This window comes from Eubalaena glacialis, chromosome 14 (genome assembly GCF_028564815.1).
Source record: "Eubalaena glacialis isolate mEubGla1 chromosome 14, mEubGla1.1.hap2.+ XY, whole genome shotgun sequence".
NCBI classification, from domain to species: Eukaryota; Metazoa; Chordata; class Mammalia; order Artiodactyla; family Balaenidae; genus Eubalaena; species Eubalaena glacialis.
In genome coordinates, this window is record NC_083729.1 from 80,932,266 (window position 1) to 81,004,354 (window position 72,089).

Consider the following 72,089-nt stretch of genomic DNA (forward strand, 5'->3'; position numbering starts at 1 on the left):
CTCCTGCACTAAGAGGGTCATCACAGAGCTATGTCTAGCCCAGCTGTGGCCTATCCAATGGGCAATGATTTTGCACACAGGTATATTTAAGGGGCCCAGGATCAGGTCAACATTTGACTGCACTTCCTCTCTCACCTCCAGCATTTTCTCCAAGCATATGTTATTACCAAAAATCAGAAATTGACAGCACAATCTTGACCTCTACAATGTATTAAAATTTTTTTTAATGAATTGCCAACATAGAAAAATCAAGAGGTCTTAAATAAAAATCAAAATGTCTAGCTTCTTTTAAAAATCTGGCAGTGCTGGCCCCATGTGCTGGCCTATAACTCTCAGGTGGGCTGGAACAGTGCCTGCTGCCACTCACCAGGCACAGAAATGAACAAGGACCCCTATAATTGGCAAGGACTGATGAGCTGGGTGATGGGCTCAAGGGCTTCATTATACTATTCTATTTTGTGTTTTTAATGTCCATAATAAAGTGTTAAAAGCCAACAAAAAATTGGAGATATGCATTCTCCTATTGGCCACAGCCCCCAACCTGCTCTACTGTCATTGAGGCAGGACGTTAGTTACTATTCACTGGGCTTGCAGTACTCTTTTTCTTAGTAGTATTAAAAGGCAACTGAACTGTTCTTCATACCTCACTTGTTTGCCTCATCTTCCACACCTGTACAAGACCTCTGCTGTCATGTGAGTACAGTCTCCAAAAGAAGCCTTAAGCAGAGGGCACAGCCTGGCAGCCAATGGCCAAATTGGACCACAGATGTGTTTTAGTTTGGCCCAAAGAATGTTTTCCTTAATAAGAGTTCAATGTCATAGATGGGCATGACTTTCCAATTCTCCCCAGTCCTCACCTCCCATTACATGATTATTATCTGGCCCAATAAACATTTATGTTCCTTACCTTGCCCCCGTAGGCATCTGAATTTCAGAATCTAAGACAGAAGGAACAGAGGTTGTATTCAGTATTTATGCTGGCATGTAGGTTGGCACTGTTAATCTTCGAGAGTCTTGAAATCCTGTCTGCCCACTGATCCCTTCCTGTTGTGAAGATGACCATATCTTCCATTTAGTAGTTTTGTGAAAGTCTTCTATTTTGGAAGTTTAAAATAGCTCTTGGGAATTCCCTGGAGGTCCAGTGGTTAGGACTCAACGCTTCCACTGCTGGGGGCAAGGGGTTCAGTCCCTGGTTGGGGAACTAAGATCCTGTAAGCCACGTGGTGCAGCCAAAAAAAAAAAAAAGAAAAGAAAAGCTCTTTATCTTTCCTAATGGTTTATTAAATGATTAATTCTGTGTTATGCCTAATATTGTCATTAACGTCATCTCCATTGTGATTATGTCTATTCCCTATTAAATATTCAATAGAAGAGGCTAACTCATTTTGTGACCAAATATGGTTTATATTCAAGGAAATGCAGAGAGTATATGATCTAAAAAATGTACAAGCTTCCTAATAGAAAAAAAAAAATGCAACACAAAATAGGTTTAAGAAATTATTATAACTCTATCAAGTTCATTACAAAAATTAAAAGGGTAACGTTCTGTGATTATGAGAAAACATGTACACTTCTGTATTATTCGGTAGCTGCAAATTGGTTGGGCAAGTAACTTGCAAATGTTACAAGAGCTGTGGTCAAATAATTCTATTTGGAAAATATATTTCCAAGGAAATAACCGAAAATGAAAGGTACAAAGATAGTCTTACTAGTGCCATTTATGAGAGAAAAAGGTAAACAAACCTCAGTGACAAAAATAAGCAATAAACTAAGAGAACACTTGTTTATTAACAAGATAGCAAACTATAAATTCTTCAAATGACAATTATGCCGCATGGTCCATATAAATGCAGTGAGCATGTGCACAGGAGATAGGGAAAAACAGTGAAGCAGAACACATATACACTGATTTCATAAGAATAAAAAAACTATGTTAAATCCTTGAAGATCAGAAGAGAACATACAGAAGTGCAAAGAGTTTTGGTTTGAAGTTCATATGTGGTACAAGTGAACAATTTTAAAGTGAGGATGGAATTGGGTTAGTGAAGTCGATGAAGAGGATGTAACATGTTTGATAATGTTTTCATGGTACAAATGTAAGATGAGGGGAAAATAAGACAGAATGTGCACGGGGGAAAGTAGCCCACAAGCATGAAGGTGTGCAGAAGAATTTGAGGGAAAACGGCTATTACTGAAACACCTAGAAGCTGACAATCCCTGGGGACTTCCCTGGCGGTCCAGTTGTTAGGACTCTGCGCTTCCACTGCAGGGGGCACGGGTTCGGCCCCTGGCGGGGGAACTAAGATTCCGCATGACAAGGCCAAAAAACAACAACAAAAAAGAAGCTGACAATCCCTGGTCTTTATACAGACGAGACATGGGCTTCACTGGTGGGTTGAATTTCTTAAGGTCTATTTGGAGAACTGATCAAAAGCTAGAAGGTGGTCCTGTACTGAATCTCAGCCAGGGAATGGGCGGTGTGTTGATTCAGGCTCGACTTGGTAAAGCTGTCCCTTGATAGGGCTGGATGGAGAAAGGCTTGATCGTTGCTGTGATATTTTGGATGGTGGATTACTCAGCCTTTGTCAAGCACGGGATTGCAGTGCTGGGGCATTCCTGGGAATGCCAGCTCTGTAAACACCAGGACAACTTTTCTGGTCAAGACAAACCAACCCATACTAAATCTTGACTGTTAATGTCTTTCTGGTATGGCATACCATACCATATGGTGGTAAGAATTAGTAGGTTCCAGGGTTCTCCAACCATTGATGACAGAAACATGACACTAATGCTTACCACTGCTTTTTCACTCTGAAATAAATTAGCACTACCATCTCAATGAATGAATTGAGCAGAGGTAACTCATTATGAACAAAGAAGAAGAAAGGGTTTAGAGGCAGAAGAAAGAAATAAAAGATGCATTTTATAATTTAGCCATTAATAAATCTTTTTAAACAAATAAGTGCTACTAGTAAATATTCGATAATTTTCCCAGGATAGAAAATAGCCATGGAGGGGACTTCCCTGGCGGTCCAGTGGTTGGGACTTTGCCTTCCAATGCAGGGGGTGCAGGTTCGATCCCTGGTCGGGGAGATAAGATCCCACATGCCTTGCAGCCAAAAAACCAAAACATAAAACAGAAGCAATATTGTAACAAATTCAATAAAGACTTTAAAAATGGTCCACATCAATCAATCAGTCAATCAATAAATAGAAAATAGCCATGGAGATCTGCTCTCAAGAATATCCTGGGAATTCTCTGGCGGTCCAGTGGTTAGGACTCGGCGCTTTCACTGCAGGGACTTGGGGTTCAATCCGTGGTCGGAGAGCTAAGATCCCACAAGCTGCGCCCAGTCAAAAAAAAAAGAATATTCTCATTGAAACATGATAAGCAGTTCAATTTCTCTTTTGCAGCAACGCAAAGCAGATATATACCCTATCTATATATCATCTCCCTTAAATGTCAGCATAATCTCACTATTACTCTTCCTATTACTATAACTATTACTATTTCCATTTCAAAGGAGAGAAAACTGTAGCTTAGAAAAGGTTAGTAACTTATGCAATGTCACAGCTGTTAGTGGGAGATCCCCCACATTTTGAACCCTGCCCTGTCTGACTTGAAGCACGTAAACATTTCCCTCTCTTGCTTTTCATATATGCACTAGTAGTCTCTGTTATAAGTGCTGATGGCACAGACACAAGGGAACAGTGAATTCTGCCATGGCAGGTGAATGCCAAAGAGAGGTCTCAGGTAACCACAGAGAAGTGACATTGGAACTGGGCCCTGAAAGGTAAGTTGCAGTGTGTCAGGAAGACCAGAGAAAGGGTGATTTAAATAGAGGGAACAGCCTGGGCAAAGTCATGGGAATAGCACACCCTGGCATGGAAAACAACTACAAACTCTCTTTGACTGTTCTATAATTATTTCTATATGTATGCCTTCTCAGGCCAACCCAACAGTAAACACACTTCTTGGAAACAGTGAATGGTGCCCCAATAATTTGTGCAGTGCTTAACCTACACAACTGTTCCTGCCTATCCTGATTAATTTGGGTATTATATGTGGAGGTTAAAAATTTTGCTGATGCTCTTGCTGTAGGAATTCTCTGATCTCTCTGCTCTTAAGAAATATAAGGAAACATCTCACTTTTCAGAACAACCTGAAGCTGTCCCACCACCTTTTAAGTAGACTGCTGTTGATAATTTAATTTATTAAGTAATTCATTTAACAAACATTATTTAAGTAACAATGATGGGCCTTTTCCATTGCCCAAGCAATGGAAAGAATCAAACAAAAACAACAAGAAAATAACACATGAACTTGTCCTCATGGGATTTAGAAAATTAAAGTAAAAAGGATCAAATATCTCTCTCCTTTATTTTCTATTTGAAATGATGCACAAACCTCCCATAGCCTTTTTTAACTTCTCACTTCAGTCAGTATCTATTCTCTCCTCTCTTTTATCTACAAAATAAGGGTAGAGATGTGAATAATCTACGTCTCATTAGCAATGAGCTTCTTAACCACAAAACAACAGAGCAGGGAATGGGGGCAGTTCATGATCAAATAAACTTGGAAAATGAGTCAAGCCACACTCCACATTGGAGATCCATATTCACATTCACACATTAAAGGGTCTGAAGAAGAGTTTTTCACCTTTGGCTGGCTAGTCCAGGATTTCCAAAACATATCAGCCCATGAAACCATTTTTTTCATAGATATTCTAACACTAACTTTAGGAAATAGTTCTCAGAGTACAAGCGAGTCATAGACATACTACCTTGGAATCACCTGGGGGGTACGTTATCAAAATCTTGCAGAGAGACTTCCAAGGGTTTAAGTTAACATTTTAGATCATTAATGCTTTACAGGCAGTAGTGAGTTAATGGCCAGCGGGACTGGTGGCCAGCAGGATTGGTGTCCAGTAAGAAATGAGCAGGGTTAAGTGTGGGCAGCACCCCTAAGAAACTTTGGACTGGTGACAGTAGGGCTGAATAAAGAGTCAAGCACCTAAGTCCTGGTCTTGGTGTCCTCTTGGATTCATGTGTGATCTTGGGGAAGCCACTTTCCTCCTAGAACCATCTATGAAGGTCTTGGGTTTTTGGATTGTGGAAATGTATGAGAGTATTTTTATTTGTCAGTGATCAGGGGTCATGACTGACATGGAGGATGTAGGGAGTGTGGATGCTAGAGGTTTTCAGGTGTGGGAAGTTCCTCACCTTGAAGAAATGCACTGCCTGTTGCATGATTTTCTGATGTTCCTCTGGACATTCATGCAGGAGGTGAAAAACCTGCTACCAATGATCAGAGCCTAGAACCGAATCCTTAGCTGCGCATAAATGGTTTAATATGCACTGAAATTTCCAGGAATGCAACTGCTTTAGGAACAAAGAGAAGATTGTACTTTATGTATTCAGAATTTTACCTAGAACTTTACCGCAATTTTGGGAAATCACATCACTAATGATAACAGTACTCGGGTTTTTGTTAAATTGCCAATGTTACAGGCCTGTATCAGTCTTCACTGGTAGCTGTCACATTCATGTTGACTTGAAGTATGGATTCATGCATCTGACCACTTCTTGATGTCATCTAGAGCAATGCTACTTGAAATGACAGTGTGCTACCAGATAAAGAACTTGCACCAGGGACTTCCCTGGTGGTACAGTGGTTAAGAATCTGCCTGCCAATGCAGGGGACACGGGTTCCATCCCTGGTCAGGGAAGATCCCACATGCCGCAGAGCAACTAAGCCCGTGCACAACAACTACTGAGCCCGTGTGCCACAACTACTGAAGCCCATGCCCTAGAGCCCGTGCTCCGCAACAAGAGAAGCCACTGCAGTGAGAAGCCCGTGTACTGCAACAGGGAGTAACCCCTGCTCGCTGCAACTAGAGAAAGTCCACGCAGCAGCAATGAAGACCCAACGCAGGCAAAAATAAATACATAAATTAATTAATTAAAACAAACAAAAATCTTGCACCAGAATGTAGATCAACATCTTGTTTTCTTCATCAAGAAAGTCTTGCTATGAAAAAAATGTCCACTAAACTAAATAGTGTGCTTCAATATGGTTGATTTTCATTTCTGGTATAAGCTCTTTCCATCATTGCAGATCAATAACAGTTTATGTTTATGGCATATGATCTTTTTATAGTCATATCTGGAAGTAGGCTTTATTATCAATGTCTTTCATTTCAGGAAAGGAAAGGGAACATAACAAATATTGGTGATAAAAAAAGAAAATTGGGCCCAACACATTTGATTATCACTGTGTCGAATGCTTGCCAAGAGGGGATGAGCTTTAGTTTGTCCATAGCACCATCGGCTGCCTTACGCAGTTCTCTGATGAGACAGCTGAAGATTTCTCAATCTTGCATGAAATGAATGCTTGTCCATTGCCATCTGGGGACACCTTTTTCCACCAGAACACAGTCCCTAAGCCCCACCTATGTAGAAAGTCTGAAGCACCCCGCTAATGATCTCTGAGGTCTTCTTCAGACTTTTTAATTTTTTTTTCAGCTTAATTCTGTATCTTTCGAGCTTTGCCACTTTGTGCCTTGACTCATCTGTATGGCTGCCCAAATCACAGAAAGAATTGATGCCGCTCTATTAAGGGAGCAGTTCGAAGTCTTCTCCCCTGCAAAATAAGGACAATTACCTCCTGTGCTGCTCTGTCCCCTAAATGTGTACTAGATCAGCGGTCCCCAACATTTTTGGCACCAGGGACCGGTTTCTTGGAAGACAATATTTCCACGGAAGGTTTGCGGGGGATGGAGAGTAAAATTTCTTTGCTCTAGACAGTCAACGCAATTCGGTCCAGCAGGGGTTAAAGCTGGCTTCTTGTCTCTGCTGGGGAGCAGCCAGGCGGGATGGGGCTCCTCCTGTAATGGGCGCAGATGCCGCCATGCTTTGTTGATTACAATCTCCCACACCAAGGAAGCTTTGACTAGGTTTGACATAATCAGCTCAGAGCCTCTGCCTGCACTCTTTCACAAACAGGCCATTTTCACATCTTTTTCATGGAATCCGACAAGCGGAAAAATAATTAATGTTACCTCAGCCCAACAATGACCCTGGCTCTGATTCAAAAAGAAGGCATGTTGCATAAACTGCCCTTTAATTGAGGTTTGGGGGCAGACCCCACATACTCCTGTATCGGTTCTGCCTCCCTGGCCAAGGCTGATTAAGGCTTTCCTAAGACTGAGGACCCTTGGTCACTGAGTACTACTCAGTTTCAGGTTCAAAGAGTTTCCGTGAAAGAATTCTGTTCATGGTATTTAGCAAGCACAGACCAGTTTCATCTGTCGGAGAATTCCAGATGGTACTGTTGGTTGTTCCCATTTTATTGATGAAGACAAAGTGACTTGCTCTTTGCAGAAGACACAAAACTAGAACCCACAATTATTTTTCAATATTTTTTTCTTTCTTGTGAGAAAGAAAATACAAATGTATTTTATTATAGAAGTCTACATAGTCATTTACACAATTGTTGAGACTGGTGCAGCCATTCAAGTGGCAAAATGGTACAGCCACTTTGGAAAATAATCTGGCAGTTCCTCAAATGGTTAAATATAGAGTTACCTTTTGACTCGGCAATTCCACTCCTAGGAATTCTCCCAAGAAAATTGAAAACATATGTCCAAACAAAAACGTGAACACGAATATTTACAGAAGCATTATTCATAATATGCAGAAAGTGGAAACAACCCAAGTGTCTCTCAACTGACGAATGGATAAACAAAAGTGGTATATCCATACAATGGAATATTATTTGGTCATAAAAAGGAATGAACATGAATGAATCACTATAACATGAATGAATCTTGAAAACATTATGCTAAGAAACCAGTCACACACAAAAAAACCACTTATTATATGATTCCATTTATATGAAGTGTCCAGAATGGGCAAATATAGATACATAGAAAGTTGATTCATGATTGCTTAGGTCTGAGGAGGATGGGAACTGGTGGGAGGAGGGGTTGGATGGTGAAGGGGTGCAGAGTTTCTCTTTGAGGTTATGAAAATATTCTAAAGTTGATTGTGATGTTGGTTGCACAATTCTGCAAATATACTAAAAACCATCGAATTGTACACTTTAAAAAAAAAGTGTATAGTACACTAATCTTACTCCAGAAAAAATTATTGTCAAATTGTGAGCCAAGAATCCTGGCAATTCCCAACATCTTTTGGGGTGTCTGTAAGTACTTACCTTTCCAACTACACATCCACGCAAGGCTGGGTTTTTCTTTACGTAATTCAGCAATACATTATAATGCAACAGATTGAACGCAGAAGCAAATGTGAGAACTGAGCTGTCTATTTTTTACCAAACCATAAAAAAGCTTCTCAAAAAAGTAAAAAGAAAAAAAAGTCCCAGGAATTCCCCGGCAGTCCAGTGGTTAGGACTCAGCGTTCTCACTGCCCAGCCCTGTGTTCGATCCCTGATCAGGGAATTCAGATCCAACAAGCCGTGCGGTGCAGTCAAAAAAAAGAAAAGAAAAAGGGAAAAAAGTCTACACATTCACTGTAGAAAATTTGGAAAAATGTGAAATATTAGAAGAAAGACAGTAAATATCCTCTATGATCTGATCAACCACTGCCAGCATGTTGGTACATTTCCATCTGTTCTTTTTTCTGACTCCTTGAGTTCCGAGTCTTGTGAAGGGTGAAACTCTGGAAAGAGGCCAACTCTGTTGGGTGAGCTTCTTCCCTCTGTTTTTCCTTGGTTCCTTCAAAGTAAAGCGATCAATGCTCACCTTGCTGGGCTGGGGGTGGGGGATCCCAGTTGGACCTGCCTCAAGCCCATGATTACTTACTTATTACAAAAGTAGCACAAGGTCAGTGTTAAAAAATATTGTGTGGGGAATTCCCTGGCAGTCCAGTGGTTAGGACTCTGTGCTTTCACTGCTGAGGGTGCGGGTTCCATCCCTGGTCAGGGAAGATCCCACAAGCCACACAAGGGGGCCAAAAAAACCAAAAACAACAAACAAAACATTGTACGGGTGTGTGTATGCATGTGTCTGTGTATCGTGCATATATAAAGCAGAAAACATAATGATCTGAGATATCAGATCAAGGTGGAAGATGAGAATACACTTCTTCAACTCTGCAACCCTTAAAATGAAGGAAAAGTGGCTTAAAGAATAAGTTTATCATAGCAAATAGGAGAGATGCTACTAGCAGATCAGAAATCATGAAGAATTCCCAGAAGACAAAATAAAGAAAGGAAGCAGATAAGTAAGAAGAGAAACTCTAAAAACACTTAAGCAAAAATACAGGTGAGGAAAAACAAATTCAAAGCCACACCAAACTCCAAGTCAAATAATAAAGATATGCCATCTCGTGTCTGCAATTCTTAAGTCCAAAACTCTCAAGACGGAAAAGTTTTTTCCTAAGTTTAGCAGAAGCATTTGAAGCAAAACCCAACCAAAACTGATGTGGAGTTATTTTTAGACTTTATTTCATTTCATGTGAATATTCATTTACTTCTTTGCAAAAAAATTAATATATCTGATTACATGGTGCTGCCCCAGATTTTGCTGGGAGTATTATGAAATATTCAGTAAGTGCAATGAACTACCTTTTTTAAATCGAATAATTCAGAATTCCAAACACAACTGGCTCTTAGGGATCTGAATAAAGCATGTGGACTTGTACAGATACCAGAAGAGGTACTTGGGACAAAGTAAGAATGGGGTTTCCATCAACAGGAGAATGAATAAGTTGGGATAAGTTCCAATGAATGAAAAGGAGAGTAGAGGAAATACAGATTGGAAAGGGAGAAATAAACTATTCCAATTTACATTATTGTCTACAAAATCCCAAGGAATTGACCAAAAACAAAACAAAACAACCCCCACCAAATGCCTAGAACTAATAAGTGAGTTTAGCAGATTCTCAGGATTCAACATCAACACACAAAAAACTATCATGCTAACAACCAATGCTAGCAATGAACAATTAGAGACAGAAATTAAAGCACACTACTCTTTATAATTGCTAAAAAAAAAAAAAAAGGAAATATTGGGTATAAATCTAACAAAACATGTATAGAATCTATATGCTAAAAACTACAAAATGAATTAAAAACTGATGAAAAAAGTTTTTAAAAATCTAAATAAATGGAGAGAAATACTACCTTCATTAATTGAAAAACCCAACATAGTAAAAATGTCAATTATCCCTAAATTTTTTTAAAAATATTTATTTATTTATTTTGGCTGCGCTGGGTCTTAGTTGCAGCATGTGGACTCTTAGTTGTGGCATGCATGTGGGATCTAGTTCCCTGACCAGGGTTCAAACCCGGTCCCCCCCTGCACTGGGAGCATGGAGTCTTACCCACTGGACCACGAGGGAAGTGCCTCAATTATCCCTAAATTGATTTATCAAAGTCCCAGCAGGATTCTTTGTAGATATAGACAAAGTGATCCTGAAATTTATATGGAAATACAAAAAAACTAGAATAGCCAAAACAATTTTGAAAAAGAATAAAGTGGGAAGAGTCACACTACCTGATCTGAAGCTATTTATATAGCTTCAGTAATTAAGACAGTACAGTGTCAATAGAGAGAGGGACACTTAGATCACGGCACAGAATAGAGAGTCCAGAAATGAAGACACACAAAGTTTTACCAACTGATTTTTTTTTTTTTGGCCAAGCCGCATGCGGGATCTTAGTTCCCCGACCAGGGATGAACACACACCCCCTGCATTGGAAGGCGAAGTCTTAACCACTGGCCCGACAGGGAAGTCCCTTTGACAAAGGTGCAAAGCAATTCAATGAAGGAAAGATAATCTTTATAACAAATGGTGTTGAAAATATTGATATTTAGAGGGGGAAAAGAACCTTCACCTGAATCTCACAACTTATACAAAAACTAGCTCAAAATATATCATAGGGACTTCCTTGGTGGTCCACTGGTTAAGACTTTGCCTTCCAATGCAGTGGGTGTGGGTTCAATCCCTGGTCAGGGAGCTGGGATCCCACATGCCTCTTGGCCAAAAAACCAAAACATAGAAACAATATTGTAACAAATTCAATAAAGTCTTTAAAAATGGTCCATATCAGAAAGAATCTTAAAAAAAAATAGGTCATAGACCTAAATGCTAAGCTTAAAACTATAAAACTTCTGGAAGAAAACATAGGAGAAAATCTTCGTTACCTAGTGTTAGATGAAGAGTTCTTAGACATGACAACAAAGCATGATCCACAAGAGGAAAAAAATTGATAAACCGCTTTTCACCAAAATTAAAAACTTTTGCTCTGTGGAAGACTCTGTTCAGAAGATGGAGGGCTTCCCTGGTGGCGCAGTGGTTGAGAATCTGCCTGCCAATGCAGGGGACACGGGTTCGAGCCCTGGTCTGGGAAGATCCCACATGCCGCGGAGCAACTGGGCCCATGAGCCACAACTACTGAGCCTGCGCGTCTGGAGCCTGTGCTCCGCAACAAGAGAGGCCGCGATAGTGAGAGGCCCGCGCACCGTGATGAAGAGTGGCCCCCGCTCGCTGCAACTAGAGAAAGCCCTCGCACAGAAATGAAGACCCAACACAGCCAAAAATAAAAAATATAAATAAATAAATAAATAAATAAATAAATAAATAAATAAATAAATAAAAGATTACTATAAAAAAAAAAAAAAAAGAAGATGGAAAGGGGACTTCTCTGGTGGTCCAGTGGTTAAGAATCTGCCTTCCAATGCAGGGGATACGGGTTCAATCCCTGTTCGGGGAACTAAGATCCCACATGCCAGAGGGCAACTAAGTCTGCGCGCTCTAGAGCCCACATGCCACAGCTAGAGAACCCACCTGCCACAACTACTGAGCCCGCACACTCTGGAGCCCGCATGCCACAACTAGAGAGAAGCTCGTGCGCCGCAACGAAGAGCCCACATGCTGCGATGAAGATCCCTCGTGCCACAAGTAAGACCCAATGCAGTCTTAAAAATTTCTTTAAAAAAATTTTTTTAAGAAAAAGAAGATGGAAAGAAGCCACAGAATGTGATCAAATGTTTGCAAATCACACATCCAATAACGAACTTGCATCCAGAATGTATAGAGAACTCTCCAAGTTCAACAGTAAGGGAAAAAAATCCAACTAGAAAACAGGCAACACTTGAAAAGACACTTTATCAAAGAGAATATATGGAAGGCAAATTAAAACATAAAAAGATTATTAATATTGTTCACGATTATTACGCACCTATAGAATGAGTAAAAGAAAAAGTACTGATTATACCAAGTGCTGGTGAGGATGTGGTGCAACTGGATCTCTCATACATTGCTAACAGGGATGTAAAATGGTTCAACCACTCTGAAATAAGGTTCAGCCGTTTCTGATAAAAATAACCTTACCCAGCAATGACAGTCCTGACTATTTATCCCAGAGAAATTAAAACTTATATTCACACACACAAAAAGAATGAACTATTGATACATGCAAAATCTCAGATGGATCTCAAGGGCATTATGTTGAATGAAAAAAAAGCCAATCTCAAAGGGTTACTTACTTGACGATTCTGTATATTTAATACTCTTGAAGTGGCAGAATTACAGTAAAGAGAATAGATCAGTAGTTGCTAGAGTTGTAGTGAAAGAACAGTTCTGTATCCTGGTTGTGTTGGTGGCTACTGTTACCTGCACATGACAAAATTTCATATAACTATTCATGCACACACACACACACACACACACACAAGAGTGCCCATAAAACCAGTGAGATCCAAATAAGATCTGTACCTGAGTTTTATTATATCAACCTTACCTTTCTGGCTTTGACAATGTTGTGTAAGATATTATCATTGGGGGAAGCTAGGTAAATGGAGCACTGAAACTCCCTGTACTATATTTATACCTTCTTCTGCGACTTAAACTATTAAAAAAAATTTTAAGTTATTAAAGGAAAAGCAAGGGAACGATCATTGCAAAACTTCTGATAGTAGTTACCCAGGAGAGATGCAGGGGAATGGAATAAATAAGAAATATAAAAGTAGATGTAAGTTACTAGTTATGTTGTCGTTCTGAGTTCACTGATACATTTGTGGCTATTCCCTGTCTTATGACGTTTTTGTTTGTTTGTTTGCTTGTTTTAATTTATTTTTGGCTACGTTGGGTCTTCGTTGCTGTGCGCGGGCTTTCTCTTGCGGTGAGCGGGGGTTACTCATTACGGTGGCTTCTCTTGTTGTGAAGCACGGGCTCTAGGTGCGCGGGCTTCAGTAGTTGTGGCACGTGGCCTCAGTAGCTGTGGCTCGCGGGCTCTACAGCACAGGCTCAGTAGTTGTGGCGCACAGGCTTAGCTGCTCCGCAGCATGTGGGATCTTCCCGGACCAGCGCTCGAACCCGTGTCCCCTGCATTGGCAGGTGGATTCTCAACCACTGCACCACCAGGGAAGTCCATGACGTTTTATATAGATATAGATGTGGGTGTAGATATTGATAGAGATGGACATCTAGATGTAGGTGTAAACGTAGACGTGGAGACAGAGTGAGAGATCTCACACATAAACATCCCCGCACCTCAAAGCAATATTTTAAGAGTTAATGAAGAAAAGGAATATTAATAGAAAGTTCTGAAACAGTATATGTAATAAGAGCCGGTTAAGATTTAAAGAAAAATAAAAGCCCTGTTTCTATGTGCACATATATATGTATAAATGCACAGGAAACTGCAGAGAGAATGCAAGAGCAAAGATGGATAGTCAGAAGCTCTGGTGAGGGTATTGGGATTGTGCTTGGACAGGGGAAGGGGAAAAGTAAGGGATGGGAGTAAATTGAGATTTTCCCCTTTTACGCTCTACATTTTGTATTTAAAATGTTTTTCCAAGAGAATGTATAAAAACTAGGTTTCACTGTGCCACTGCCGTCATATGTTCTTTCTGAACTAGACACTTATTCTGCATATGCTGTGCCTTCCGGCCCACAATTCTTCTGCTAAAACCATCCCCTGGGGACTTACAGAGTGTCTTATTCACCTTTATTCACATAGCATTGCTTCTGACCAAGGAACTTCTTTTAGAGCAGATGAGGACGGCAATGGGCTTAGGATCATAGAGTTCGTTTCTCTTATCATGCTCCCTGTTATCCTAAAGCAGAGCCTTTATAGAACAGTTGATGTCCTTTTGAGGACATCATTAGTTATGTATGCCATCAACTGGGTGGCAACACCTCTCAGGGCTAGGGCCATGTGTGCTCTAAATCAGTGACCCACATACGCTGCTGTTCCTCAGCATCTGCAGCCAGGGGACCACAGGGCAGGGATGGGAGTGGCCCCTCTCAATGTTAGCCCTGCTGACCCACAGCCAGCGTTTGGCTTCCCGCTTCCACAACTCCGAGCCATGATGGTGAAGAGGTCTCAGTCCCCAAGGGGGTGGGGATCTCCCACAGGGGACACAGCACGGGGTCCACTGAAGAGGAAGCTGGGACGGCCATCTGGCCACGTTGCCTCCTCACTCCAGTGAATCAACAGGCAAAGAGGTCACTGTACTGTTTGAGGTGATTGATCCTGACTCTCCAGAGAAAATCAGGGCTGCAGCCACACAACAGAGATGACGAGGAATATGTCTGGAATGCAGGGGCTTCCCTGGGGTCCTCTTAGGACTCCCGAAGGCTGTGATAAAATTCAGTGGAAAACTACAACAGCCCAATGCAAGCAGGCCTGCTATTGGTTCAAGCCCTTTAGGAAGAAGAAGGTTCAGGTCACCTTCCCAGGCAAGGAAACTGGGCCAACCACGGTATTTGCCCAGGGCAGATGGAATATAGAATGGGCAGAGGATGAACTGGCACACACCTGGCACAGGATGAAGAGAAGTTGGAGGAGATCTAGAGCGAGCTGGACCAGCTGCTGGCTTGGAGGATGCCAAGTTCTGGGGAAACAAAGCAATGAAATCTGCCAGCACAGTGGTTCTCAAATTCTGGTATGCATCCGAATCACTGGGGGGCGCTTTTTTAAAAATGCTGGGTCTAGAAGCCTCCCAGCCTAGGCTTCCTGCTCAGAACCTTCCAGGTAAGGTCAGGACATCTCCTATTATGTTCTCAGATGATTCTAACACATAACTATAGCCAAGACCTTTGTGTTGGTATGTACTTGTGGAACATTCACGCATGGTCTCCTTGTTCCCCAGTTGCCCACTGTAATTATTTTATTTTCCAAACAAATGGCACTCCCTAAAGCATAACTCCATGGATGATGAGATATATGAAGCCCCAAAGTTTTGGAACTCTGAGTTTCCCCAATTCAGTCCTCATGAATTTTGCTTCAATTAGTAAAATGGAAAAAAAAATTAAATAAAAACAGTCCCCACTAGTAAAGGTATTCTTTTATCCTGCTTATGATATTAAAGTTTTAAATGGCCATTAAACTCCTTACCTGGGCTGACTGGCTTATCCCCAGAAAGACTCCCTGAGAGAATAAGAGATGTCTGCTATAGATGTGCAGATAGACATGTGATTTAAGAGGAACAGTCAGGACATCTATTCTGTATGTGCTCAATTGCTAGATGCAAGAACCTTGATGTCATGATATTGTATCCTATCAAAGCCTGTAAAGATGAGACCTCAGGGCTTCCCTGTTGCCGCAGTGGTTAAGAATCTGCCTGCCAATGCAAGGGACATGTGTTCGAGCCCTGGTCCGGGAAGATCCCACATGCCGCAGAGCAACTAAGCCCGTGAGCCACAACTACTGAGCCTGCGCTCTAGAGCCTGCAAGCCACAACTACTGAGCCCACGTGCCACAACTACTGAAGCCTGCATGCCTAGAGCCCGTGCTCTGCAGCACGAGAAGCCATGAAATTGAGAAGCCCACGCATCGCAACAAAGAATAGCCCCCGCTCACCACAACTAGAGAAAGCCCGCGCACAGTAACGAAGACCCAACACAGCCAAAAATAAATTAATTAATTAATTTTTAAAAAAGATGAGACCTCATCCCTGGAGGCAAAAGGCCCAGTCTCTCCTGAAAGGTAGAATCATTTCTGACACCGGTAGGCTGATGAAAAAGTCAGTCTTTTTATGCAAAGATATCATTACTCCCAAAGTCAGTGGGCTTGTTGCATTCAAGTGTTTTTTTCAACAGTGGTAATAAATTTGTGATTATTCATCATCAACTCCTCTGCTGACTACTGTTGGCTTTTTAAAGAGGCAAGGCTTTTTCGGGCTGCTTTCCCAAGGGATGAATTTTCACCTGCCCAAGACCCTGCACTGTGTCCTCGCATCTCTGGAAACCTGCCTCCATTTAATCAAAATCGACCATACTATTGAAATTTCCAAAGGTCTGACTCTCCACCGTCCAAAGGGACTGGTTGCTTGACTGATAATTCAATCCTATTTATGTGGTAGTAGATGGTAAATTAACAACAACAATAATAATGTAGAAAGTACAACACTTTCTGTGACATTAACATGAATCCTCATAGCACCCCTGTGAGGTGGGTTGAATTGTCTCCATTTCAAAGATGAGAAAACTGAAACCAAGGGACCACAGAGTTCAAAAGCAGAAAATCAGGATTAGAACCCAAGACCACCTGCTCCCAAATCCACTCTCGTCTGAGTGCGATGTTTATCCCTTACTGCGAACTCCCCCCATCAAAACCACCATATGCTTTATATTAGATATCTCTGGAAAATACAATCTTAAGTCATATTTTCCCAAATTTGGCTAATGATAAGAATCTATCTGTAGATTCTCTTAATAATACAGGGTCTGTAATCCCAGCCCAGACCACTGAATTTGACTCTTTAGCACAGAGGCTAGGGAAGGTACATTTTTCATGGGGCATCCCCATGTGTGAACGACCATAATAACCCAGGAAACTCCTGATTAGTGGAATTTCTACCAGCTGGAGAGTTGTGTGAGGTAAATTATTGGGGAGAAGTGGGGGATTTCTTAAGTAACTGAAAAATCTCACCTGATACAATCCTCCAGGGAACACTCTGGAAGGAAGGGGGAAAATGAGAGCACAAGGGTGCAGGTTTCCCACCTTGGGGCTTGATCTCAGCTAAAGTTCCTCAAATGACTAAATAATGATGTTTTCTTTGAATAAGCATAGTAGAGTCATACTACTTGAGTTTGCATTCTGGCTCCACAACTTCTGAACTTTGTGAGTTTAAACTGATTACCTAACCTCTCTGTGCCACAGCTTTCTCATCTATAAAATGGGGGATGGTAATCATAACTACCACCTAAGGATATTGTCAGAATTAAATAATATAATATTCGGGGACTTCCCTGGTGGCACAGTGGTTAAGAATCCGCCTGCCAATGCAGGGGACACGGGTTCGAGCCCTGGTCTGGGAAGATCCCACATGCCACGGAGCAACTAAGTCCGTGCACCACAACTACTGAGCCTGCACTCTAGAGCCCACGAGCCACAACTACTGAAGCCTGCGTGCCACAACTACTGAAGCCTGCGTGCCTAGAGCCCGTGGTCCGCAACAAGAGAAGCCACCACAGTGAGAAGCCCTCGCACCACAACGAAGAGTAGCCCCTGCTCACCGCAACTGGAGAAAGCCTGTGCGCAGCAATGAAGAACCAACGCAGCCAAAATAAATAAATAAATAAATAAAGTTATAAAATAAATAAATAATATAATATAATATTAAAATAGTGTCCAGTACATAGTAAGTATTCAACAAATATTATTAGTTATTATGGTGTTAGATAACAATAATAATGATGATAATAATAATAAGAAAGCTCAAGTTTACATAATGCTTATGGCACAAAAAACTTTGACCTGTCCATTTGCTTTTTTAACCTACCGAATATGAGCTTCTAGAATATGTCAGGCATCACATCAAGTGCTTTATACATAATTAAATTTTTTTTTTTATTTTGGAGTCATTTAGACTCAGAGAAAGCTGGAAAAATAGTGCAGAGAGGTCCGTGTACCCTTCCCCCAACTTCCTCCAATGATAACATCTTACACACCCATACCTACAATTATTTTTTAAGATGAAACTTTCCAGAGGAAGAAACTGAAGCTAAGTCAAGCAACTTGCCCAAGGACAGACAAACTCAAGGTCTTCAACTAAAGAAAAAACTTACCCTTAACTTTTTTGGCGGGTGGGGGAGTCGGGGACAGAGAAGGGACGGACAATCAGAAAACAGGGGGCTTCTGGGCTTCCCTGGTGGCGCAGTGGTTGAGAATCTGCCTGCTAATGCAGGGAACACGGGTTCGAGCCCTGGTCTGGGAAGATCCCACATGCCGCAGAGCAACTAGGCCCGTGAGCCACAACTACTGAGCCTGTGCGTCTGGAGCCTGTGCTCCGCGACAAGAGAGGCCGCGATAGTGAAGAGGCCCGCGCTCGGCGATGAAGAGTGGCCCCCGCTCGCCGCAACTAGAGAAAGCCCTCGCACAGAAACGAAGACCCAACACAGCCAAAAATAAATATAAAAATAAATAAATAAATAAAAAAGATTACTATTTAAAAAAAAAAAGAAAATAGGGGCTTCTCTTTTTGAGGAGGACTGAGTACTCTCACAGAATGCTTCACTTTTCAGAAATGGCTACATATTTTATCCCATTTAGTTCCTGAAAACAGCTCTAGGAGGTAGCAGGGCAGAGAATGTCTTATTCCAACTTCACGTATGAGGAAAGTGATGTTTAAGCAATTTGTCTGAAGTTAGAGGGCAAATTCAGGTAAAGTTGCCTTAAGAAATGTCCAGAAGAATGGTTGTGTAAACAGGTACTGAGTTTGCCTTTTCATTCTGTATCCTCAATGTCCCTGGGAAATAAACAAACTAGGGAGCTGTCATCTTCAAATGAACTGTTTGTAGGGACAGCAGAACTGCTGGTGTGCTGAATATGAGGAAACCCTTCCCCGTTTCCTTCTAAACTCCTCTGAAATGATAGGAACCTTATAATGAGACAATAGACACGTGAACTCAGGCTTTCAGCCTGGAAGGCATAGCACAGGGACCCCAAAAAAGAGAAATTATGCCGGCCTTTTTATTGCCCAAATACCTCCAAAGAAGCCTTTATGCTGGAAGGCGTAAAAGTGAATTTGGCTCCCTCTTTAAAACCCATGGACCAAACTGGATTTACTGTTTGAGTGCAGAAAACTTTATCAAGATTATGGAAACAGAAAAGAATTCGACATTAACACATACTGTACATTTCAGTACAGGTGGCAGGACAATTAGAAATCTAGTTAAGCTATAGAAAATCTCCATAAATCTGGGAGGGATTTAGATCTTGGTGTGCTTTGGTGTAACCCATCATCAGATGCATGTTGTACTCGGTCTCAGTGCATCCAGACTCCCCAGGTGTGGGGGAGATGATGTAAAGGGGAAGAATAAAGAAGTGATTTTTCTCTGATCCACCTTTTGTGTGGAGCAAACGATTAGGTGGCACTGGTGTCTGCAAGGGGAACTGAGTGAGTCCCTGAGAGCTGTCTCTTGTCACTGTTTCACAAGTTTCATATTTTCCTTTTTAAAGTAACTAAGATAATCGAGGTAACTGCTTATATGCAGATGTTGATTTTAGAGTTTGAAATAGTTGATGCGCCTCTGTACGTTTACCTTGGATTCTTACACTTTGGATTCTTACAAAAGCCTTGGATGGTTTTGTCTTGTGTGTAAATGCTATTTATTTAGCCTAGATTTTAAAGATAACTTTCTGGGGAAAAAAAAATGTAACTAAGAGCATTGCCACAAAATTTAAAAAGCAGCAAAGAGAAAAGAAAAAAACAAATGCTCAAAAGCAAAGAATACCCTTGACCATGGCTGCTCTGGCCACCTCATTGTCATATTCTCCAAAATGAAGAAGAAGAAGAAGAAGAAGAAGAAGAGAAGAAGACGGAGAAGAGGAAGGACCCGGAGAAGTTGTTTTTAACTGACCAAGAATTGAGTAAACCTATTCTGCTTCAATTATGTCAAATCAAGGACTTTACTTTCCTTATGATCTTAACTAGTAGTCAGCACACTTTTTCTGTAAAGTGTCAGAGAGTAAACATTTTAGGCTTGGAGGGTCACATGGTCTGTTCACTACTCAGCACTGCAGTGCTGGCATAATATGCAAACGAATGGGAGAAGCTATGTTCCAATAAAACTTCATTTATGCCAAAATTTGAATTTCGTATAATTTTCATGTGTCATAAAAGATTATTCTTCTGATTTTTTCCAACATTTAAAAATGGAAAAACCATTCTTAGTTCTGCACAAAAACAGGCCTTATGTGGGATTTGGTTCAAGGGCTGTAGGTTGCTACCACCTGATCTAGGCCTATTCTGCCTCTTAAATCTCTTCAGGAGAGATCCTATTAGACTGAGGTAGATGGGGGCTCCCCAGGTCTGTGGGAGGGGTCTGTGTCCCAAATCCTTTCTTCCAGATATTCTGAGCTCCTGTGCCATCGTGCTCTGACAATCAGATCCCCTTTCCAGTGTCACTTGAACTCTTTGGCTAGGATTCTCTCTTGCTCAATGATTACTGTTCCCAAGAATAGATAAAACATAACAGAACACACATTTAAGGGTAGCTTAAAAGGCAGCTTTAAAATCTGGACCTCAGAATGGTTTCCCAACACCAGGTCTCTCAAAGGGTCTCTAGTTGCTCTACACTGGGTATTGCCAACTGCATCTTACACAGGGTGACGATGTTGGCCCTGAAAATGGGCTTGGAGAGGTTAGGCTGAGAGAAGTCTTTTCTCCTGACCAAGAGAATTGAGGAAAGAAAGCCCCCTGCCCTCTTTATCAGGGATTTCATGTGGTTGGAATGAAATACTGCTTTAGGGCACTTTGGGAATAGATATTTATCTGCTCGGGCAGTCCTCCAAATGAGATGCCAGAAAACACACCTTGAATGTCAGAGAATGGAGTTCCCTACAGGGAGAGCTTTGCAGATCTTATGAAATTCCAACCAAGCCCTGGAGATTCAGTCCTGCGACTTAGAGCAGAAATAGTCCCAATCTTGGGGGGTCTGAGCTAGTAGCAGCCTTCACTGTACCCCTAAGGCCAAACTAGAAAAAGAAGAGAGGATTTTGCTTTGTCTGGGGGGTGAGACCACCAATGACAAGGAGGTTCTGGATAGGGAGTGAGTGAAAGGGGCTTCCAAGAGATTGTGGGTCTGGAGAGGGGACAAATACAGAGGCAAGGCCTAGAAAACATTAGTGATAGGGCTTCCTCCTAGCCAGAGAGGGCACAGGTTTACTGGGAGTTGCTTCTAGAGTACCAAATTCCTGTGCCTTAGGGTGGAGCTCAAGGCCACATTCTCTCTCTATCTGCAGACTAGAACACTTGTACCTCTGGTGTAGATGGAAAGAGGGCAGGAGCAAGGAGAAGGAAGGTCAAGGTAAGCCCCACGTATTAGGGTGAACTGAAGTATCGTCCCGGGTGGGACTGGGCCTTACAATGAAACAGTTACCTTCAGGCTCTGATGTTGATCTGATCATCCCTGTGCCCTTCTCTGCCCGGTTCTGCCAGAAGTTAGGGGATTTTGTTTAGTTGGTCAATTTGGTGTTGTCTAGTTGTTGCAGTCATAGAAATGTTTAAAGCCTCAAAGGGAAGCCAAACTGTGCAGTCCTTTTTCCATGCAAAAGCCTGGCAGGTAACTGGGGCTGGGAGTTCATTATTCTGACAAGAACCAATTACCAACAGTTAGCAGAGGGCAGGCAGAAACCCAGAGGGAAAAGGGTCCCCTCTCCCTTGAAGACTGAGAAATTGAATTCAGGAGCAGAGGAAGAATTTAGCCTAGTAAGGGTTCCTAACAAGTTGTCAGGAAGCAAAGATGAGACCCCATGAGATAGTAAATAAATATTATGCTGTTCATTTTGCAGAAAATGAAACAGACCTAGAGGTTAAGCAACAGGATTGAATAAGCAAAGGGAGAGAAAAAAAAGAAGAAATTACAGTCCTTAGAGTAAAATGTAACAATGAAACAGAGCAAAACAGCAAAGAAGAAGAAAAATCATTTAATGAGATGACAAAAGTTAGATCAAACCTGTGTGACAATAAACGTGGGTGTGATAAGTTCATCCATGAAAGAACAAGATTTCCGGAATGCCTCAAATACAAAATCCCACAATATGTTGTGTGAAAGAAACACAGCTAAAAGAAACTGAATTTTAAAAGTTACAGTTTAGAAGGCAAGTAAACAGACACCATGAAAATTCTATTAAGAAAAGAGCAAGGTTATAGATGAATATCTGACGATATTTGTGCAAATCTTAGAGTGGCTTGAAATAATTTGCCAGAAGTAGAATTTCTGGGCCAAAAATAAGTGTATTTTAAATTTTCTATGACATACTGCCTTCAGAATTGCTAAGTAGTAGAAGTAATTTATATTGGCACCAATAATGCATAAGAATACACCATTGCTAACCTTGGAAATTATCAATCTTCTTCAATTTGTTAATTAATATGAGTAAAAAGAAAAAGCATTTGTTTTCATTTGAATTTCCCTGTCTAAAAATGAGACTCAGAATCTTTATGTATATATTGGCATCTGTTATTTCTTCTGTGACTAACCTGTTCTATATTTGTCTAGTTTTTATGGATTTGTAGCTGAAATATATGGAAAGTAATTATTTACCTTTCATATGCAAATATTTCCAAGATTATAAAATATCCTCATTTTTTAATAATAATTTTATACCTTTGTTTGTTTTCAGATTTATCTCTTTAACCTTCTGAAATTTATTTTTGTATATGGCATACATAAGAGTTTAAATTTATGTTTTCTTTACAGATTCCAAGTGCCCTAACTCTTTGTTTTGAGTGTTTTTTCCTTTTTCCACTGATTTGAAATGCCACCTCGAGGATATTCTAAATGTACGTAGGTTCCTTAATGGAATCTCCAGACTGTCTCCTTGATCCATTGTATTTTCCTACACTAATACATGCTGTTTTATTTTTATTTTTTGGCTGAACTGCATGGCAAGTGGGATCTTAGTTCCCCGACCAGGGATCAAACCCATGCCCCCTGAAGTGGAAGCATGGAGTCTTAACCACTGGACCGCCAGAGAAGTCCCAATACATGCTGTTTTAAAGTTTGTAAATGCTGTATCTTTTTTGTTTTAATTTATTTATTTATTTTTGGCTATGTTGGGTCTTTGTTGATGTGCGTGGGCTTTCTCTAGCTGCGGCGAGCGGGGGCTACTGTTCGTTGCAGTGCACGGGCTTCTCATTGCCGTGGCTTCTCTTGTTGCGGAGCACGGGCTCCAGGCAGGAGGGCTTCAGTAGTTGCAGCACGTGGGCTCAGTAGTTGTGGCTCGTGGGTTCTAGAGCACAGGTTCAGCAGTTGTGGCACATGGGCTTAGTTCCTCCTCAGCATGTGGGACCTTCCCAGACTAGGGCTCGAATCTGTGTCCCCTGCATTGGCAGGCAGATTCTTTTTTTTTTAAATTTTCTTTCTTTATTTATTTGGCCGCGCTGCACGGCATGTGGGATCTTAGTTCTCTGACCAGGGATCGAACCCGCACCCCCTGCAGTAGAAGCTCGGAGCCTTAACCACTGCACCACCAAGGAGGTCCCTGTAAGTGCTATATCTTAATAGATAGTAAGGGAAAGAGGATATATATATATATATATACATATTTTTCCTTTTTCCAAAATTATCTCATATATTATTACCTACTACAGATAAGCACTGGAATTCTTTAGTTACATTAAAAAATTCTTTAGGGACATCAATTAGTACTACATTAAACATTGTTTGGGGGACAGTGACATCTTTACATATTGAGTTTTCCTATTCAAGAGCATGGTTTTTTGTTTTCTTTTTTACTGACATTCGGTAAGATTTTATGGATTGTTATAAAAATATTTATATATAACATGGAGCTTGACTTTTCCTTGTTAAATTTATAGCTAGTAATTTTATAGATTTTATTAGTATTGAAAATGGGATATTTTTAAATTTATATTTTCTATTGATTATTGATTCTATAAAGGAAAGCCATGGATTTTTGTATCTGATCATGATCATATTACTGAACTATCTCATTAGTTTTAATACTTCTTTAGATGATTCTCTTGTATTTTTTAGAGGATAATATTGCCCACCTGCAAAATGGCAAATCTCTCTCTTTCTTCAATATTTATACCTCTTGCTTATTATTCTTACTGACTAGTTAACTCCAGTTCAATGTTGAAAAGTATAGGTAATAGTGTAAAATTTTGCCTTGTTCCTGTCTTTAATGGGAATGCTTTATCAAAAAATTAATGAATTTATTTAGTATTTATTTTTGGCTGTGTTGGGTCCTCATTGCTGTGCACGGGCTTTCTTTAGTTGCGGCGAGCTACTCTTCATTGTGGTGTGCGGGCTTCTCATTGCCGTGGCTTCTCTTGTTGTGGAGCATGGGCTCTAGCGCGTGGGCTTCAGTAGCTGTGGCTTGCGGGCTCTAGAGCACAGGCTCAGTAGTTGTGGCGCACGGACTTAGTTGCTCCGCGGCATGTGGAGTCTTCCCAGACCAGGGCTCGAACCCGTGTCCCCTGCATTGGCAGGCAGATTCTCAACCATTGAGCCACCAGGGAAGCCCAATGGGAATGCTTTTAAAGCATTGTTGTTGGTTCCTTGTAAAAACATTTTCTTAAATTAAGGAATTTTTTTTCCTATTCCTAGCTCAGTAATAAATAGTTTTGTTGATACTTATTGTTTTATTTAGTTTTAATAAGAAATAAGTGATACATTTTAACAAATGTTTTTCAGCATATGCTTTGTTTTCTTGCTTTTTAAATATATTCAATTACATTAACAGATTTTCTTTTTTTTTTTTTCGTTTGCAGCAGGCGGGCTCCTTAGTTGTGGCATGCATGTGGGATCTAGTTTCCTGACCAGGGATCGAACCCGGGCCCCCTGCATTGGGAGCTCAGAGTCTTATGCACTGAGCCACCAGGGAAGTCTCACATTAAGAGATTTTTCTAATGATGAATGATCCTTGAATAACTAGAATAAGCCCTATTTTTCCATGATATATGATCTTTTCACACCTTACTGAATTCAACCTGATAATAGTTTAAGACTTTATTGAGAACTGTGAAAGTTCTGAGATTTTTTTTCCTTGCTTGCAAGCTAACAAGTTAACCCAATATAGTATCATATAAGCTTACAGAATACACGAGACTCTTGGGTCAAAGACAAAGGATTTTATTACACACAACACAGCAAGCAGCATTAGCATCAAGTTTCCATTGGTTTCCCTTGCTCCATAAATCCCACAGGGGCAACACAGGTAGTTGCTATACACCCAGCAGGCTTGCATCACAGTTCAGAACTCCAAGGTTAGGAAGCTGAATCTTTTATAAAGAGAAGTAAGCAAAGGCACAGGAGGGAGACATCATTTTTATCATACAGTAAGCAATCTTCTCTCTATTCCAGGTGGAGGTTCTATCACTGTCTTCCAAGGTTGTTGACTATACAAACATCCTTGAAATTATAGCCTGGAATAAAAGGGCAGTTAGTACCTCTGTTTGCAAGATGTGTGGAAACACAAGAGTCCCACAGAGTCTGTCTCTTGACAGACTTTTGTGTATATTGGCACTCATTTGTAAGTGAAATTTGTCTATACTTTTCTTTGGAGAGCTAACCAGTTTAAGAGTTATTGGGATTTTGTAAGTAGCAACTGACACTGCAGCAATACAAAGGATCATGAGAGATTACTACAAGCAACTCTATGCCAATTAAATGGACAACCTGGAAGAAATGGACAAATTCTTAGAAAAGCACAACCTTCCGAGACTGAACCAGGAAGAAATAGAAAATATAAACAGACCAATCACAAGCACTGAAATTGAGACTGTGATTAAAAATCTTCCAACAAACAAAAACCCAGGACCAGATGGCTTCACAGGCGAATTCTATCAAACATTTAGAGAAGAGCTAACACCTATCCTTCTCAAACTCTTCCAAAATATAGCAGAGGGAGGAACACTCTCAAACTCATTCTACGAGGCCACCATCACCCTGATACCAAAACCAGACAACGATGTCACAAAAAAAGAAAACTACAGGCCAATATCACTGATGAACATAGATGCAAAAATCCTCAACAAAATAATAGCAAACAGAATCCAACAGCACATTAAAAGGATCATACACCATGATCAAGTGGGGTTTATCCCAGGAATGCAAGGATTCTTCAATATATGCAAATCAATCAATGTGATACACCATATTAACAAATTGAAGGAGAAAAACCATATGATCATCTCAATAGATGCAGAAAAAGCTTTTGACAAAATCAACACCTATTTATGATAAAAACCCTCCAGAAAGTAGGCATAGAGGGAACTGACCTCAACATAATAAAGGACATATATGACAAACCCATAACCAACATCGTTCTCAATGGTGAAAAACTGAAACCATTTCCTCTAAGATCAGGAACAAGACAAGGTTGTCCACTCTCACCACTATTATTCAACATAGTTTTGGACGTTTTAGCCACAGCAATCAGAGAAGAAAAAGAAATAAAAGGAATCCAAATCAGAAAAGAAGAAGTAAAGCTGTCACTGTTTTCAGATGACATGATAGTATACATAGAGAATCCTAAAGATGCTACCAGAAAACTACTAGAGCTAATCAATGAATTTGGTAAAGTAGCAGGATACAAAATTAATGCACATAAATCTCTTGCATTCCTATACACTAATGATGAAAAATCTGAAAGAGAAATTAAAGAAACTCTCCCACTTACCACTGCAACAAAAAGAATAAAATACCTAGGAATAAACCTACCTAAGGAGACAAAGGACCTGTATGCAGAAAACTATAAGACACTGATGAAAGAAATTCAAGATGATACAAACAGATGGAGAGATATACCATGTTCTTGGATTGGAAGAATCAACATTGAGAAAATGACGATACTACCCAAAGTAATATACAGATTCAATGCAATCCCTATCAAACTACCACTGGCATTTTTCACAGAACTAGAACAAAAAATTTCACAATTTGTGTAGAAACACAAAAGACCCCGAATGACAAAAGCAATCTTGAGAAAGAAAAAAGGAGCTGGAGGAATCAGGCTCCCAGACTTCAGACTATACTACAAAGCCACAGTAGTCAAGACAGTATGGTACTGGCACAAAAACAGAAATATAGATCAAGGGAACAGGATAGAAAGCCCAGAGATAAACCCACGCACCTATGGTCACCTTATTTTTGATAAAGGAGGCAAGACTATACAATGGAGAAAAGACAGCCTCTTCAATAAGTGGTGCTGGGAAGGCTGGACAGCTACATGAAAAAGAGTGAACTTAGAACACTCCCTAACACCATACACAAAAATAAACTCAAAATGGATTACAGACCTAAATGTAAGGCCAGACACTATAAAACTATTAGAGGAAAACATAGGCAGAACACTCTATGACATAAATCACAGCCAGATTCTTTTTGACCCACCTCCTACAGAAATGGAAATAAAAACAAAAATAAACAAAGGGGACCTAATGAAACTTAAAAGCTTTTGCACAGCAAGGGATAACCTAAGCAAGATGAAAAGACAACCCTCAGAATGGGAGAAAATATTTGCAAATGAAGCAACTGACAAAGGATTAATCTCCAAAATTTACAAGCAGCTCATGCAGCTCAATATCAAAAAACAAACAACCCAATCCCAAAATGGGTAGAAGACCTAAATAGACATTTCTCCAAAGAAGATATACAGATTGCCAACAAACACATGAAAGGATGCTCAACATCACTAATCATTAGAGAAATGCAAATCAAAACTACCATGAGGTATCACCTCACACCAGTCAGAATGGCCATCATTAAAAATTCTACAAACAGGGCTTCCCTGGTGGCACAGTGGTTAAGAATCCACCGCCAATGCAGGGGATACGGGTTCAAGCCCTGGTCTGGGAAGATCCCACATGCCGCAGAGCAACTAAGCCGAGCTCCACAACTACTGAGCCTGCGCTCTAGAGCCCACGAGCCACAACTACTGAGCCCGCGTGCCACAACCACTGAAGCCCACACACCTAGAGCTCATGCTCTGCAACAAGAGAAGCCAGCACAAGGAGAAGCCCGTGCACTGCAACGAAGAGTAGCCCCCGCTCGCCACAACTAGAGAAAGCCCGTGTGCAGCAGTGAAGACCCAATACAGCCAAAGATTAATTAATTAATTAATTAATTAATTAATTAATTATTTAAAACCTACAAACAATAAATGCTGGAGAGGGTGTGGAGAAAAGGGAACCTTCTTGCACTGTTGGTGGGAATGTAAATTGATACAGCCACTATGGAGAACAGTATGGAGGTTCCTTAAAAAACTAAAAATAGAACTACCATGTGACCTAGCAATCCCACTACTGGGCATATACCCTGAGAAAACCATAATTCAAAAAGAGTCAAGGACCACAATGTTCATTGCAGCTCTATTTACAATAGCCAGGACATGGAAGCAAGCTAAGTGTCCATCGACAGATGAATGGATAAAGAAGATGTGGCACATATATACAATGGAATATTACTCAGCCATAAAAAGAAACGAAATTGAATTACTTGTAGTGAGGTGGATGAACCTAGAGACTGTCATACAGAGTGAAGTAAGTCAGAAAGAGAAAAATAAATACTGTATGCTAGCACATATATATGGAATCTAAAAAAAAAAAAAGGGTTCTGAAGAACCTAGGGGCAGGACAGGAATAAAGACGCAGACGTAGAGAATGGACTTGAGGACACAGGGAGGGGGAAGGGTAAGCTGGGACGATGTGAGAGAGTGGCATGGACATATACACACTACCAAATGTAAAATAGATAGCTAGTGGGAAGCAGCCGCATAGCACAGGGAGATCAGCTCGGTGCTTTGTGACCACTTAGAGGGGTGGGATAGGGAGGGTGGGAGGGAAGGAGATGCAAGAGGGAAGAGATATGGGGACATATGTATGTGTATAACTGATTCACTTTGTTATAAAGCAGAAACTAACACACTATTGTAAAGCAATTATACTCCAATAAACATGTTAAAAAAAAAAAAGTATTGGGATTTTGCTGGCTTCGTAGAACAAATTAATAAATTTTCATACTTGTCCATGTTTAAAAGTAGCATTGGGGTAATACGGTCTTTGAAACATTGGTAGAGCTTACTCATAAATCTGTCTTGGCCTAGTGTCTTTTTTAGTTGTAGATTTTTTACTACTATTCAAATTTCTTCTGTAGTTATTAATCTGTTCAGAGCTTCTACATCTTATGTGTCAGTTTTATTAGTTGATATACAGTATCCTTAGAAATGTTTCCGTTTCATCTAGATTTAATTATTTACTGTTATATAGCATTCAATATACAGACATTTACTAATTTGTGAGGTTTTTGTTTTTGTTTTTTACATTTCGCTGAAAACTTTTTATTGACTTTTTGTATAGAAACGAGAACTTATTTGCCAGGAAGGATGATCCCATCATACTTCTGCTGGAATCAGTGCATGGCCTCCTGTTTGCTGATTCTGTGTTTTGCCCTAATGCAGCCTGTCCTGTGCTTCTCATCTGCAATGCTGAAAACTGGCCTACCCAGAACCATGTAGAAGTCCAGCTCGTAGATACCAATTCTTGGGTCATATGTGATCCCCAATCGATGTGTTCTTGGATCCCAAAACCAGTTTCTAATATCTGAGAAGTTATTTTTTCTTAACACATGTTCTCCACACCTTTAGACATTTTTCCAGGATTTCTTCTGCCTTGGCCCCATGGACTGTGCAGTGAACAAGCTTTTCATTTCTCCTGATGCTGAAGGATCTGACAGTGTATCTGGCTTTGTAGAACACAGGGGTCTGGCCTGTGAGCTGCACCAGCACCTTGGCTGCTGGGGTCAGTCTGTCTCGACTTTCCCCCACACAGATGTTGAGGCAGAGCTTGCAGATGCAAAGTTCCCTTATGGGGTTCTCCTTTTCACCTTGATCCTATGCCATGATGTTAGAGTTGCTCAGAAGCAACCCTTCATCAAGTGGCAATGAAAGACAGAATGAGAGAAGTGGGCCTTGTGAAGTGGGCTTCTCATGAAGACACAAGAAGCTACGCAGGTGGGAGTACATATTTTGTGAGTGTGAACAACTTGGCCCCAAGGAAAGTTGATTGAGAAGAAAAAAACAAACAACCTAGCCCTGATTTACAGATGGACATGCACAATACTGCAGCATCAACCAGAGGTGTCTGACTTCAGCCTTACATCTCCATGCCTTGAAAGACAGTAGAGATAGGAAATTCTCCCAGAAGACAAAACTTCAAGAAATACATCTCACCGTCCACTTTGCCTCAAGAAGACCTTCTGGTCTAAGGTGAAGACCGTATTGATTCCTGAGCATGATGTTTATTAAACACTCAATATGTCTCAGACACGTATCTGTCACTAAGTACACTGGATAAACAAGTCAGACGACATCTTCATTCACGGAGTTTATATTCTCTCGAGAAGACCAGCAATGCCAAGCTTGTTTGACCACAGCCATCAAGCACCAAATTCACCATTAGCTTTGGAAACCCTGAATCTTTAATAATAGAATGATACCTCCAGGGCACGTGGTTTCTAGCTGGTTACATGCTATCTCTTCCATCATGGAGGAAGGATAAATCTGTCTTTGCTTAAATAGACCTTTTCTAGAAATGGATTTGTGTTCTTGCCTATCATGCCTCTACTGGGAACACCATCCAAGCACCTTACTGAATATCATTCACTATGACGGTAAACCATACACTATTACCTCCTACAAAGAAACTCACTTCATAATAAAGTAAACAAATGAGATGACACCCAAAGGAGTCATTGGTCTCCATGTACTCCATCATCCAGAAAGAGCCGCTCTTGAATGGCTATTAAAAAGTCAGCCATTTGACTGACTCTTGAACGGCTATTCAAACAGCCGTTTGCTGTGAACAAGCAAAGTAAGGGTCCTCTTTCTCCCAAGCAGAAGTACATTGGCCAGAGAATGAAGAGGTAGAGCTTGGGAGTCACACCTCTCATACGACACCCAATGAAAGACGCAACAATTTTTTCCTTCCTATTCCCAAAAGATCTGGGCTCTGCTGATTTAGAAGGAAGGGTCGCTCATGTCATAGGAACACAATAATGATTGTGATGGAACTGGGAGCTGAAACAGTCACTTGTTCATTTTGAGATCTCAGGGAAGGAAGAAAGGAAAGTAGGAGGGAGGAACAGAGTAAGGAGGGGTGGGAAGGGGGGAAAGGGAGGAATGGGGGAAGGATGGCACAGATGGAGGGAGCGGGGGAGGAGGAGAGGAGAAGAGGCAACCAAGAGGAAATTGCCTTGTTGCTAGTGGGTAAAATTTGATGAGAAACAGAATACCCAGTCTCAAGGTAGCTCTCTACAAAATACTTATCAATTTTCTTACTAATTCATAAGTAAAATTACTTATAAATTAACTTTGTAGTGAAGAAACCTGAAAACACTATCTATATTAGTCAGTTAAGGCTGCTATAAAAAAATACCATAGATGGGTGGCTTAAACAACAGAAATTTATTTTCTCACAGTTCTGGAAGCTGCAAGTCCAAGATCAGGGTGCCAACCTTGTCAATTTCTGGTGATACCTGTCTTTCTGGCTTGCAGCTAGCCGCCTTCTTGCTGTGCCCTCACATGGCAGAGAGAACAAGCTCTCTGGATGTCTCTTCTTATAAGGGCACTGATCCTAAGCCTCATCTAAACCTAATTATCTTCCAAAGGCCTATCTCCAAATAGCATCACACTGGGGATTAGGGCTTCAACATAAAATTTGGGGAGGGACACAATTCAGTCTATAGCATCATCTTAACTAAGTGAAAAAAAGTTATCATCACCAATAATAGGACCAATCAATACCATTTGCCTCTGAATCTGATGCACTAAGGGGAACAGAAACAAATCTGTGATATTTCTGCCAAAAAAAAAAAAAAAAAAAAATAGTAATAACCTGAATCTAAACATGAGGAAAACATAAGACAGATTCAAATTGAAAAACACTCTGAAAAATAACTGGCCAGTACTCCTCAAAAATGACAAAGTCTTGAAAAATATGGAAAAACTGAAGAACTGTTCCAAATTGATGAAAACTTAAGAGACACAACAACTAAATATGTGTGATCCTGGATTTGATCCTGGACCAGAAAGGAGACAGCTTTTGTAAAGGATGTTATTGAGACAATTAGCAAAATTTGGAAAGGGTCTGTGGATTAGCTGTAGTATTTTTTTTTAAATTATTTATTTATTTTTGGCTGCCTTGGGTCTTCGTTGCTGCGCGCGGGCTTTTCTCTAGTTGCTGCGAGCGGGGGCTACTCTTCGTTGTGGTGCACGGGCTTCTCATTGCGTTGGCTTCTCTTGTTGCGGAGCACGGGCTCTAGGCGCACAGACTTCAGTAGTTGTGGCACGCAGGCTCAGTAGTTGTGGCGCACGGGCTTAGTTGCTCCACAGCATGTGGGATCTTCCTGGACCAGGGCACGAACCCGTGTCCCCTGCATTGGCAGGCGGATTCTTAATCACTGCACCACCAGGGGAGTCCCTAGCTGTAGTATTTTATCAATGTTAATTTCCTGAGTTTTGTGGTTGTGCTCTGATTATGTAACAGAGTAGCTTTATTTTGGGAAAATATACATACTTAAAGTATTCATGGGTAATGGGATATCTGGGTGAAGAAAGAGTATATAGGAGTCTTTTGTACTGTTGTTGCAACTTTTCTGTAGGTATAAAATTATTTCAAAATAAAAAGTTAGAAACAAGCAAAAGGATGAACTGAAACCAATTAGAGAGTAGTAAGCAAGCAAGTACAAAGGTGGAATTTGACCAGAGGGCAAATATTGAAATTGGCATGGTATATTACAAAGGCACACAAATACAGCAGGCAGCAGGGTGGGGAAGCTGAATGCCGGGAGTCCCAGCGTAAACTGGGACCCTCAAAAAGGGCTAAAATGCTCACATGTTGATAGCACCCCCGCCTGATAGCAGAAGCTTATATAAATCCTCTTTCCCAGAGATTAAGATTAACCGTATATTAATTCACAATCAAGGCAAGTGACACAGAGAGACGAGTCATAATGAGTGAGAGTAAGCTGAAACAATCAATAGATTTAGACTTGAAAAGACTTCCGATATTGGAATTATCAGATCCAGAATATAAAATATGTACAACTTGTTTACAACATAAAAGATGGATTGTAAAGCTAAGCAATCCATCAGACACTATCTGAAATGCTAAGGCAGATTTGGAAAAGAAACAAATCGAACTTTTTTTTTAAAAGACTGGTTATTTTCGTTGAGTTAGTCTCAGGGTCCTTTTTTTAAAAAAATAATATTTATTTATTTATTTGGCTGCGCTGGGTCTTAGTTGTGGTACACGGGATCTTCCTTGCAGCATGCGGGCTCAGTTGCAGCATGCAGTCTCTTAGTTGCAGCATGCGGGCTCTTAGTTGCCGAGTGTGGGCTCTTAGTTTTGGCATGCAGGATCTAGTTCCCTGAGCAGGGATCGAACCCAGGCCCCCTGCATTGGGAGCGCAGAGTCTTAACCACTGGACAACCAGGGAAGTCCCCAAATCGAACTTTTTGGAATGAAAAATGTTATTGTTCAAATTTAAAGATCAATAGTGGAAAAGTTAAACAAGGCCTAGGGAGAAATGAAGAGGGAATGAGTGACCTGGGAGGTAGAGCGAATAACGTTATGGAGGATGCAACTTAGAGAGACAAGGTGATGAAACATATGATAGAGAGAGAGGTTACATATGTAGAATGAGAAATGGGATATACATTTAATCATAGTCCCAGAAACAGAAAATCCTGAGGATGGAGGAGAAGCTATATTTAAAGAGATAATGGCTGTGCATTTTCCAAAATAGATAAAAGGCAAAAATCTACAGAAACAAGGAGGATAGCATACACCAAGCAGGGTAAGCAAAAACAAATCTATACCTATACATATTTTAGTGAAACTGTAGAACACCAAAGGCAAAGAGAACATGTTATTAGCAGCCAGAAAGAGAAGACAGATCCTCTCCAGAGAAATGACAATTATTCAGACAGCTGATAACAGAAACCAGAAGATATGCGAACTTCCCTGGTGGTCCAGTGGTTAAGACTACACGCTCCCAACGCAAGGGGCCCAGGTTCGATCCCTGGTCAGGGAACTAGATCCTGCATGCCACAGTGAAGACCCTGCATGCCGCAACAAAGATTAATGTTATTTATTTATTTTTAAATAAATAATAAATATTTATTTATTTTTAAATAAATATTTATTTAAAAAAGAAAGAAACCAGAAGATACAGAATAACATCTTTAAAGAGTTGAGGGTAACACATGTCAACATAGATTTCTGTGTCCTGAAAGTATACTATCTTTCAAGAACTAAAGCAAAATAGAACATTTCTCTACAGGTAAAAATTGAAGGAGTATATGGCCAAGAGAATTTCACTAAAAGAACATCTGTATGATTTACTTCAGCAAAAAAGGAAACGTCTTTAAAGAAACGCAAGAAAAGATGGTGAGCATAGAAAGTGATTGACTTTTAGGTAAATCCAAACAAATATTTCCTTATAAAATAATAAGACTAGGGACAAGGATACTAGTTCATAGCTTTTTCAATTTCATCACTGGAGAAAAGAGATCATGGAGCTGTATTTATTTTCTGTCAACCACCACCTCCTACACCAGAATGTATGCTTCATGAGAATAGTGTCTCTGTCTGGTTTGTTCACTGCTTATGTCCAGTGCCCAGAACAGTGCCTGGCACATAGAAGGACTCAATAAACATGGATCAACTAGATGAACTAATGTGTTGTTTGATGGCAAATTCATCCTCACTATTCTAGTAACTGTATCCTGTCAATTAAGGTGTCCCACCGCCCTCCCAGCCCAGGAGTCAATCAGAAATTTTTCCCTGAATTTTGAATCTTATGCAGAGTGACACAGATACCATACCTGGCTGCAGCTCCCTCCTCCCAATGATGGGGTCCAGAGGAGACCTGCTGCTGTGACCTTCAGAGCTAATATGATTCCCTCCCCAACAAGACACAGTTTTTCAGGTTTCCTTTGATTCTGTGAGTTACTGCATACCCTCCTAATAAATTCTTTTTTTGCCTAAGTTAGCTGGAATGTCTTGTGTATCACCAAGAAGTCCTCAGAGGATGCAGTGCTGTTGAGGAGAAGCCTGCTGACCATCTGATTTTCCTTCCTTAGTAGGTATTATCCTTGGATTTCTAGAGTTTTACCAGAATGTCCGTGTATAGGTCTTTTTCTTTTCCCCCAAAATCCTGCTTAGCATTGGGTGGGTCCTTTCCATCTGAAGATTATCAATATCAATAAATTAATTGTTGGGACTTCCCTGGTGGCGCAATGATTAAGAATCTGCCTGCCAATGCAGGGGACATGGGTTCGAGCCCTGGTCCAGGAAGATCCCACATGCCACGGAGCAACTAAGCCTAGAGCTCACAAGCCACAACTACTGAGCCCGCATGCCACAACTACTGAAGCCCACGTGCCTAGAGCCAGTGCTCCCCCACAAGAGAAGCCATCGCAATGAGAAGCCTGTGCACCGCAACAAAGAGTAGACCCCGCTCACCGCAACTAGAGAAAAGCCTGTGCACAACAACGAAGACACAGCGCAGCCAAAAATTAATTAATTAATTAATTAATTTTAAAAACTAAAATAAAAAAGAAATAACGAAATGAGAGATGATGAAAACTAAAAAGAGTCCAGTCTTTTTCTAACCTCTGGAAACATTTCTTCTATTAGTTTATCTTCTTCTGTTTTCTCCTTCTATTTTAAACCTTTGGTTGCCATTGTGTGTGGGAATCTCCTTTTCCAGTCTCCTTTTCTACCTTGTTAATACTGTACAGTGGAAAGAAAATGTGTTTTCTATATTTATGTCATACCTTTATGGAATTCTCTTACTGTGTCTCTGTACTGCAGCCTGCATATGGATCTTGTAAACTTGGAAATCTAGTCCTGCCATTCCTCTGCTTAAAACCCTTCAATGGCTTCCCAGTGTTCACAGAGCAGTGTTCAAAATCCTCCTCCTGGCTGCCAGTGTTGTATGAGATCCACCTGTCTCTCTGGCCCTCCTCCCTCTGCTTTCCCACTCTCCACTCACACAAGACACTTGGGCCCCACTGATCTTCCCTCTGTACCTTCTCACCTTGGCACCTTACCCATACTCTATCTTTTGTCTGGAATGCCTTCTCCTTATCCATTTGGCCAGCCCAGTCACCCATGTTCTTCAATGACTGCCCAGACCTTGAGCTATTCCCTTGTATCTATCACAAAATATTTCCTTCATGGAATTATAGTTATTTATGCAATTATTTGTTTAATGACTATTTTTATTAATGACTATGGCAAGGCTAGAGGTTTTATTTTGGGTACAAGATGATTATTGTTGGTAAAAGAATTATAGTAGAGGGCTTCCCTGGTGGTGCAGTGGTTAAGAATCCGCTCGCCAGTGCAGGGGACATGGGTTCAAGCCCTGGTCTGGGAAGATCCCACATGCTGCAGAGCAACTAAGCCCGTGCGCCACAACTACTGAGCCTGCGCTCTAGAGCCCTCGAGCCACAACTACTGAAGCCCGCGCACCTAGAGCCCGTGCTCTGCAACAAGAGAAGCCACCACAATGAGAAGCCCACGCACCGCAATGAAGAGTATCCCCCGCTCGCCACAACTAGAGAAAGCCCGCGTGCAGCAACGAAGACCCAATGCAGCCAAAAAAATGAATAAATAAAATAAATAAATTTATTTTTAAAAAAAAGAAGAAGAATTATAGTAGAGATCTTTAATGAAGAGACAAGGCTCAGAGAAGTTCGGTCAAGACAACAAAGACCAAAGCGGATCCAGAATTCCCACCTGCCTTGGAATAGGGGATTATTACCATTGCCTGTTACCATTTCTCTTCAGTGCTCCAAGCTGCTTGTTACAGGGCCTAAGGGATCTATCCCATAAATAATGATACCTGCCTCATTGTTGTAGGGACTGAATAAATACATGTAAAGCACTTCTAAAACAGTGCCTAGCATATAGTAAGCAGTGTACCAGCTGTTATTGAAGGCCCTGGGAACCCTGTACTTTTGCCCTTGGGTCTTGTTTGTCTTAATACTGGAGAGGCTGGGTAGCTGATAAAGACAAGTGTCTGGAAGGACATCCCATGATATCCAGAAGGAGCCTCATTTTTGAATCTGCCCTACACTCAAGGGCCGGGAGGAATCCATCTTCGCCCCACTGACAACCTCCCTCAGGACAATGATACAAATGAGGGCAATTCTCTTTTGGATTTAAATTTAAATTGTAGTAACTTGGTTTTGGATAGACAAAACAGTTATATGTTTCCAAGTTCAAAAGTACAAAAGGCTCTGCATTGAAGTCTCCCTCCCACTCCTTCCCCAGCCCCCCAACTCACCTCTCCAAGGTTTACGTAATTACCAGCTCCTTTTGTCCCTACCAGGGATATGTTATGCATTTTTAAACAAAGCACACCCATTCTTCCTCCTCCCCATCACCTGATACTAAATCATATACACTTGTCTGCTTGCTGTCTCCTCTTTCCTGTTGTTGTCTGCTGCCTTTTAACATTTTTTACTCATTTAGTGATGTTTCAAGGGAGTAAAGATAAATCTTCATTCGACCATCTTTTTTTTTTTTTTGCCGTACTGCACGGCTTGTGGGATCTTAGTTCCCTGACCAGGGATTGAACCCAGGCCCTCGGCAGTGAGTGCATGGAGTCCTAACCACTGGACTGCCAGGGACTTCCCTCAACCATCATGTTTAACTGGAACCTGAATGAGATTTTTTTCTCATTTCTTTTTGTACCATTCGTGGGTGGTGTAAAAGGAGGATATGAATTTATATGCTTTTATCTTCTATCTAGCCACTTAAGACTGGCAAACATAAGAAATATTTATATGTCCCCCACTGTTGGTGAGGGGATATAAGCACTTACATAGATACCTTTAGGGAAAAATTTGTCATAGTTTTTTAAAATTCAAATGAAAAATATGGGGCTCTATTTGCAGCATTGACCTTGATTGACCATCCTTTCTTCATTTACATCTACTTTCCTTGGCTTCTGGGACACATCAATCTCCTTGTCTTCCTCTCTGCTCATTCGTTCTTCTGTGTCTTTTTGGTGGAGTCATCCTCTTCTATCAGTAAGTCACTGAAACCCTGATGGTCCTCAAGGCAGCTTTGATACCCTCTTTTCTCCTCATTTCACATTCTACCTGCTAAGTCGTTTCATCCACAGCTACTGCCTCAGTTAATATTTCATTAACTTAGGAAAATTCACGAACATTATTGCTTCAATTATTTCTTCTGTTTCTTTCTCCTTTTCTTTCTGGTATTCCCACTACACGTAAGTCACACCTTTTGTCATTGTTGCATAGTTCTTGGATAATCTGTTCTGTCATTTTCTTCCTTTTTTCTTTTTTGCATTGCAGTTTTGAAAGTTTCTATCAACATATCTTCAAGCTCACTGATTCTTTACTTGGCTGTGTCCAGTTTACTTATGAGCCTATCAGAAGCATTCTACATTTCTGTTAAAGTGTTTTTGATTTCTAACATTTCCTTTTTTTTTTTTTTAATAAATTTATTTATTTTATATATTTATTTTTAGCTGCACTGGGTCTTTGTTGCTGCACGCGGGCTTTCTCTAGTTGCGGCGAGCGGGGGCTACTCTTCGTTGCGGTGCGCGGGCTTCTCATTGCGGTGGCTTCTCTTGTTGCAGAGCACGGGTTCTAAGCACATGGGCTTCAGTAGTTGTGGCACGTGGGCTCAGTAGTTGTGGCTCGCGGGCTCTAGAGCGCAGACTCAGTAGTTGTGGCGCACGGGCTTAGTTGCTCCGCGGCATGTGGGATCTTCCCGGACCAGGGCTCGAACCTGTGTCCCCTGCATTGGCAGGCAGATTCTTAACCACTGCGCCACCAGGGAAGCCCCCTAGCATTTCCTTTTGATTCCTTCTTAGAGGTCCCATCTGTCTGCTTGTATCATCCATCTCTTCTTGCATGGTGTCCACTCTTTCCATTAAAGCCCTTAGCATATTAATCATAGTTATTTTAAAGTCCTGGTCTGATAATTCCAACATCCTTGCCATCAGCCTGGTTCTGATGTTTGTTTTGTTCAAACTGTGTTTTTTGCCTGTTAGCATGCCTTGTAAGTTTTTTTCTTGAAAGCCACATATGATGAATCTGGTTAAAAGAACTGAGGATATGCCTTTAGTGTGTTTATGTTTATTTGGCTAGGAGTTAGGCTGTATTTACTGTTTGCTGTAGCTATATGCGTCAGGGGATAACATTTCCTCCAGAGTCCTCATTTTTGCATCCCTTATTGTCTTTGGGTTTCCCTAGAGACTCTGTCTTGAAATAGAGTCTGAGCCTTACTGTTCATTTAGCTATAATCCACTGTTATTATACAGGAGCCAGATCGATATGGTGGTAAGGTGGGGATAGGTGAAGTGTTTTATAGTTTATAATTCAATTTTGGTCTATTAGTGAGCCTGTGCTCCTGGTCTGTGACCTGCACAAGTGCTTCTCTGCTGTTTTGTTTGTTTCTTTAGGTGAGATACGAAGTCTAGAGGGGGCTGGAGTTGGGTATTTCCCTTCTCCCAAGTCAGTTAGGCTCTGATAAAATACATAGGGCAGGGGCTTCCCTGGTGGCGCAGTGGTTAAGAATCCGCCTGCCAATGCAGGTTACACGGGTTTGAGCCCTGGTCCGGGAAGATCCCACATGCCGCGGAGCAACTAAGCCCGTGCGCCACAACTACTGAGCCCGTGTGCCACAACTTCTGAGCCTGCACTCTAGAGCCCGCACTCTAGAGCCCGTGAGCCACAACTACTGAAGCTCGTCTGCCACAACTACTGAAGCCTGCGGGCCTAGAGCCTGTGCTCTGCAACAAGAGAAGCCATCGCAATAAGAAGCCCTCGCACCGCAATGAAGAGTAGCTCCCGCTCGCCGCAACTAGAGAAAGCCCGCTCACAGCAGCGGAAGACCCAACGCAGCCAGTAAATAACTAACTAACTAACTAAATAAATAAATAAAATAAATCTAAAAAAAAAAAAACCTAGGGCAGGATGTCATTATGGGGAACAGAATGATCTGGCTTATTTCAAAATGGTTACTTTCCCTCTCCCCCTGTCAGCAGCACGAGAGGACTTTTTTTTCCAACCTGTACTCTGAGAACCTGAAAGAGTTCTTGGAGGTAAAACTCAGCAAAGTGTGGGGACTCCAGAAGTTTTAACTCTCAAGCTTGTCCACACTGATCCTCCAGCAATTTGTCAATTACATTTTAGGTTTTTCTACCAGTACTGGCTCCAGTGGCAAGAGTAAACTTTGCTCCTGGTAAACTGTGATTCTTGGTGTTCATCTCTCTTTTCAGTTTTGGAGGCATCAGTTCTCTGATGAATCTAAGAAAAGTTGTTGACTTTCAGTTTGCTCAGCTTTTTCTTAGTGTGAGCATGGAAGTGATAACTTTCAAGCTCTTTGCATGTCAGAAGCCAGAAGTCCCTTAATTAATAGTTCCACACCAGTGACTCATAATTTAAATTTCCAGCCTAGGCTTCTCCTGTGAGCTCCAGAATCATCTGTGCTCCTACCTGAATGACTGAGGCACCTCAACTCAATGTATTTGAGACCAGATTTATGACACACATGCACCAAATAACAACTGATCTTCTTTCAATTTTCCTCATCTCTGAAACCCTTACCAGCCAGTTTCCCAGGCTACAGACCTAAAACTCATCCTTGATACCTTTCTCCCTTACATCTCTATATCCAATGCCTCACCAAGTCTTGTTGATTTTATTGGGTGGGCCAAAAGTTTCGTTCGGTTTCTTCCGTAAGATGGCTCTAGTAGCACTTAGTTGTCTTTAACTTCATTTGAAACAATTTTGTTAGACTGTATGTGACAACTGTCATATCAGCATGCATCTAAAAAAAGACATCAAAATTGGTGAATTTTTGTGTAGCCATTTTAATATTGAAGACGGTAGAAAAAAAAGCAACATTTTCTGCAAATTATGCTTTAGTATTTCAAGAAAGGTAAAAATGCAACCGAAACATGAAAAAAGATTTGTGCAGTGTATGGAGAAGTTGCTGTGACTGATTGAACATGTCAAAAGTGTTGCGAAGTTTCACGCTGGAGATTTCTCCCTGGACGATGATCCACGGTCGGGTAGACCAGTTGAAGTTGATAGTGGTCAAATCGAGACATTGAGAATGATCAATATTATACCTCGTGGGAGATAGACAACATATTCAAAATATCCAAATCAAGCGCTGAAAATCATTTGCACCAGCTTGGTTATGTTCATCGCTTTGATGTTTGGGTTCCACGTAAGTTAAGTGGAAAAAAACCCGTCTTGACTGTATTTCCACCACGAGTATCTACTGAAACGTAATGAAAACGTTCCTTTTTTGAAACAAATTGTGACGGGGAATGAAAAGTGGATACTGTACAATAATGTGGAATGGGAGAGATCGTGGGGCAAGTGTAATACACCACCACCAACCACACCAAAGGCCGGTCTTCATGCAAAGAAGGTGATGTTGTGTATATGGTCGGATTGGAAGCTCTATTATGAGCTCCTTCTAGAAAACCAAACGATTAATTCCAACAAGTACTGCTCCCAATTAGACCAACTGAAAGCAGCACTTGACGAAAAGTGTCCAGAATTAGTCAACAGAAAATGCATAATCTTCCATCAGGATAACGCAAGACTGCATGTTTCTTTGATGACCAGGCAGAAACTGTTACAGCTTGGCTGGGAAGTTCTGATTCATCTGCTGTATTCACCAGACATTGCACCTTCGGATTTCCATTTATTTAGGTCTTTACAAAATTCTCTTAATGGAAAAAATTTCAATTTCCTGGAAGACTGTAAAAGGCACCTGGAACAGTTCTTTGCTCAAAAAGGTAAAAAAGTCTTGGGAAGATGGAATTATGAAGTTGCCTGTAAAATGGCAGAAGGTAGTGGAACAAGAGGGTGAATACGTGGTTCAATAAAGTTCTCGGTGAAAATGAAAAACGTGTCTTTTGTTTTTACTTAAAAACCGAAGGCACTTTTTGGCCCACCCAATACTTCCCTGATACCTTTCACAAGAATCCATATGTCTTTCTCTATTGTCACGATCGTGGTCCAAGTCACTTGCTTGAACTGCAATGACATCCTACTCTTGTCCGCTTCACTTCTGAAGACCCCTTACCTCAAACAACCCTTCAAAATGCAAATCTGATTATGTCCCACCATACTGCTCCGTGCACCCGCCCAGCCCTGTTCAGCCCCTCCAGCACGCTGGGTCCTCTTGGCCGCAGAGACTTTGTAAGTTCTGCTCCCTCGTCTGGAATGTACTTTCCTTCCTCTCACCTGGTCCACTCCTGCCCACTTTCTCAGATCTCCATTCAAGCCTCATGCCCTCAGGAAAACCTTTCCTGGTGCCCCAGGCTCGATTACTGACCTTCGTTTTATGCTCACAGAACTCCACCCTGCCCCTTCACAGCACTCAGGCCACTTTGTAATTACATATTCATTAGCAAGATTATTTCCTCTCCCACTAGACTATGAAATCCAAGAGAGAAGGGAACAAGTCTATTATACTCACCATTGTATCTCCAGCCCACGGCACAGGGCTTGGCACAAAGTAGCTGCTAAGAAATATTTATTAAATGACTAAATTAAATCTCTCATCCACATTCTGATAACCTCTCAGATTTACACAGCTAGGCTGGTCCTCCCTCCTAATCAATCTACAGACTCCAGCTCCTGCTGGAAAGTTCCTCCAGGGGGACGCTCAGACAGCCTCCCCTCTTCTGGAGTGTCCTGATCTGGTGAATGGCACCACCTTTCACCCCACGACCTCGGGCAGAACCCCGATGTCATCTTGGAGTTCTCCTTCTCCCTCGACCACCAGTTTCCGGAAATCACAAAGTCTGCCCCTTCCTGTATCCTACTTGTCCCTCAAACCTCCCATTGTTTTCTTCCTCATTATCCCAACCCTATTTCAGATTCCCATCACTTCTTGCTTGCTACAGTAGCTTCCAGAGAGGTCTCTCTAAGAAGATCTTGTCCTTCCAAAAGACTGTCCACAAAGAAGTCGCTTTGAAATACAAATCTGATTCATTTCTGTTCTCTTCTATTCTACGGAGGCAGGTTTTCACCCACTCCACTGCCCTGCCTGCCTAAAACTCTGCTGTATGTGACCTGCCTCTGAGGGCAGCTTCTTTCAGTTCCCATAAGAACCATGGCTTCTGGTTTCCAGACCTCCATTCTGCTTCCACAGCCCCCTCCTGCCCACACGTGTTCCCTCCTTCCCTTCCCTCTTCACCTCACCAGCTCCCACTCAGGTCAGGGGTGGGGCCTCTCCCAGAAATTCCCACAGCACCCCACATTTCTCCCATCAAAGCACTTTGACCCTGCTCTTACCCTTTCTTTGCTTCTCCTCCTCCCCTAGAATGAAAGCGCCATCCTTATAGGGACCTTGATTTTAGCCAGGTCTCTGAGTAGGTATAGAAAGTGGTTAGTAAAAATTGCTGAGCAAATGAAGGGTCACTACATTTGGGAGCATCAGGATGAATTGTGATGCTGCCCTTTTGGAGGAATCTGAGCACGTAAGATGCTGGAAAGGAAGATCATTGCCTCACAAGTGCCAGTCCCACTACTACTTGGGCAATGGCAATAATCCTATTATTAAGACTGTATGTTCTCCGTAGTTCCTGAATCAAGAAATTGGATACAGCAGGACATCCGGCACACAGCCTGGAAATGCAGTAGAAGGGGCTGGGATTCTGTGGCTGACATTGCTATGCTGTGTGGCAGCCAGCATCGGCTGCCCGGAAGTTAATCCCATTGAAGGAAGGTTTTTTAAAATCTTTGCTGAAGCAGCAATTCCTTGGCACTTACCACCAGTACGCAAAGAAAGGTGCAGTGTAACAGCTGCTACAGGTGGTTTTTTTTTTTTCCTTTCCCAGACCTAGTAAAGGGGGAGAACTTGAAAGTCTTCTAGCTGAAATGAGTGCTGGGAGGCAGCTGATGGGTTGATGATCAAAGACTCCAGGTGTTTGGCTGAGACTTACGTCTCCAGGAGAACACAGCGGAGGTATGAACGCAGAAAGGGGGAAGTGATGTGTGGGAGAGGGGGACGGCTGAGTGCTAAATCCAGGCTAAACATAGCAAAAATTCCTGGGGTTTTTCCCACTTAAAACTGGAGGAGAAAGAGAAATTTTCTACTGTACGGACTGAGTGATGCCACAGGCAGGCAAATGAGGTGCATCATCAATGAAAGTCTTGGAGAAAGGGATGCTCTGTGCCTCAGTTTCCCCACACAGGGAGGAGGGAAAATGTACTTTTCTTTTAAGATCAATAAGATAATTATTTCACTTTAAAATAGGAGGAGGGACTTCCTTAGTGGTCCAGTGGTTGACTCCACGCTTCCACTGCAGGGGGCTTGGGTTCGATCCCTGGGGAACTAAGATCCCACATGCCACGTGGCACAGCCAAAAAATAAAAATAAAAAAAAATAAGTGAAATAGGAGGAGACAGACATGAATGGGGTTTAGTTAAGGTGGGAAGAACAATTTATAAAGGGCTTCCGAGGGGACTTGGTGGAAATGGGAAGGGTTACGATGCTCAAGGGACAGCTGCTCTGGAGATGGACCTCTGAGTGGAAGCCTGAAAAGATCTGGGGAGGGACTTCCCTGGTGGTCCAGTGGTTAAGATTCCACGCTTCCACTGCAGGGGTTCGATCCCTGGTCAGGGAACTAAGATTCCGCGTGCTGCGCAGCGCAGCCAAAAAAAAAAGAAAGAAAGAAAGAAAAAAGATCTGGGGAATTGAGCTCTCATGGTAGAGGGAGTAACTGCAAAGACCCTAAAACAGAAGAGTTTGGAATGCTTGAGGGGCTGCAAAGCAGTAAGTGTCTGGAGCCAAGTAGAGGGGGGGTTACATGGGTAAGGGCGGGAGCTAGTTCATGCAGGGCACAAAAGAACTTTGGAGTTTGCTAGTAATAGAAGTTATGAAAAGGTTCTAAGCAGGAAAGCAGAATCATCATATCTGTTGTTTAAAAGATTACTCTGGGTTCCAAATGGAGAATGAGCTCGGAAAGGTAGGGATGGATGCAACGTGCACAGCAGGAAGTCCAGAGGCGGGGCTGGGAGGCCTCCAGGCGGGAGGTGTGGTGATGGCAGAGGAACCAGTGAGAAGTCTGGGCTGCAGACTAATTTTGGATTCTGGAGCCAACAGTCCTCGTTTCGGGCTTGGAGGTGGGGTGCGAGGGAAACAGGAAGCAAAATAAGAGTTAGTAGGTGTTTGGTACATTTATGTATTAACCCTCTCAACAGTCCTGTGAAGGAGATACCGCTATTATCCATTTTATCCGGAAGACAGAGGTCCACCCAGGGAGTTTGTACAACGGGGCCACGCTCGCAGTGCCTGTGGGTCAGCCCAGGTGGGGGCAGTTGGAGGTGAGCAGTGATGTGATAGGGTGAGTTGGCATCATCTTTGGGGCTGAGAGGGAAGAGGTCCTTGTGCTTGGTAATGCTCTGCCTGCTGATCCCAACCTGGAGCAGAGGCATCCCTGCATTGTGGTTTGCTTAATGCCTTTCAAGAGAGTAAACTGGGGAGGAGGGGACCCCAGCATGCTTGCAGCCTTGAACCTCCTTTTGTTTGTTTGTTTGTATTGTTTTGGTTTTTTAGCCACATCTCGGCTTGCGGGATCTTAGTTCCGTGACCAGGGATCGAACCTGCATCCCCTGCAGTGGAAGCGCGGAGTCTTAACCACTGGACAGCCAGGGAAGTCCCTTGAGCCTCCTTTCAAGTGCGGTGGAGTTGGGGCCGAGAGTCTTGATGCTGATGCTGGCATGGCTGGAAAGCGCCCAGGGCTGGAAGGGCAAAGGTGTAGGGGAACTGACTGTAGTCGTGCACCAAGGCCTGAGGCCTCAAAGGGAACTCCCCTTGACCGCTTGACTATGGTTGCTCTGTCCCTTCTGTCAGTCCAGAAGCACCACGGTTTTGAATAAGGCCCTGGTATTGTCTCCTCCCAGCAGAAGCACAGGGGAGACACGGGGTGAAGGAGACAGTGTTAGGGGTGCAGCTTCTCAGCCCAGGACAGGGAAACTGCCCGCTGCTCTTCCCAGAGGTGAAGTCATTCTGTCTCCCTTGGAGGAGGCCGGCAGCTGCGTGAGGGAAGCTCAGTCCCTCCCTGTGGATCTTCCCTACCCTATGTACATCTGTCCTAGGCCCTACCATGCTTGCTAAGGATCTGAGTGGGTCTAGTCATCTTAGTACCCTCAATGCCTAGCACAGGGCCTGATGCCCAAAGGGATTTGCTGAGTCAGTGGATAAATTTCCAAATTTATTTTCAAAGTCCAAGGTTCCAAATCAGCATCTCCAACATCTGGCTTCCCTCGGCCGCTTCAGAGCCTGAGATCTGGGCCTCTGATCTGGCTGCTGGCTGATCCTGTAAAGGAGGACATATCAAGGAAAAGTGACTTCTCTCTGCTTACCTTCCTGTGTCCCTGAAAAGGAGCCCTGGACACAAAAACCAACCTCAAGGAGTTTACAAATGAAGTGCCTGAAGAGAAGAAGTGGGTGGGTGGCAGGGCAGGAGCCTGGGTTCTAAGCCCAAATCTGCAACCAGCAAGCTGTGTGGCCTTGGGCAAGTCACTTAACCTGTTTCTCATCTTCAAAATGGAGAGGCATTATAGTAGGTTAAGGGCAGGTAGGCTGTGACATCAGATGGCCTGATTTTGAATCTCAGTTCAACTACTTACCTGCAGCAACCACTTAGATTTTTTTTTGACCTTGGCTTAGTTATACAAACTTCCTGGGTCTCAGTATTCTCATTGGTGAAATGAGTAACAGTATCCACTTCATAGAGTTGCTATTTTAAATTTAATATATACATTTTAGGACTGTGCTTGGCACCCAATAAGAGAGTTATTATTATTGTAATGTTTACCTTTTTTAAAATGATAAAGGACTGTTCTCCAGGCCTCCCAGGGTTTTGGCGATGATCCCCCAACATCATGAATAAAAAGGTAGGGAGGAATTCAGTAGGTATCAGGTCTTTTTTGACCTTTTTTTGTTTTCAAACCTGACAGGAAATTCCTTCTTCTTCCAGCGGTGCCAGCCACCCAGCCACAAGCACAGCTGACTGCTTTCCATGACAAAAGGCAAGGCCACAGGCCCCCAGGTCTCTACCCCAGAAACCAGCAAATCCCTGCCTCAGGAAACCACCACGGATTTCTTTTTCATGAAAAACCTCAAGGTTTTATCTACTAGAGCAGCTCAAGAAGATTAAAAAACAGTTAGATCCTGAAGATTTAGCCTCTTTCCAAGTTCTAGTAAGTCTCAGAGAGGCAGAGAAGCACAGTGTGGGAGTTTCCTCTGAAGTTCAGTGATGTTCCTTCTTCCGGGGTGGGGTGGGGGGGATGGGGGCACCAAAGCTTGGCCCATTTTGCCTGGAGAGTCCTGGGGAGCTGGGGGAGGAGTTAGGGGGACAAAGGTGCACAGTTTTCAAAGCCTCTGGGCTCCCCGGCTGCCTTTTCCCAGTAAACTCAAGAAGGAGATGAAGGATGTAAAAGTATCAAGAAGGAAACCTGAAACCTGCTTATTAGTTTTTCAAATTCTCCTTTACCCCTGTCTTATTCTAAAAGGTACACCAGGTCCTAGAAGGTCGAAAGGCAGCTGCTTTAAGTTATACATGTGCCCAAAGGTCCTCAGCCTGGCCTGCAACTTGACACCAGGCCCTAGACTCTGGGAGAACCCCAGAGAAAGAAGGGTGCTAAACTACATGGGGATGGAGGGGGACGTCTATTCATCTGTATTGTCCCGAACAACGGAAAGTGAAATCTAGCTCAGGTCCAGAATTCCTGACCTGGTTCCCAGGCAGAAAATGTCACAGATGCAGGAAATGGGTGTCAATTGGAGTGCCTGTGCAGACTTTGACCTGGAAACATCACAGGCACAGGCAGCTTCGTCTCTTTCCCTTTAATCCCAGGCCCAGCGGGAGGCAGTTCCCGGATGGAGACCTGCCCTGGGCACAGCTTCTTTGGTCCCTGGCTCGGCTCGGGGACTGAGCCACCCTGCTGCCCTTTGCGGTTGTTTGGGAGATCAGAAGTGGATTCTTCTCTTCGCCTTTGTTCTCATAAATGCCATCGTTCTGGCATTTCACAGCTATCAAACACCCAGATCTAGATGCTTCCAAATACAGGTTAATCACATTCTTTTAATGTATCTTTCTTTCCAAGAAATCCTTAAGTCTGTTCTCCGCACCACCATCCCTATCAAATAATAATAACCCAGATAGTTTAATTTTGTTTGGTCAGAATTATTCCCAGCCGAGGTCTCTATTAATAGAAATAGATGCCAAGAAGGAAGCTACCATAAGCATCTATGACAAGCAACTAAAATATGGCAGGAGTCTACCTCCAATGCGACTGGCAAACAGGTAGATCTCAGTTCTGAGAAATGCCACAATCGCTGGGCTGCTTCTGATCACAACTCATTGAAGAGAAAAGCCGTTTCATAGGACAGAAACTGTCCTGTACCAGAGCCCAGAGGCCTCATTCATTCAGGGCTCCTCTGCTAGCCCTAGAGCCTAGGACTTGGTGTGGGGTAGTGAGGGGGCTCCGTTTCCTCATTGGCAAATTGTGGGTGTTGGTCTAGATCAGTGGTTCTCAACCAGGTCTAATTTTGCCCCCCAGGGGACATTTGTCAATGTCTAGAGAAACTTTTGGTTGTCACACATGGCCAGGTCCTGGGGTGGGGGGGGGGGCGGGGAGGAGGAGGAGTGCTTCTGGTATCTAATGGGTAGAGACTAGAGATGCTACTAAACATTCTGTGATGTACAGGGCAACCTCTACAATGGGTTATCCCTCTCCAAATATCTATAGTGCTGATGAAACCCTAGGCTAGAAACCTTATCTTTCAGGTTTCTTCTAGTTGGGGCCAAGTTCAAGTTTCCTAGCAATTTCCTTGGAAACGATGGGCTGCCCATGGCCCCCTTGAGGACCACAACACCCAAAGCCAGAGCTGCCCCTGAGGAGTGCTGCCAGCTGGTGGGGGCCTTACAGCACCATTTCTTTCTGGAACACAAATTGTCTGGTGCACTGAAACTTAGTTTAATCTAAATGACAGAACTGTTACTCTGTTAAAAATAAATAAAATGCTCATATGCCTAGAGATCCTCCAGAACTGTTTCATTCCAACCCTTTAGGATGCGTGTAGGTGGAACAAATCCAATTAAAAAAAAAAAAAAAATCAATCGATCGCTCTCTCAACACACAAAAATCCCTGTAGCAGCCTCCATGCCACGCCACTTATAGCTCTATTCCTTTAGGAGAAAGAAGTTAAAGACAGAAAAACAGTAGTGCCTAAAAAGTAGCGATAAGTCATCCCACTTACAGTTTATTTCATGTGATTTCCAGCATGCAGTGTGCTTTTCTGGGGAAAACATTTTTGTCCCAGTTCACATTATAAATTAATTTACAAATATAGAATTGTGTTAGAAACAGTATTTATAAAAGTCCATACAATTTTTCACATAGAAAAATATCCATAGAAAGTGTTTTTTTGTACACACAATATGGCGGTAGGTAGTCTCTTTGGTTGTCTTCCTGCATAATATTTAAAAAGTAATGGTGATGCTATTTATACCGCAATAGACTATTTTAAAAAAATAATTTTCTGTATGTATATTTCAAAATTCAAATTTAACAGTAATGCTGTGAGAGTCTCAAAAAAGAATACACAGGGAAAAGTTAAAAATTTTTTACAATGAATCTGTGTTCCTTTTTCTAAAAAAATTAAAATCCCAAACCAGCAACGCTCCCATCAAAGACCAAACAACATGGTACAAAAGCAATTCATAGGACATTATCTTCATCTTAATGCATCGCTATTCCAATAAAATCACCAACTATCTGCATGTTAATTCACACTTTTTGGATAAGTTCAAACAGTGGCTGCATGTCTGCCATGTACAGACATTCTGTTGGGCACCAGGAGGGTGACCATAAAAAACTATTCAAAGGAAGATACCTCTTGAGAAGTAGAAGGGAATGTTAAAAATAAATTACATAAAAAAATTTTTTTGACCACAAATGTCTTTATTTTAAAAACTTATAAAAATTCCATTTAAAAACTACTTTTAATAAAATTCGAAAACTTTGTTTCAAAGATGAAAAATCCAGGACATATGCTAAAAGGGATAGGATGCCAATTAATTAGGATGGTCACCCCAGACCTCAGAAATATGGCAGCAGAAGTAAGGCAGAGCTGGTGTCCATCCTCACTGCTCAGAATGTCTCAAGTGATACTGATTTCAACCAGAATCTTTGGTCAGAGGAAACCTAGCTCATTCCTACTCTTTAGACACCACGTCTGCCTAGGCACGTTGGTGCCTTTGTTTTTCAGGAACTAGAACACAAAGCTTATAAGCACTGACTCTGGAGACAGACCGCCTTAAAACTGGATCCTGGTGAGAGTTCCCTGGTGGCCTAGTGGTTAGGATTTGGCGCTTTCACTGCCGTGGCCTGGGTTCAATCCCTGGTCGGGGAACAGAGGTACTGCAAGCCACACAGCAAGGCCAAAAAACAAAAACAACAACAAAACAAAACAAAAAAACCCTGAAAAACAAAATATACACACACACACACAAAAACCTCAAAAACTGGATCCTGGGTCCATGACTTACTATCTGTATGGCCCTCGGGCAAGTTAACTAACATCTTGGCAGTTCACTGCCCTCATACAGAAAATGAGGGGAAGTAACAATACCTCTCTCCCAAGGTTGTTGTGAGGATTAAATGAGCTAATATATGTCAAGTATCTAGAACAGTGCCTGGCACACAGGGTGTGCTTGGGCAGTTCTATTGCTATTAGTATCTGCCATGTACCTGACACTGAGCATAAACAGGTGATTTGTGAGCTGCGTAGAGCTCAAGGATTTGTGGCGCTTCCTAGCACAGTCTTCGAAAAACTCTCAATAGCCACAAAGAAGACAAATGGAGGTTTCCTATAAAAATCCAGGTCTCTGGGCTGCCCTGGTGACGCAGTGGTTGGGAATCTGCCTGCCAATGCAGGGGACGCAGGTTCGGGCCCTGGTCCGGGAGGATCCCACATGCCACGGAGCAACTAAGCCCGTGCTCCACAACTACTGAGCCTGCGTGCCACAACTACTGAAGCCTGCGCACCTAGAGCCCGTGCTCCGCAACAAGAGAAGCCACCGCAATGAGAAGCCCGCGCACCGCAACCAAGAGTAGCCCCCGCTCGCCGCAACTAGAGAAAGCCTGCATGAAGCAATGAAGACCCAAAGCAGCCAAAAACAAAAATAAATAAATTTATAAAAAATAAAAATTAAAAAAAAAAATTAAAAAAATTAAAAAAAAAAATCCAGGTCTCTGACTTTTCTAGAAAAATCAGAATGCTGTCAAGCAGGAGATAAGCAGCTGCCCACAGCAGCCTTCAGCTCGATGGTCCCAACCACTCCCAACTGATTCCAGTGCCAACTGTTATCTTTTTCCGACCCAATAACTTAATTCACTTGTTTTTGTAGCCGGTCCCTGGACCCATTTGAGCCTGTGACCCTGACATACAGTGATGAACAAACACACATGGTCCATGCCCTCACAGGGCTCACGGGTATGATCCCAGAACAGAGCGAGCTGGATTTCTCTCCAGAGAAACCTGTCAAAGTTTGCCGGGTTGTGGAAAGAGTTACCTACTTACTGCATCCACGCTACTCCAAGTGTGGTCAGTGGACCGCAAGCTCAGCCGGGAGCTTCGGAGAAATGCAGAGTCTCAGTTCTTGCCCCAGACCTACTGCCTTGGAATCTGCATTTTCCACAAGATTTCAGGTGTCCATAGTCAAGTCTGGGAAGCGGGGGTCTATACCTCGGAGCCCTCCCGGGGGTAGATGAGGCTGTTGACCATGCTGAAGTTGTAGAAAGGGGTGCTGAAGGGGCTGCTTGGTCCCCCGCTGGTGCTGGCAGGGAAGGGGCTGTAGTAGGGAGATCTTTGGCTGCCGCCATTGCTGGTGCTGTGACTCAGCTGCAAGGCGTCTGGCGAGGCCTCCGGGACGGAGCTGGGGGGGAACGCGCCGCCCGAGGGCACCTGGGTCCCCTGGATCCCTAGAGCGCGGCCGCCGGGGAGCGCTCGCCGGGTGCTCCCGCTGCTGCTGGCACTTCGCGTGCCGAGGCTGCTGAAGAAGCTGTTCAGGCAAGGGGTGGAGGAGAGCACGGACTCTCCCGGGGAGGAGGCGGTACTCTTGGTGCCCTCGGGAGGCTCTGGGGACTGAGAGGGCCTCAGCAATGCCGGGGAGCTGTCTCCTTCCGCCTTCCCACCCACTCCAGACCCCGGTCCCGGGGAGAGCCCTTCTTCTGATTTCGAGGTCCCCACGGCCACCGTAGGGGTGCTGCTGGCTTCCGAGCGGCGCTTTCGCTTCCGACGGAAGTTCCCGTTGTCAAACATTTTCTCACAGTTTGGATCCAGGGTCCAGTAATTACCTTTCCCTACGGAGATGAGAAAGAAAGCTGAGTCAGGGGAGGACGCAGTTCAGGCATCAGATCTGAGAGGGGGCGGGTGGGCAGGCTCTCGTGAAACTCCGACAGAGATGCTCAAACCACTCTGCTGTTTAAATGCGCCCTTTTGTGGGAGATGACACTAACTGAGCCTCATTTATCTATAAAGATAAGAGATAAGAACAGTACACCTCACAGGTTGGCTGTGAGGGTTAAATGATAGATCTCCGCAAAGTAGCCACACCACAGTGAGTGAGTGAAAAAACAGTATCTGTTATCACTTGCTGAAAGGGTGCAATACTTGCCCCCCAAAAAATACTCCACTGGAAAAAGGCAACCTCCAATACTCAACCCTCTGCCTTGCCAAACAAAATCAGGTTACTACTGGGGAATTGACTGGTTTAACAACGCCTTGGATGGCATATATTTGGAGTACAAGGAGGCTCCACACCCCTTCCTTGCCTAGGGCAGGAGGCACCCCTGCATCTCTTCCAAGCTTTTCCTCCACCCGGCCAATCTCATCAGAGATCAGGGCCCCATTTAATGCATGCAATGCTAGTCTTCTGCTTAGAAAATTTCCCTCACTTTTGAGCACAATGGAAGTAAAAAAGATCTATCGTCTTGGAGGATTTTATCTCCCAACAGCTTTTTTCACTTCTGGTAAAAAGAATCTTTGGCATTTGCAAATACCGTAAAGCGCTTATCCTGTAGTGAGTTCTCTGCATGGATAACTTCAGTTACTCCTCACAGCTCTTTGGAGACAAGCAGTATTGTGGCCTCCATTTTTCAGATGGGGAAACTGAGGTGCAGATTGGTCAGCAACCTGCCGTCTTTCCAGTTAGCAACGGTAGGGCCAGGATTTAAGCAGGCTGGCTCTAGACTCAGCATTCTTAACTACTGGCACACACTCCCCCATATCCATTACCTCCACCTACACATTTTCTGCAAGTAGTTGCAGAAAAAAAACTTATTCACATATCTACCATCTAAATAACAATACCTGCATCTATCAGGATATTTATACTGTGTCACCTTGGTACCAAAAGCTTTTTTTTTTTTTTTTTTTTTTGGCCACGCCGCGCGGCATGCTGGATCTGAGTTCCCTGGATCAGGGATCAAACCTGTGCCCCTGCAGTGGAAGCTCGGAGTCTTAACCACTGGACCTCCAGGGAAGTCCTGGTACCAACAGCTTTGATAAGACACTGGCTAGAGATCCTCGACCTTTTTTGAAAGTCGAGGAGTATACATGACAACTGACATGATCATCTCAGGTGATTTAGAAGCCAAATCTGGAAGATGTATCTTCTAGAACTGCATGCTCTGTCCAGTTCAGTAACCACTAGCCAAACGTGGCTGCTGAGCACTTGAAAAGTGGCTAGTCCCAAGTGAGATGTGGTGTAAAACACACACATAGGATTTTGAAGACTTAGTACCAAAAGAATAATGGAAAGTAGCTCACTGATAATTTTTTATATTTGTTATATGTTGAAACGATATTTCAGCTTACTTTAAAAATCAAAAACCAGTACCAAAAGAATAATGGAAAGTAGCTCACTGATAATTTTTTATATTTGTTATATGTTGAAACGATATTTCAGCTTACTTTAAAAATCAAAAACCATTGTCACCAGCTTCTTTTCACTTTTTTCACGTGGCTACAAGACAATTCACAACCACGTGTGGGTTGTACTGTATTTCAATTGGAAAGCACTGCTCTGGAATGACTTTAGGTACAAATACTCCAGAGCATTCACATAATTTACACAAAATCCTGGATCTCTGTAGAGGGCAACTGAAACAGTTTTCTCTTCTCTTTTTCCTATCACGACTCTCCCGTCACACCCTTAGTCCTGGGCTCCTTCTGAAAACCTCAGGTAAGATTCTGTTCCTCTCATTTTTGAGCTTTTCTCCACCTCACTCCTCAGGTAAGAGGGAAACCACTAACACGCCATGGTAACACAGCCCTCCTCACCCCCGGGGTTAGATCCGAACGAAGCAAACTGGGGGTTTTCATTTTTACATTTCTAAATACATAAGCTTCCCAAACCACAATCTGCAGGACCCAGCTCAAGCTCCCTGATCCCTCGACCCCTGTCTCGCGATGCCCGTGCCACCATCCTCGAATCATCTCTTAAGGTAGGGACAGTACGTGTCCCACGAAGGGGGAGTCTCTCTGGAACCCGAGGCAGGAGGAAGTACATCTACGGACAGCGTGTTCCCAACTCCCGGTCTCTCCCCACCTCTCTCGTGAAATGTAATGGGATTCTCAGCTCATCTGAATCTTTACAGCCATCCCTTATCTGCGAGCCCACCCGTGTTCTCATTCCTAATCCACCTCCCTGCAACTCGACCCGCCCTTCCAACGGCCTGATGAACATCACCCAGGGGCGGCTCTCTGCTTGAGGATTCAGGTTCTTTACCTTTATCCCTAACTGGTCAGTCTCTGCGTGTGTGCGTGTGAGTTGGGGGGAGGGGGGGAGGGGGGAGGGGGGGAGGGGTAAGGGACCGGCCGGGAAGCACCTGTCCGCCCTCACCTGGGTCGTCCTCGTCGCGGGGCACCTTCTTGAAGCAGTCGTTCAGCGACAGGTTGTGGCGGATGGAGTTCTGCCAGCCGGCCTTGCTGCGCTGGTAGAAGGGGAAGCTGTCGGCCACGAACTGGTAGATATGGCTGAGTGTGAGCTTGCGCTCGGGCGCGCTCTGGATGGCCATGGCGATGAGCGCCGAGTACGAGTAGGGCGGCCGCACCATCTTCATCAGGTCCTCGCGGCTGGCCATGGACAGCCAGCTCAGCTCCCCGGGCGCCGCGGGCCCGGCGGGCGAGGCGGGCGCTGCGGGCGCGGGCTGCGCGAAGGGCCGCTGCGCGCAGGCGAAGGTGCCGGCGGCGGTCGGCGGCTGCAGGAAGGGCCCGGGCGCGCCCCCGGGGGGCGGCGGCGGCGGCGGTGGCGGGGCGCCCAGGTACGCGGTGGCGGCAGGGGGACCGCCCACGGCCGGCCCGTTGAGCCACAGGTAGGGGTTGGCGGCTGCGGCCGGCGGCGCGGCATAGTCGGCCAGACCGTAGGAAGCCCGGGCGGCCGGGGGGGCGCCCGGGGCGGCGGCGGTCGGGGACAGGCCGGGCTGCGAGTACACGCCGAAGTTGTCGCCGCAGTAGAGAGCCATGTCGGCGACCGTCGGCGGGTGCGGCGTGGCGGCGGCGGCGAAGGGCGAGCGGGGCTGATCTCGCCGCTCGGGCGAGAGCATCCCTTTGGGGGCCAACCCTGCGGCCCCGCCTCGGCCCTGGCTGGGCGACCGATGTTCTAGGCGGGGGAGGGTGCACGCCGAGCGCCGACAGGCCGGCTTCTTATAACCGTCGGCGGCGCGGCTCCTCCCGGGCAGGTCCCGGGGCTGGGCGGCGGCCCTCGGGCCGCGGGTCTCCACGCCCCCGCCACGCCCCACCTGCCCGCGCGTCCCGGCCGAGCGCGCGGAAACCTCGCGCCGCCCGCCGCTCCCGCCCCGCCCCGCCCCTGCAGCCCCTCCTCGCCGGGCCAGGGGAGCCCCGGGGGCCAGGGGAGCCGGGGGAGGCTGGCGCCTGCAGGATTCCAGCGAACCGCTCCGCGTTCCTAACCACCGTGTCCTCAGCACAATAACGAAATAAAATAACGAATATCAAAACAAAGAGAAGATCACCGAGACGGTACTACTGTTTTCTAAAAAGTCTGTAAGTTAACTCTGGGTGGCCGCTCAGGGCCACCTGCCTAGCCCCCTTTGGTATTTCGACCTGGAGCTACACCTTTTGTCATCGAGTTGCCGGATTCACGTCCGGTCTCGACCGATCGGCTCACAGTCGAAAATAATAGACGTGATTTACAAGTCTTTGGGGTATACGAAAGATATTAAGGAGCACCCTTGGTGTGTCCCCTTCTCCTGGGGAATTCTTTGAAGGGAGGGACTGAAATCGGTTTTTAATTTCTCTAACCACGTCTCTAAACATAACGATAGGTTCGTTCACATTTGGGAAACATGTTCATTTAGGTCAGGTTTGCGCAGTCTTTTGGTGTGATTTGTTGTCTTTCAAAACAGAAGGGTGAACGTTTTCAAAGACATTTAAATAAGGTTCGGAATTAGCATTTTAAAGTCAACTGTAATTTAAACTGTGCAAGAAGCGCTCATTTACAAAAACGGTCTTCACGAATTACAGTAGAAGACTTGCCCTCTACTTTTGTAAGTTTTCAAATGCGGCTCCTGCCCGGAAAAACAAACAAAACCAGTGAAATACTGTGTGGACCCCACGTGCCACGCAATCATTACTTACTGGCCCCGAACAACGATAAAAAAAACTGTTTCTTTTACAATTAAAACGATTCCTAAATATGTTCTTAAGAAGTGACCGGTCTGAGATTCTCGTTTAAGGGAGGGGGGGGGGAGAAAGATTTTTTTCTATTAGCCAATTGCAGACTGACAGTTCAGAATATTTAATAATTCGGAAACCCCTCCCCACCACCACCCCGCATTTATTTTCAGGACAAAGTTAGTTATATACTTTCAGGAAAATGATCGTCTTCTGTTACCTCACTTCGTAAAAAATGAAATCCAGAGACATTTAACGAGCAAATTTTGGTTCCTAAAATGCAAATCACACTTCAGATGTAACATTTTTCTCGTCTTTTGTGAAACCGGAAAGGAATTCTTGTCACGCAATTTCTTTCAGTCTCCTTGCAGATGATATAGAATGGAATAGTGTTTGCCTTAGTTGTATTTTGAGTTAGGTTTCCTAGTTTAGATAAGCACCGTGCTTTTGTTTTCCTTCCCAAATAGCCCAAACGAGGCTGTTTTGTTTTGCTATTTCTCTTGCGATGTTAATAAGGATGACAGCTATAAGGAAGGAAATTGGAAAACGACTTTTAATAAGTTATAATGCCCCAATTTAATAATTTTTAGTAAATTTAAAATTTAAACTAAAAAGAGAAAGTCCACAAGAAGAGCTGGCAAACTAGATGGCAATAAATTAGGAAAAATTTGAAACCATCTTCCCCTTAGTAATTGATGTCCTTAAGAGTATAATATAATGCCTTCCCTTATTTTTTAGCAAATTGCTTACCCATACATACTTTGCAGTCTTGAAGTTTTTGTTTTTGTTTTTGTTTTTTAGTTTAACTCTTAACCCTATACTCCAAATTATTCTGAGTGAGAGACCATGATTGAAGATGATTGTTTCTTGTTTGGGTTAAAGGTTCAGCCCAGTAGAGATATTTTGTTCCTTGACTACGCATTATCTTTTGCGGACTTTAATTTTATTTAAAAATCATGGAGCCACCTAGCGTCTCCTTGCCTTTGTTACAGCATTTATCCAGATAGGGATCTGTGAGGTGGACACCCCCTCTAGGGGTTTGGAAGTTATACTCTTTTCTATCTATTTTTAAATCACATATTAATTAGATAAGCTTAAAACTATCATTGGTCATAATCTGAGTTTTTAATTCAAAGTTAAAATAGTATTTTAAATCCCCGTTTTTAAAAAAAATTAAATTTAAAAAGCAGTTGGTGCACTTAGGAAAGAAAAAGATAAAAACTATGCTTAGGGACTTCCCTGGTGTCGCAGTGGTTAAGAATCCGCCTGCCAATGCAGGGGACACGGGTTCGAGCCCTGTTCCGGGAAGATCCCACATGCTGCGGATCAACTAAGCCCGTGCGCCACAAATACTGAGCCTGCGCTCCAGAACCCGCGAACCACAACTACTGAGCCCGCACGCCACAACTACTGAAGCCTGCGTGCCTAGAGCTCGTGCTCCGCAACAAGAGAAGCCGCCGCAGTGAGAAGTCTGTGCACTGCAATGAAGAGTAGCCCCCGCGCGCAGCAACGAAGACCCAACGCAGCCAAAAATAAATAAATAAAATTTAAAAAAAAAACTATGCTTAAAATGTAAGTTTCCTGTAATAACGTTTTGTCAAATTGCCTTTTCACAAAAGAATATAATCGAGGCAATTGATTAATGTATCTATGCCAGTGTAAAACCATGGTACACCGTTACATGTTTTCATCACTGGAAAATAAAACATTTTGAGAAATTATTCAACCCAAAGAAAACATCTCGTTTATTTTCCACTGACATTTGGTAATATTCTTGAGGCTTCTTTGAGCAACAACAGTGATTTATGATGGAATGTAGTCATTTTGTAACAAACACTGTAACAGAATGTAAAATTCCTTACACTCATTGATTGATAACATCATAGAAAGCTTGGCACATTAGTGTTTGCTAGTATTTTTCCATATTCACCGAGGAAGAAAAAGGTAGTATAAATTGGAAATAGACTCAGTGGTCTTAATTCCTAATGGCTGTGACTTAGAACAACATTGAACTGTGAACAGTCAGTCCTTCCCAATTTCAGCATCATGGTTTACTTTGTATCATCTGTGAAAAAGGCCACAAGCAGAAATTATGCACTCTACCCATGTCCCCCACCTGGCTTTCTACCTTGCCCTATAGTTATTATACCTATCTTACCTCTTCTCATAAATCAGAGGCCCTTTGAAGATGAATCCTTATATGTAATTCAGTTTTTGAAACACCTCGCCCATCAGAGGACAAACATACCAATTTTTGAAAAATTCGTACCTGTTGAATTAAGGAATGACTACTTACAGATGCCATGTTGGAATATGAATAAGCCCATTCAAGGATGAGTAAACACACACACATACACACACACACACACACACACACACATACCAAACACACAAAATGGAACGTTGGGACCTGGGAAAAATTTCTATAGCAAAAAAGAATAGAAGCATTACTCAGATGTGCAGAAAAAGTCCAACTCTGAAAATGATTTACTAGAGTAATGGAAAGAACATTTTAGAAAATATCTGCTTTTTTGTCTTCAATAGATGTAAGACAGTTTGGCCTTTATGAAACAAGAAATCAGAGTAAGGTAAAAACCAAACTCTGGGTGCAAGTGGAGATGAAAAAGGAACCAGAAGAGGTGAGAAAAGAAAGCAAGAAAACTCAAATTGTAATCGGAGAATACAGTTTTTGGAAAAATGAGGTGAGAATAACTCTATCACGTAGGCTAAAATATGTAAGATTAATTAGTGCACTTATTGTTTTGGTGAAGAAGGGATGGATTTTGGAAGAAAAGATATTGCGTCAACAGGAGCTGGGCCCACTATCTCATTCCTTACTTTTTCCAACTTCTGACCACTTAATTGGCTCTCATTTTGGAGCTGGTAGTGTCTTTAGTGACGGGCACACTGAACAGCCTCTGTCCTCTCCCAGCCCCTACCTCAAAGGCTGCGACTTGCAGATTGAAGCAGAACCCAGAGGTGCTGTCCGTTTGCTCCTTTAACAAACATTTAGGGCTCTACTTACTGAATGTAAGTGCTGGTGGGAAACTGAGGCAACTCTTTCCCCTAGGAGAGCAGGTTTTCCACCAACTTAGCATTTGTCTTCTTTTTTTTTTTAAACAGTATTTGAGCTGGATCATTTTTTTTTCTTTATTTATTTTTGGCTGCATTGTATTTTCGTTGCTGCACGCGGGCTTTCTCTAGTTGCGGCGAGAGGGGGCTGCTCTTCGTTGCGGTGCGTGGGCTTCTCATTGCGGTGGCTTCTTTTGTTGCGGAGCACGGGCTCTAGGTGCGCGGGCTCCCGTAGCTGTGGCGCACGGGCTCAGTAGTTGTGGCTCGCGGCTCCAGAGCACAGGCTCAGTAGTTGTGGCGCACGGGCTCAGTTGCTCCGTGGCATATGGGAGCTTCCCGGACCAGGGATCGAACCCGTGTCCCTTGCATTGGCAGGCAGATTCTTAACCACTGTGCCACAAGGGAAGTCCAGCATTTGTCTTCTGTTCAAAGAATACAATTCCCTTGTAAGCCCTTCATGTTGACATTGGCCAAGTAGCCCCTGCCGGTTCCCCTCCTCAGCCACCTGGGAGTCAGGGAAGCCTGGAATGAGCTGCAAATACAGAGTGAGGGGCAAAAATCAAACCCAGGGAGGGTCAGAAGCAAGGCCATAGCCCAGGGACCACTGGGCCACAAGCCAGCTGACCCCCAAGGCTCATGGCCTTCTTCCCACTGCCAACATTAGGCACAGGACGTGTAGCAAAAAGGATGCATCCTTAGGATTCTTGTAGACCGAAGCCTCTGAGGATACCACAGAAGTTCCAGGTACTTAATCCAGAAAAATAAAAGAAAAAATTAACAGCCCAAACAATGGTGATCCAACAATTCCTTTGAACCAAGTTATTAATACATCACTCCCCTGCTTGAACCTTATGCCTCTTCCTGTGGCCTCACTCTCCCCTCCCCAATCCTCTGGAGTGCTTCCTGGCCTCCGGTTCTAGCTGATTAGCCCCGTTCTTGAGCTTCTAACTTCTCAGACCCTTCCTTCTTCTCCAGACCCAGCTCCCAGAGCGTCTTCAACTCTTGTAGGACGTCTCCCTGCATTGAATACCTCCTGGCTCTCCTGGGATCTTCCCATGGTGTCCTGAGGCTACGTTTCCCCCAACTCCTCCCTCCTCAGGGCAAGAAGGCCCTCAAGCCCTCCTGTCTTGCTGGATGGCTCCAGCATCTGCTTGGATGGTGCATCCAACTCTCTGGACCCTCGTTTCCAATAACCAACTCCTCCTCTCCAGTTGAGCCACCCACTATACTGGGTGCTCTGAGGCCGGGGACTGTGTCTCTTGTGGCTCACTTTTTTTTGAGCGCTTACAATTAAGGAACATGTACTAAATGCCTGGCATCGTGCGAAGCACCTTACATGTGTTATCTCATTTACCTCTTATAGCAACTCTGTGAAATAAGAACTGTTAGTCCGCATTCTACAGAGGAAGCAACAGAGAGAGAGGTGAAGTCATTTAACTGTGGTCTCCCAACTTCTAAGTGTGCAGCCAGGATTCCAAGCCGATTCACAGAGAGGCAGTCTAGCTGAGGAGCCCAGGCTGGAAGCCCTCAGCTCTATTTCCCTCCTCTAGTATTTCCCGAGTGCCTAGTTCAGTGCCTGACATTGGGGCCTGCTCAATTATCATTTGTCACCTGAATAAATTAAAAAGTTAAAAAGCATTAAATGATGTAAAACGGAAATTGGAAATCTCACCCCTACAACCTCCTACCCCCTCTTTTTACATGGTCCCTCTCACCAAAGACAACGACTTGCTCTCAGTTTCTTATGCTTTCCTCCAGAAAATGTTTTCAGCTACTTATCTGCACAGCTATATGTCTTTAAAACCCGAATCCATGCTATTCACATGGCTCTGCACCTTCTACTTTCATTAATATGTTTTGGAGGACTTTCCAAAGCAGCCCAGATGTCCACATGTCTACCTCATTCTGTCCTCCTGGTGTTCCCCTTCATGGGATGTTCAGTGGAGACCCACCAGTATGGTTGTGTGTGGGTGGTTTATAGCCTGTGTCCGTTCTAATTTGTTGGTGCCCCTCCATACCTGTTAGCAATATTTTGAGTTTAACATATTTTAGATGGATCTCTGGATTATTTCCTTTCTAAAATAAAAAAAACAAGGCTTAATTTACTTATGATAGTAACTTCGTAGCTGATTTTGTAAAGAGTACTTACTTTTAAATGTTTAATTCTGACAAATTGCTCTGCCAGAAGATGCCCCACTTTGAACCACCAGCAATTCATCCTGCATGCTTATTTCCCTTCCTCTTTGCTAATGCTGGATGTCTTCAAGTCTTTTTATTTTGCCAATCTTAAAAGCCCAAAACGATATCTCAAAAGTGTTTCAGTTTGTTTTCCTTGATAAATGAATACCTGGTCACATATCATTTTAATTTAATTTTTTGTGTGTGTGTGAACTGCCTGTTCTGATCTTTTCTTCATTTTTCTATTTGTGTTCTTTTTAAAAAATTGATGTGTCTGAGCTCTTTGTGATTAAAGATATTAATTTTTTTTCCCCCTAGGTTTCACAAATCAAGGTTTCTTTGTTAAAACTGTCTCTTCTGTTGGCATCTGTGATAACACTCTGTCCTGCCTTTCTTCATCTTCTGCATTTTTCTAAACGACCTCTGTTTGTTTCACATCTCATCCTTTGAATATTGTGTTTTTCCCTCGGGTTCCTAACCTCAGCCCTCTTCTTTTCCTCCCACACATTCTTTTTTTTTTAATTTATGTTTTGGCTGTGTTGGGTCTTTTTTGCTGCACGCGGGCTTTCTCTAGTTGCCGCCAGCGGGGGCTACTCTTTGTTGTGGTGCAGGCTTCTCATTTGCCGTGGCTTCTCTTGTTGCGGAGCACGGGCTCTAGGCACACGGGCTGTAGTAGTTGTGGCTCGCGAGTTCTAGAGTGCAGGCTCAGTAGTTGTGGCGCACGGGCTTAGTTGCTCCACGGCATGTGGCATCTTCCCCGACCAGGGCTCGAACCCGTGTCCCCTGCATTGGCAAGCGGATTCTTAACCACTGCGCCACCAGGGGAGTCCCTCTCCCACACATTCTTCATGGGCTGCCACATCCACTCCTGTGGCTTTAGTCATTGTAGTGGATGTGGTTTGTTACAGTTGTTACTGCCTGTTTAACAACTCTATAAGGAAACACTCTTCCATTATTCCCGATTTGTGAGGATTATGTGGGATTGACAGGTGGGTAGGGAAAGTCTAGAGACTCAGACTTGGACCTTGCCCAGAGTTACTTTTCCATACACCAACGATTTGTTTGAGGTGGGTGAGTGATTTAAGATAGGTCACTTTAGATCATCTTCAAGTTTTCTGTTGGGATTATCAGGAGAAAGTTCCTTTCTTCACAGGGCTTGGTTCCTGTACAGAGGTTGTGGTCCTGAAATGGCCATCATTGGTACCATGAGGGAAAATACACGTAGAGCTGAGTGAGAGAAATGAAGACACACCCTGGAGTCAAGATTTGAATCCCTTTATTCAGAATCATCCTTCATCCTCTTGAACTTACTGGTTTCATTAGCCAACAGATTTTCTTTTTGATTTAACAAGTTAGGATGTGATTTATAGGCTGCATTGCATTCTCCCAAACTACAATGTTGACTTTCTAACTCCTTATACCTCAGAATGTGACTATTTGGAGAAAGGGTCATTACAGAGGTAATTAAGGTGAATTACGGTCTTAGGGCGGGCCCTAATCCAAAATGACTGAGGTCTTTATCAGAAGAGGAGATTAGGATACAGGCACACACACACACACACACACACACACAGACACACACACACACACACATGCGGAGGCAAGACCGTGTGAAGACACAGAGAGAAGATGGCCATCTACAAGCTCAGGCGAGAAGCCCTCAGAGGAGACCAACCCTGCTGACACCTTGATCTTGGACTTCTAACCCCCAGAACTATCAGGAAATAAGCTTCTATGGTTGAAGCCACTCAGTCGGTGGTACTTTGTTTTGGCAGCCCTAGCAAACCCACACAGGTAGGATTTTCTCCGTTTCAGAAGAAAGGTTAAGTGCTGGTAACTCCCATCCAAATCACCCACATGAGCTTCTGGCTCAGTCATCAACTCCTACTGAATATTTCCTCTTCATTTGCATACAAGTCACCTCCAATACATATCTAAGCAGCTCATCATAATCCTCTTAAAACCCACTTCTCCTTCTGTCTTCCCCCGTCTCTGTGATGCGCCCTCCCTCCCGCCATTGACCCAGTTGTCTAAGCCAAGAACCAGAGGTTCTTCTACCTCAACGACCAAGTCATGCCATAATAGCTCTTTACTCTTTTTGTCTTGCTGGCAACACCAAGAGTTAGACCACCACCATCATCCCTCTCCTGGATTTTTGCAGTCGGCTCCTAACTGACCTCGCTGGCTCCTTGTGTCACTTCTAATCCTCTCTCTACACCATAATGATTTTGTAGAAGAGCAAATCTCGTCAGGACACTTACAACTCTTTAGTGGCTGCCAGTGTTCTTAGGATAAAGTGTGAACTCCATAGCGTGGCACATGTGGTCCTAGGAGAGGCACCTCATCATGTTGGCCCGCCTGGTCTCCACTCCACACTGGCTCTGCACTCAGTGTTTCCCCTAAATCCAGTCCTTCTGTTATCTTCAGGATTCTAACCCATTATGCTAATTACTACTTAACATTTTTCTTTTAATTGATTCAACTTTTAAATTCCATTATTTGGAAGGAAAACCATATAGCACTACTGCAAATTAAGTGTATATCCATATATCTATATATCTATATAGATATAAAGTGATATATATATATATATATATATATATATATATATATATGTTGCCATAGATAGAAGGTAAACAATGTAAATGAATTTTGTTCATTAATACTGCTGATAAAATTGTGGCCTTAAATAATGTTAAATTTCAAAAAAATTAAAAATAACAGTAAACTTAATTTCATTAACAGTAATACAAGTAACAGTAAACTTAATTTCATTAACAAAGATTCAAACCTGAAAATAAATTCCTCAGTAAGAACAGCACGACTTATGACCAGTTTAGTAGCAAAGTGATGTTCAGTTTAATGATGTTTATTTTTAAGTTAAGATTAAGAACAACATTGTAAAAAAAAAAAGATAAATGGAACATTGTAAATTAACTATACTTCGATTTAAAAGAAAATAAGATTAAGACAAAGTTCTACGTTAGTAAAACAAATTCAGTTTTTTGAACTTTTTTTTCCCAGCATGAAGAATTGCAGCTTATGTGTGTTTACATGGGAATGGAAAATGGTATTTAATTACCCCATTTGATAGGTATGGCTAACTTTTATTCCAAAATGTTTGATTCAAGAAGCCATCTGAAGGAATCATTAGGATCCATTATAAATTTGTGAAGACATAATCCAAGATGTTATCCAAAAAGGAATAGAGAAGGGATTTCCTGGGCCCTAACTACTGTCACTGGATCATGCTTATAAAATCCTTTTTATCAACCCTGTCAAGTGTATTTTCATCCCTGCAAAATACTTTCAGCAAGTATTTCAGGTGAGTTTATAACCAGGTTCATTTATTCAAGAAATACTTATTGAGTATGACAGACCCTGACCCTGGCTCCAGGCAAACCTGGTAAACCATGAATTTCTCCTCCCACATAGCTTCAGACAAGGAGAAGTTTCCCACCCAGAGGACCAAGGGACCCAGGGGACCCAGGCTACTGGTTTACAATCCCCAAGGTCACTTTATCTTGCTTGGGAATACTGAAATAAGCTTGTCCTTCAAGGATAAATTAGGCTTTCAAATGAGCAAAACTTATCTAAAGATATGCTAATTCGCAGATCCTCACCCAATCATGCATATGATGTCCATGAAGATAGAATTTTCTCCTAGAAAGACTTAATTCTTCTCCTATCTTGAAAAGACAGGAGTGGAACTTCAGTATGAAGCAGTAGTCACTGCCCTACACTTCACAAATTTGAAAAGGTTGAGACCTATACTTAATACAATTGACAATTTTAATTGCCTCCTGGAATCTTCTTGCCAGTTTTCCTTGCAATTTTCTGTGGCCGAGAGTTCCCCACTGTACACAAGATGAATAGTTTTGGCTACCAAGCCTGAAGGAAGGGAGTCCATTCTCTTGTTAACCAGCCATGGTCCTAGTACCCTCCAAGCTTTTCCCAATGCATTGCTCCCAAGCCTTATCATGGTTTGCCACAAATTGGTCAATAAACTTAAAACCCAGTTCTCTTCTTCAGATGTGTGCGTTGACAGGTCAGGATGTAACCATGGTCTTAATTCAGCCTGTGTCTGACAAACACACAAATATTAGCTGGTTTTACAATATCAGTGGCTTCCTCAGTTTGCTAGACTCCATTATGTAGAAAATCTTTGCATCAGATGTATTTTACTGACTTACTGCACCTCTTCTTAACCAACCTCCAGTTGAACCCAGATTCATTCTTCTAATTACAGTTCCCACAGCCTTTCTATCCTAGAGCCCTTTGCTTTGCTTCTACTTTTTGAGGTTGGTAATTACCTTTCATAGGTAATAGACACTCTATAGATGGTTTTCGAGGGTGATGATGACGATGATGACAATGTTCATGACAACCTTGACCCTACGGCTGCCTCCTAACTCTAGATCCACCCAGCCAGAGCGGAAATTGGAAAAGCTGGACTGACTTAATTTTCCAACCAGTGCTTCCCTGTCCTGTGGCAGAGTGACCCAGGGAGCCTGTTAAAATGCAGGTTCCTTGGCTCCACCCGGTGGAGTCTGAGTCTCTAGGGTAGGATGCCCACAGCCTCTGTACTTCTTAACCTCCACCCCTAATGATCCTAACACTTGAGTTTGGGAGCATAATCACCTGCTCAAAACTTTAAAAATGAGGGACTTCCCTGGTAGCGCAGTGGTTAAGAATCCGCCTGCCAATGCAGGGGACATGGGTTTGATCCCTGGTCCGGGAAGATCCCACATGCCACAGAGCAACTAAGCCCGTGTGCCACATCTACTGAGCCTGCGCTCTAGAGCCCGCAAACCACAACTACTGAGCCTGCACACCACAACTACTGAAGCCCGCACACCTAGAGCCTGAGCTCCGCAACAAGAGAAGCCGCCACAGTGAGAAGCCCGTGCACCACAGCGAAGAGTAGCCCCCGCTCGCTGCAACTAGAGAGAAAGCCCACGCGCAGCAACGAAAACCCAACACAGCCAAAAATAAATAAATAAATTTATTAAAAATAAACTTTAAAAATGAGGAAAAACAGTCCTTTATAGATACACATAGTGATAAAGCAATGATTCTCAAGTTGAGATCAGAGAGAAGTGTCAGAATCAATCAAAGTCTTTTTCAAATGATAGGAGTCCTTGACCTTATCTCCATTCGGAGATGACGTGGAGAGCCACGACTAGCAAACACGTGCCTGTAGCATCCCTCAGAAATGGAGGGGCAGAGGCGGAAAGTTGAGATACAAGATGTGGGAATAATCAGGATCACCTCATATGAATGTGTTAATATATATATTCTGTGGGTTTTTAAAGAAATTTTCATTGAAATATAGTTGATTTATGATGTGTTAGTTTCAGGTGTACAGCAAAGTGATTCAGTTATACATATATACATATATATGTATCTATTTTTTTTTAGATTCTTTTCCATTATAGGTTATTACAAGATACTGAGTATTGTTCCCTGTGCTATACAATAGGTTCTTGTTGGTTAACTATTTTATATATAGTAGTGTGTATGTTTTAATGCCAAACTCCTGATTTATCCTTCCCTCCCCTTCCCCTTTGGTAACTATAAGTTTGTTTTCTATGTCTGTGGGTCTATTTCTCTATATATTTTGGGAAAAAAAGAGGTGGTTTTGGGAGAAAAGAAAATCTTCTCCTAAATAGAGTTGAGAGGTGAAAATGGAGTGAACTTGAATACAGAGGGCACAAGTCATTGTGGGATGCTAGTTGGATCTGCCCTTCTAAAGCAGAGCCTCCAGGACTTCCCTGGTGGCACAGTGGTTAAGACTCCAAGCTTCCAATGCAGGGAGCCCAGGTTCGATCCCTGGTCAGGGAACTAGATCCCACATGCATGCTGCAACTAAATGTTCGAATGCCCCAACTAAGGAGCCCACGTGCTGCAACTAAGGAGCCCATGAGCCGCAACTAAAGAGCCCGCCTGCCGCATCTAAGACCCAGAGCAACCAAATAAATAAATATTTTTAAAAAAACGAGAAAGAAAAATAAAAAGCAGAGCCTCCCATGAACCTCTGACAAAGGGCCTCAGAGGCTTTTTCGGCAATAGAGCAAAATGTTTCAGCTCTCTGGTTTCTGTAGTGGGAGAAATCTCGGTTCTGATCTCAGCTTAGCTGCTTATTAAGCTTAGGGAGTAACACCACCAGCTAAAGAACTACTTACATCTCTAAATCATGATTTTCTCATGTATAAAAGGTTGATGACAATACTAAAATTGTTCCAAGGATTGAATGTGATAATGTGTGTAAAACACTAAGCAGTCAATAAATGATAGTTTTTATCATTGCCTATTATTTATTTTCTGAATTGATAAACCTGGGAATGACGTGTACTGCCTTTGATCATGGATAAGGCACAGATCAGAAACACAAAGTAAAGGTAAATGGACACTTCCCTGCTGGAAAAACTAAAATATGAGGTTTCCCCTTGTAGAGCATTATTTGGACCAATCTTATTAAGGGAGAGAGTATCTGGCAAAATGGTTGCAAATGCAATATATAACATATGAAACTTCTTAAATTAGCAAAAAAACTAATGGGGTGACAAAGATGTGCCAGGTCCTGTACAAGGCAAAAGAAATAGAGTTTCTGCCCTCAAGGTACCCCCAGCTAAGGAAAAACAACAACAAAAAGGAAGTAATTAGGTTGGAAGTTGGTTCTGTGGGAGTTGTGATAATACTTTCCTTTAAGATATTAATAATTTTCTTATCAATTTCTAAGAGCTCCATATATTTTGGGGAGATTGAGCCCTTTGTCTGTAATATGAGTTACAACGTTTTTTCCCAGTTTTCTCTTTTGACTTTTTTCAGTGATATTTTGGTTTTTGTGTTTTTTTTTACCATGCAGGTATCATTTTTATAACATCAAATGTCAATATCTTCTTTAAGGGCTTCTAGAATTTGTGTCACAGTTGTCAGGTCTTCCCTATTCTGAAATTATAAAATAATGTTTTCTTCTAGTACGTTTACAGTTCCATTTTTTATATTCAAGATGACAGTCATTGATTTTCATCAGTGATGACCCTGAGTCTTCAATAAAAGATTAAATGACGTGTGTAGTCTCTGTTAAGAGGCAAGAGGAGGAGTGATTTACGTAGAATTATTTTATTTTATTTTTAAATTTTATTTATTTATTTATTTATTTATTTATGGCTGTGTTGGGTCTTCGTTGCTGTGCGCAGGCTTTCTCTAGTTGCAGCAAGCGGGGGTTACTCTTTGTTGCAGTGTGCAGGCTTCTCATTGCGATGTCTTCTCTTGTTGCAGAGCACGAGCTCTAGGCACGCAGGCTTCAGTAATTGCAGCACGCGGGCTCAGTAGTCATGGCTCCAGGCTCTAGAGCAAAGGCTCAGTAGTTGTGGCACACAGGCTCAGTTGCTCCACAGCATGTGGGGTCCTCCTGGACCAGGGCTTGAACCCGTGTCCCTGCACTGGCAGGTGGATTCTTAACCACTGCACCACCAGGGAAGTCCCAACATAGAATAATTTTAAACACTCATGTTAACATTTTTTGCTTTGTTGCCTTTTTAAAGGCAATTATTTCAAAAGTTTACACCTTATCACCCCAAAGCCAAGGTAAATCCAATACAAAGTATACAATGAAGCACTCTTTTTCTTAAGCACTGAAATAATAAAAATTTCTTGGTAACTAAACTTAAAAGAAATGTGAAAACCTCAGAGAAAACCTTGGTAGTGATGAATTGCTGACTGGTGAAAGGTTGCCCATGTCCTGGGTCAGTTGGCAGTTATCCTAGATCAGAAACCCTGAGTATTCTTTTAAAATTTAATTTTTATTTTATATTGGGGTATAGTTGATTTATGATGTGTTAGTTTCAGGTGTACAGCAAAGTGGTTCAGTTATACGTATACATATATCCACTCTTTTTCCGAATTTTTTCCCATATCGGTTATTACAAAGTACTGAGTAGAGTTCCCAGTGCTATACAGTAGGTCCTTGTTGATTATCTATTTTATATATAGTAGTGTGTATATGAGAAACCCTGAGTATTTAAGACATCCCTTTTTTCTGAAACTCTGGGTAGGAAGAAGCCTCATGACGTGACTTACAGACCCATCAACAGTGTAAGAGATAGTTTCCTCACAGCTTTATTCAAGACTGAATATAACCAATGTTTACTAACCTGAGAGATGAAAAATGTCTCATTTATTATTTTAACTTTCACTTCTTTAATTATGAGTAATTTTGTATATCTTTTTGTATGTTTTTTTTTTCTTTCTGTGAACAGTGTCCTTTGCATATTTTGGTTGGATTATTTGCCTTTTTGTTATGCGTCTATAAGAATCTCTTCATTCTGTAGTAGAGAAATCACTTAGCCTCTCTAAGCCTCCGTTTTCTCATCAGGAGAATGAGAACAATGTTAATGATAACCGTTAACTTGCACTGAACACTTAACTGCAGGTATTGCTCCCCCACTGACTGCCTAGTCTTCCCAGGGAGCATCTCCTAGTATCTCATTTCATGGCCACTAGTCCACAGGTGCTTTTGTGAAAATTAGAAAAAAGGCACCCCTCCCTCAAGCTGGTACCACCCTGCCCTAGGGCACCTGGCTTGGACAGCAGGCGCTGAGTATTAGACCTAATTATTGCCTTAGTAGCTTGTCCTTATGCAGGGCACAACCTGCCCCACTGTTCACAGCAATGCTGTCGCATCTAATTTTCATAAACAACCCTAGGAAGAAGGTACTATTATCCCCGTTGTAGGTCACTTCCTCAAAGCCCCACAGCAAGTCAGCAGTGAATTTGGAGCCCATGATTAATCACTGTGTTGTATTGCACCTACCACACAGGGTTATAGCCAGTCTCAATCAGGACAATCCTTATAAAGCACTCAGCACAGTGCCTGATAGGTAGTACATAGTTAATGAAATGTATGTGACGTTAGCCTTTCATCTGTCATATGCTGCAAAACTGTTTTCCAGTTTTGTCCTTTGGCATTTGATTTGGCTTGTGGTGTTTGCTAACCTACAAAGTTTTTACATAATCTAATTTCTTCATCTTTTCCATCATGACTTTGGTGATGACTTTTGTCTTGGTTGGTATTATAAAGGCAAAATAATTGAGTAAGATAACCACTTCTGTATTGATTAGGGGACAGGCTAACTTAAAGAAACCCCCAAATACAAGATTATAGTGAACTTCTCTCACATGGAACAGTCCTGACCTGGGATGTGACTCTGCACCAGAGGCTTCCCAGTGACCCAGGAACTTTCTCTGTCACAAAGAACATGGTGGGACTTCCCTGGCTGGCGGTCCAGTGGTTAAGATTCCACGCTTCCACTGCAGGGGGCAAGGGTTCAATCCCTGGATGGGGAACTAAGATCCCGCATGCCACGTGGCGCGGCCAAAGCAAACAAACAAAAACGTGGCCACGGGGAGGGAAAACAAGCAATCTCCCTTAAAGGAAGCAACATTTATTTCCACTTAAATCCCATTGGAACTTAGGTGGACACCCCACGGCTGCAAAGGAAGCTGGGAAATGTAGTCTCAAGCTGGGTGGCCTGTGCCCTGGTAAAACAATGGACCCAGTGGGCAGGGGCATGGTTCTTGTGCCAAAAGAAAGAAGGAAAGGGTACTAGGGTATAGTTGGCAGTCAGGACCACACCTCCCCAAATCCTACATCCTCATATGTGAAATCCACCCCCTTCCTGAACTTACTTCTGGTAACTATTGTTCAGCTGCAAGAATTTCATTTCTTGTAGATGCAGTTCTCCCCCCACCCCCCAAGTTCTTTTGTTGGAGATAATTATAAGAGTAACTCAGAGCTAGGAAAAGAAAAGAGAAATAATACTCCTTGCCTCCTGAGGGTCTTGGCAAATTCTCCTTCCTGGGCCTGGACCACCTTCCCATCTTTCAGCCAGTTAATTGCTACCTGTTCTTCAGATGCCAATGCAAAGCTCCATCCTCAGAAAAGCAGCCTTAGCTCCTTCCCTCCTACACGTCCCAAAGTAGATGAAGGCTCCTTTATAATCATCTCATATTACTTTTATTCCTAGTACTTTAATAGCTGGTAACTACGATGTAGCTGTGTGACTATTTGGTTGATGTGTTCTTGCAGTGCTGGACTCC

At 42.7% G+C, this 72,089-nt stretch overlaps 1 protein-coding gene and 1 pseudogene across 1 annotated transcript; both read right to left on the reverse strand.

Moving 5' to 3' along the window:
* Positions 1-29,319: 29,319 nt before the first annotated feature.
* On the reverse strand, positions 29,320-29,851 carry LOC133105371 (large ribosomal subunit protein uL5-like; annotated as a pseudogene).
* A 21,928-nt stretch (positions 29,852-51,779) lies between these two features.
* On the reverse strand, positions 51,780-55,648 carry FOXI3 (forkhead box I3). The gene is made up of 2 exons (XM_061211346.1): positions 54,946-55,648; positions 51,780-52,402 (listed from the first exon to the last, which is right to left on the reverse strand). Exons 1-2 carry the CDS (start codon positions 55,646-55,648, stop codon positions 51,780-51,782), a joined length of 1,326 nt encoding a protein of 441 aa, XP_061067329.1.
* Positions 55,649-72,089: the final 16,441 nt, after the last annotated feature.

What these genes read in the sequence shown, in the direction of transcription:
- FOXI3 (XM_061211346.1), bottom strand. Translation starts at nt 55,648, where the DNA reads ATGCTCTCGCCCGAGCGGCGAGATCAGCCCCGCTCGCCCTTCGCCGCC. An exon ending in CCGCGACGAGGACGACCCAG is followed by an intron (nt 52,403 to 54,945) that starts GTGAGGGCGGAC and finishes TCATCTCCGTAG; the next exon opens with GGAAAGGTAATTACTGGACC.